The 72,089-nt window shown below is 42.1% G+C and overlaps 1 protein-coding gene and 1 pseudogene across 6 annotated transcripts; one reads left to right on the top strand and one right to left on the bottom strand.

Moving 5' to 3' along the window:
* Nucleotides 1-35,437: 35,437 nt before the first annotated feature.
* Nucleotides 35,438-66,961, bottom strand: CYSLTR2 (cysteinyl leukotriene receptor 2). Of its 6 annotated transcripts, XM_078070381.1 has the most exons (4): nucleotides 66,252-66,459; nucleotides 48,424-48,615; nucleotides 41,935-42,007; nucleotides 35,438-38,999 (listed from the first exon to the last, which is right to left on the bottom strand). In XM_078070381.1, exon 4 carries the CDS (start codon nucleotides 38,996-38,998, stop codon nucleotides 37,961-37,963), a length of 1,038 nt encoding a protein of 345 aa, XP_077926507.1. In that variant the 5' UTR covers nucleotide 38,999; nucleotides 41,935-42,007; nucleotides 48,424-48,615; nucleotides 66,252-66,459; the 3' UTR covers nucleotides 35,438-37,960. The 6 variants fall into 6 exon arrangements, with proteins under 6 accessions (XP_077926507.1, XP_077926508.1, XP_035960460.1 ...); XM_078070382.1 differs by lacking the exons at nucleotides 41,935-42,007; nucleotides 48,424-48,615 and adding an exon at nucleotides 66,676-66,961 and having other exon boundaries at nucleotides 66,252-66,327; XM_036104567.2 differs by lacking the exon at nucleotides 48,424-48,615.
* A 2,557-nt stretch (nucleotides 66,962-69,518) lies between these two features.
* LOC118543488 (NADH dehydrogenase [ubiquinone] 1 subunit C1, mitochondrial pseudogene) lies at nucleotides 69,519-69,958 on the top strand (annotated as a pseudogene).
* Nucleotides 69,959-72,089: the final 2,131 nt, after the last annotated feature.

Genomic DNA, 72,089 nt, shown 5'->3' with positions numbered 1-72,089 from the left:
CTACTTCCTCGTGCACTTGAGGATACCTACTTTTCAAAGGTTTTGCATATGAGAGGCTAAAATTAATATCTTTAGAATGATAATTTTCAAATGAGGTAAATTGTGCTCATTAGCATGTTTTATTTAAGGAAAAGGAATACACGGTTCCATTTTAAAAGGGGCTTCAAGGTAACTCAGGCTCTCATGGAGTGGAGAGAGAATGTGACAGAGTCAGGGAGCCCCAGGGTTGACTTCCATCCTCATCCCTTATTAGCAGTGAAAGATCCTTAATATTTCTGAACCTCAATATTCTTATATTTGTATTTATCTAATAAGGTTGTTAAGATGATTGATGAGATAATGTTAAGTGCTGGCTACCTAGGACATCCTTAAATAATGTTTAAACCCATCTACCCTTCTAGCATCATTTGCACAGCCTTCTGAATTCACCACCTATGTACTGAGTATCAGTTATGTGTCAGCAAACACTTTTACAGGCTGTGGGGTAAAGGGATGCATCAGAGAGATAGTCCCACCTTCAGAGGGTTCTTAAACTAGTGAGAAAGGCAGGCCATGGCTAAGTGAACTCGAGAGAATAAGTACAATAATAACATTATGTCCAGGGTCCCCATATCTTAGGATAGGAAATAAGAGAGAGACCTTCACAGAGCTGTTGCTTGAGTTGGGTCTTCAAAGATGAGAAGGAGCTCACTAGGCAGCCAAAAAGACCGGTACAAAAGCAAGGACAACGAGCATGGAGTGCTCTAAAACTGATGAGCCTTTCTCTTCATTCTCTAGAATGCCCCGCCCAGAAGTCTCACAGTCTCTCCTTTGGCTGGCATCCATGTCAAATCTCTGGGCATTGCAATCAATAGAGAAACCAAGAATTCTTAATGACTATTGCATAAATGAGCCTAGGCCTATAAGTCTACCTGGAAAATGCTTAGCTCCTACTCCTCTGTTACCTTTTCATGGAGAGAACTAAGTAGATCACAGTGGTGGTATCTGACTATAAATAGGTCCTGCCTGTCACCATTGATCAGAAGAGATTTTTCTTTCTGGAATCAGATCCTTTGACCTCATTCCTGATAGCCATGCTCAGGTGCTAGGTGGGTGGATGCTGCTAATAACAACAAATGGCCAGTGATTTTCTGGCAAATACAGGAGTAAGTCACCTTGTGGGCAGAAAAGTCTGTTCCTCCATGTCCATTTAATAAAGAAAATTCTAGGGCATGAACCAGTTTGTTATTAAGAGGGGCCATTCCCAGATATAGTTCTTGGGTCTCTATACTCTTTTATAAACCACAGGCATCTGCCGGCTTCTGCAGCTGAGCAAAGAATGTTTATATCCAGGCAGAGGGCCAGAAGCATGCTAGAAAATGAGCAGGCTGAAACCAATAAGAAGAAATACCGGAAGAAAAAATGCACAGTCAACTTTTGCTGTGTATTTTGAGAGAAATTCCAGTCCAGTTGTAGCTGAGAGATGATTCATCCTGTCTGCAGAAGCACCAAGAGGAATGAACAAAAAAACAAGATTCTGTTTTACATAATTCTCATTTTCATGCAAAGAGCTATTCAAACAGCTCATGAAATTAGCCGGCAATTTAACTACCTCACTATTTAGAGTGTCAGGCAAAGTGCATGAGATTTTTCCAGATAAGGATGATGACAGCTGGTAGGTAAGAAAACTGTCATAGATCTTGCCCTTCTGTTTAGAACATCAGGGAAGTGTCAAAGCCCCTGAGAGAGACTGGGGCAAGTAATGTATATGGGTCTTTAGGCTGCAACAGAGACCCACTCAAATGACCTCAGAAACGGGGACCCAGGGAGTTATCAGTGATTTTCAAACTTGACTACACATTCACGTCATCTGAGGAGTTTTTAAAAAATATAGAGATTCTCCAGAAATTCTCGTTTATTCAGTCTGGGGTGCGACTTGGGGAATCGGGATTTTTCCAGCTCCCCAGGCGATTCTAATGCACAGCAGAGTATGCGAACCACGATATGAAACAACTGGAAGTGCGACAGAAGGGTGCCAGGCAGCCGGACAATCAGGGCTTCCTCACGACACAGCTTCCTGGAGCACCAGTCGTTAGGCGGGCTGTGTGAATGGTGCCCCCTAGAGCGCAGCTCCAGCTGTGCAACACTGTGGAGCATTGACAACTGATACTCCCCATTCCTTTCATCGGGGGGCCAACAGACTGTTACTCAAGCCTTGAACGCTGCCTCATGCCCTTTCATTACAGCTATGTTCCTAATCACCCAAGTCTCTTGATTTCTCAATTTCAAATTCCTGAGAGAGAAATTTAACATATCCAGCTCTCTTTTTTTTTTTTTTTTTGAGGCAGATGACAAAAGTCACCTGCTTCTGACCAGTCTATGGATGAGGTACCCTTGAGCCAGGTGGCCACCTCAGTCCATCATGGGTGTGGAAATACGTGGTGCTGGCCATTAAAGGACTAGACCTCTGGGCACAGGCACCTTTCCTTAGGAAGTGTGAGTAGGAAGATAATAACTGCTATCTTTTTTTTTTTTTTAATAACTGGTATCTTAAACACAATGAGTTTAGCAGAAGCTGACATATTTCATTAGCAAGGCTTGAACCTTGGGTGACCATAGAATTAACTGACCAAATGAGACATTTCTGAGCGTGAAAGGGTGCTATTAATAATAACATTGGGGCAGAAGGTGTAATCTAGGATGGTTTACACATATGGCCATCCTCGTTTAGCTTAAATTGTGATATAAGAGGAGAATAAGAGGACCTAGGTAAAATTTCAGGATACAGATCTGGAAGATAACCATGTGTTATAGGCACATACGGAAGCACCAGAGTGAAGAAGGGGTTGTAACCTCTCCTACATAGGGTGGAAATTCATAGAGACGCGGGTCCCCTCATTCTGGCAGTTCTAGATATACAAATTGCCTGCCTAAGACAGGTGTATTAATTTCCTAAGGGTACCATAATAAATCACCACAAACTTGATGGCTTAAAACAATAGAAGTGAATTCTGTCACAGTTATGGAGTCTAGAAGTCCAAAATTACAGTGTCCCTAGGCTCTAGTGTTGAAAACTATAAAGGAGAATCCTTCCTTGCCTCTTGCAGCTTCTGCTGACTCCAGGCATTCCTTGGCTATGGATGCATAACTCCAACATTTGTCTGTGCCTTCACATGGCCTTCTTTTCTGTCCATGTCTTCTCCTCTTCTGTCTCTTATAAGGACAGTTGTCCCTGGATTTGGGGCCCACCCAGTTAATTCAGTATATCTTATTTTGAGGTCCCTAACCTAATTGCATCTGCAAAGTCCCTTTTTCCAAATAAGGTCACATTTACAGGTTCCAGGTAGACATATCTTTTGGGGAGCCATCATTCAACCCACTACAGTAGGTAAGGAAATTAGAGTCAGCTTCATTTAGAACAGCATGGTTTGAAGAAGAGCAGGTGTTCAAGTATTCATTTCCAGGTACTGTATGTTAGACTCTATGTTGCAAGTAGCAGAAAACCCATCTAAAACTGGCCTAAACAGTAAAGCAAATTAATGGGTTCATGAAAAGTCAAGATATAGGGCTACCTTCAGGTGAGGCTTGTACCAGTAGCTCACTCATGTTTCATTCCAAGCCTCCACTTTGCCCTTCATAGTTGTTTCCTCATAAAGCTGACTTCACTTGTGGTCCTACAAGGCAGCATGTAGCTCCTGGAGCTGCAAATATTCTTGCTCAGGATCTTCAGGGAAGGAAAGTCCACTTTTCAATGATGCAAAATGAAGGCCTGGAATTAAACCTTTTTTGGTTCTCATTTGCCTGACTTGGCTTAAGGCAATGGGATACTCTGATTGGTTTAAGTCAGTTGAGACTGACTTTAGAGTTGAGATGGAGTCAATCCAACCCAAACCACATGGCTGAGACTTAAGATAAAAAGAAAAGAAAATGATGAGGATGCTGGAGACACAAGCAGCACCACAGAACCACCACAGGTATCATCAAATAATGAAAATGAGAAATTAATAACTAGCAGTAATATTTCCTGAGTATTCACCACTCACCATGCACTACACGTCAATTATATTTTATGTTCACAACAGCTATAAGAGGTACTGTAATTATCCCCATTTTACAGATTAGGAAACAGAGGCATGAGATGTTTAAATAACTTACTCAAAGTCACACAGGTAGTAAGTAAGTATATTATTCTGAAGGCAGTGAGGACTGTCATGATCAAATTTATTTTAGAAATATCATTCTGGCAGTAGCGTGGAGAAAGGATTAGAAGAATAAGAGTGGCTACAGGGAGGTCAGTCGTCAAGATAAGTGGCAATGAGGACCTGAACCAGGGCATGGGCAGCAGGGAAGGCAAGTAGTAACTGGTGTGAGAAATATCAAGGAAGTTGAATAGTGGACTTGGTAACTGTGTGTGGAGGGACAATATAGGAATCAATGATGAGCCCCACATCTCCAATTTGAATGACTCAATGGATTCATTGCTATTAACTGAAATTGTAATAATAGCTTACATTTATAGAAGTGCTTACTTTGTACCAAGCACTTCCAGGGACTTGCTCATTTAATCTTCACAATGTCCTTATAATGCTACAAGACAAACGACCACAAAATCTCAGTAGCACTCACCAATAAGCCTTTATTTAGCCAATATGTATCTGTGAGTGGGGAATGGAGGTGAGCTCAGGCACAACTGAGGAAGTCTGACTCTGTCACACATGTCTCTTATCCTCATCTTGCAACCAGCAGGTGAAAGAGAACTTCCTAAGCAGATAACAACATTTATTGCCAAGATGTATTTAATCTAAGGTAGTGCGATATTGATTTATGGATAGAAAAATAAACCAATGGAATTTTTTTCCAAAAAAGAGTTGGAGAAGGAATGAAGAAATGGAAACTTTGTCATTGTTACTGGCCGCATAAACCAATACAACCATTTTAAAGAACAATTTGGCAATATCTAGTAAAGTTACAGATGTCCATAACCTATGACCCACCGATTCCACTCTTGAGTAGAAAGAGCAGAATGCCAATATACAGAAACCTGATACATGAGGTGGCATTATGGATCAGTGGGGAAAGGATGGATTCTTCAATAAATGGCACTAATACATTACACATAGAAAGTTGGAGTTAGTTCTGCATCATACACTAAAATAGAAATAGATTTCAAGTGGATAAAATATCTAAAATTATCTTTATGAGAATGTCTTATGACATTGAGATAGAGAATGACTTATTACAAAGTCACAAATCATTAAAGGAAAGATAGATACATTTAAATGTTAAAATTAAAAACCTCTGACAACATAGGCCAGCCTCATAGCTAACATTGCCTTTAACTGACAGTCATTGAGTATCCAGAATATATCTAGAACTTTTATAAATCTTTAAAAAATGGTAAACAACATAGTACTTAAGCAGGTAAAGTATATTAAGAAGCAAATGAAAAAAGAAGATGTTTAAATTGCCAATATGCATATGAAAAATTCCTCAATTTCACTAGGAATCAAGGAAAAACAAATTAAAATCACAATGAGATACTGTTTCACCCCCATCAATCTGGTAAAAAATAAAAACTCTGACATTATCAAGAGTTGGCAAGGATAAAAAATGTCAATATCATGAAATAAAAAAAAAAGGTTGGAAAATTTTTCTAAATTAAAGAGGACTAAAAAAGACTGAAGATACATGACAATTAAATGCAATATTCAATCCTTGATTAGAGTTTGGACTGGGGGAAAAATTTTAAAGAGTATTATTACATCAGTGGGAAATTGGAATCAGGACTATATAATAGAACTGTATCAATGTTTGATTTCTTAACTGTAATAATTACATTATGTTACATAAGAGAATGTCCTCATTCTACTATATATTTATTCAATATACATATACATGTTGAAATATGGAAAACAAAAGGCAGAGAAATTTTGAAGTGAGAGAAAGGGAAAGCAAATGTAGCAAAATGTTAGTAACTGTTGAGTTGAGATAAGGTATATACATGTGTTCATTGTATCATCTTGGCAACTTTTCTGTAAATTTGAAATTTTTCCCATAAAGAGGAGGCAAGGACATGAAAAAATGGAAACTTTGTCATTGTTATTGGCCATGTAAATTGATACAACCACTTTTAGAGAACAATTTGACAATATCTAGTAGAGTTAAAGATATCTCATCCTATGACCCATCAATTCTACTCTTGAGATATTTTCTCAAATTGCACAAATAGGGGCACCTGGGTGGCTCAGTCGTTAAGCGTCTGCCTTCGGCTCAGGTCATGATCCCGGGGTCCTGGGATCGAGCCTCGCATCGGCCTCCCTGCTCCACGGGGAGCCTGCTTCTCCCTCTCCCACTCCCCCTGCTTGTGTTCCTCTCTCACTGTCTCTTTCTGTCAAATGAATAAACAAAATCTTTAAAAAAAAAAATTGCACAAATAGATGTGTGTAAGACAGTTCATTGTGGTATTGTTTTTACAGAAAAAAAAAATGCAGAATAATTAAATGTCCACCAACCACAGAATAAAGGAAACATCAATTCCTACAATTCAGTATTTAGAAACGTGAACGAACTCATCCTATGTGTATCGATATTTTAAAAAACTCAAAAATAATGCTGAGTGAAGAAAACAATTTACAGAAGGATCAGTGCAGTAGTATATCATTTTCACACTGTTAAAATAGTTCAAAACAATATTTTATTTATTTATTTATGGATCCATACATATTCTTATTTATGGATCTTATTTATGGATCCACACATACGCAGTCAATGTTAAAAATATTAGGGATGGATGATAAATACTGAAATTCAAGACAGTAGAGAGAGAGAGAAAGAGAGAGAGGAAATGTGATTGTGGATGCCCTCCCTCCCTCCCTAAATGGGGATCTTCCACTGTATCTGTAATTCTTAAAAAAATAATTTGGGGACAATATAGCAAAACGTTAACACATCACAAATCTGGGTGGTAGAGAACAGATGTTTGTTATATTACTCTTTCTTCTTTACTGTAAGCATAAAATATTCACAATATATTTTTGAAATCTTTGGCAAGACAGGACTGGAAAATATGTATTTTATTTTGCTTCTATAGGGGGGCATGCTAGAAACTTGCTCTAAATTCAGGAGATGGAGCTCTCAGGAGAGGCTAATTTCAGAAGGTATTTCTTTCAAGGCAACAAGATTGCTGGGGTGGTTTTGTGCCCATGGAGAGCGCTGAATTGACACTATGAGCAATGAGTTGAAACTAAAATGCTACATCTCTGTAGTTTAAAAATGTGTGCATGTGTATCTGCAAGAGAAAGAACAGTGGGTGTGAGCTACAGCCCTGCAGAACCACATGGTTAAAGAAAGACAAATGGCCTGAAAGTTAATTGTGAATAAAACAGACCTGCTTACAGCTGGATTTTCCTCAGGAAGAACCCCTAGCTATTACTGAGAATCAGAGGGAGCATCAAGATGGGGGCCGGAGGGACTACACCCCAACACCTTGCTACAAACAGGGATCTCCAGTCAAGCACCCACAGGCTCTTGAGGAAGCCCTGTGGGTGACGTACCAGATTTCCCTTTAAAAACCTTAGCAAGACCTAAATGTGAGACAGGAAACCATCAAAATCCTAGAGGAGAACACAGGCAGCAACCTCTTTGACCTGGACTGTAGCAACTTCCTACTAGACACGTTGCCGGAGGCAAAGGAAATGAAAGCAAACATGAACTATTGGGACTTCATCAGATAAAAAGCTTCTGCACAGGAAGGAAACAACAAAACGAAAAGGCAGCCTACAGAATGGGGGAAGATATTTGCAAATGACATATCTGATAAAGGCTTGGTATCCAAAATCTATAAAGAACTTACAAAACTCAACATCCCCAAAACAAATAATCCAGTTAAGAAATGGGCAGAAGACATGAATAGACAATTTTCCAAAGAAGACATCCAGATGGCTAACAGACACATGAGAGGATGCTCAACATCACTCATCATCAGGGAAATGCAAATCAAAACCATGGTGAGATACCACCTCACACCTGTCAGAATGGCTAAAATTAACAACACAAGAAACAACAGATGTTGGTGAGGACAGGGAGAAAGGGGAACCCTCCTACACTGTTGGTGGGAATGCAAACTGGTGCACCCACTCTGGAGAACAGTATGGAGGTTCCTCAAAAAGTTAAAAATAGAGCTAACCTTATGACCCAGCAACTGTACTAATAGATATTTACCCAAAGGACGCAAAAATACAGATTCAAAGGGATATATGCACCCAGTGTTTATAGCAGCATTATCAACAATAGCCAAACTATGGAGAGAGCCCAAATGTCCATCGACCAACAAATGGATGAAGAAGATGTGGTATCTACATATAATGGAATATTACTCAGCCATCCAAAAGAATGAAATCTAACCATTTGCAACAACATGGATGGAGCTAGAGAGTATAATGCTAAGCAAAATAAATCAGTCAGAGACAGACAAATCCCATACTATTTCACTCATATGTGGAATTTAAGAAACAAAACAGATGAATATGTGGGAGATAGGGAAAAAGAGAGAGGGAAACAAACCGTAAGAGACTCTGAACGATAGAGAACCGGGGTGATGGAGGGAGGTGGGTGGAGAATGGGCTAGATGGGGGATGGGGATTAAAGAGGGCAGTTGTTGTGATGAGCACTGGGTTTTGTACATAAGTGAAGAATCACTGAATTCTACTCCTGAAACCAATATTGCACTGTATGTTCACTAACAAGAATTTAAATTAAAATTTAAAAAAATAATAAAATAAAATAAAAGCCTCAGCAATATCCAGTGTGTCCTATCTTGGAACGGATCTTGGAGCCAAGAACTGATTGCATAGAGCTTGTTTCTGCTTTTAAATACGAACCAGTTTTACAGCTTAAGATGTCCCACTCTCTAACCTCCGAACAAAGAGGGTATTTAAGAATTCATTCATTCGGTGAACACTCAGAACGGAGAGTGTCTCTTTTGTGCCAGGCAGCGGGCTGGACTGGGCAGCCGAGGATGACTGAGGGCAAGTCTGGGCCCTTAGGAAGCTTGTAGTCTAGTGTGGGAGGCAGACAAAACGGTAAGACGCAGTAAGAGAAGTGTTCTGGTGCTGGTGGTTACAGACTCCCCTGGGAGCGGAGAGGTGGGCGCAGGGAACATGGTGAGCACGAGTGCAGTTCTGCAGAGGAAGCAGGATCTGAGCTCATGACAAGTGGCAAAGGGGGCATGTGCAAAGCCTGGCGTGTGAGAGAGCACGGTGAGCTCAAGTTTCTGCCCTTAAACCAAGAAAGATGGAAAAGAGAGATTCCCAACACTTTCAAGGCAAGCAGTACTGTATTTTAACAACCACGAGTTGAAGACCGTTTGGGCTGGAGATTTCTAAATTTGGAGGCTTCCATCTTGGACCAGTGAATGCTTTGATTTGCACCCACCTATTTGAAGGAGTTGTTTATCCCTTAGTCCCTCCCCAACTTCAATGTAACCTTAAGTGCACCTCAGATCCTGGAATGTCCAGGCACCCCAGGAGGCTGCTCTGGTGCAGGCAGCCTAGCTCACTAAGAGGTCTGGGTGCACTTGGGAGGAGAGGAGGCAGGAAAGGCCACTCCAGAGCATGCAGGAGACCTGCTCACCACCTCAGATTTCCTGTACGTTATGGATTCAAAATGCTGAGATACGCACTCTGTCTCTCGATTCTAGCTGTGTGCCCTGAGACAAATTATGTAAACTCTCTGAGCTTTAGTTTTCTTATTTGTCAAGTGGGAATATTAGTAATTCCCATCTCGTGAGGTGCTTGTAAGAGCTAACTGAAATAAAGCATGTAAGGCAGATCACACTGTGCACATCAAGTACCTAATAAATGTTCATTGTTATTATATTTATGTCTGATACCTTTCTTAAAAAATTCATGCCCTTGCAATGCTTTTTCATTCTATCTTCTGCATACAGCTACCAGACAGATTTCATCAAGCTTTCCTTCCTGAGTTTGTATTATGAAAAGAATAGACATATTAAATGTTCTTTCTCAAGCCATGTCTGCCCCCCTGGAAATTCTGACATCAGTCTCAAGCACCCTCCCCCACCGCACATACACACACCCCCCGGTGGTTGAGAAACCCCATGGGATCATTGCAGGCTTTTAAAAGGGAGACGCAGGACTAGATGAGGTTGTTTGCAATATGATTTCATTATCTTGATATCAAAATTTTAACATGTGTCCAAAATATTTTGTGAGCTCTGACGTCTTTATTTGTCAACCACCATAATTTTTTATTTCCGGGGAGATTACATTCAGGCTTACCATGTCTATTGTACTACTGTGGGCCCAAAGATGTTCTATTTTACACGCTGTTGAAATAAGCCCTTGTCATTTTCTGGGCTAACACTCCGTGGATGAGTCAGATACTCGCTTCTAAGCAGCGCGGCCTCTGCAAACAGCCCTGCGTTTAAGGGTCAGGCTGCTCTTCTCGCTGAGGGACCCTGGCTCAGATGCCACCTAATGGTGAATTTTGTGAGTAAAAAACAGCTCTTGAGAAACACTTGAAATGCGTCGTTGGAGATGAGACCCTCGGCTGGTGTGAGTCATCCTGGGATGAGAGTGTGGTAGATCTTTACTCGTCTTTGTAAAAGATGACTGTTTCCGGCCGATTGGAGCCTGTCTTTGGAAAATAATTCTATTTTGTTTTCTTCAAATATAAATTCCAGGGTCTTCTAAACATATTAATGACTTTTCTTTTCAAAACCCACCCTGGCAGAGAAAGGACTGGCTCATGTCAGGGGAGGTGAGGACGTGCTGCTAATATTTGCCAAAACTTTAGAATGTGCCAAGTTCTGTTGAAAGCACTAGGAATATCTTCCTTAATCCTTATTTCAATCCTGAGGTAGGTACTGTAATAAAAACAAGACCAGTAATTATGATCTATTGCCATTGTTGTGGTTGTTATTTTATAAATGAGGGAATTAAGGTTCGGGTAGTTCTAGTATCACTTAGCTAGGAAATGGTATTCTGGTAACTGGTATTCTAACCCAGGCCTGTCTGACATCATTAACTGTGTTCTTGCCCACTCTACTCCGGAATAATGGCTTCACTTCTCTATACCTGCTAGATTCCAACATTAGCTCATCCTGCAAATGTCTGTCAAGGTCCAGAATGTGCACTCTATTGAGCACTGGTTGAGCCATGATCCCAACATAGACCCTTCCTTCATGGAGTTTATAGTCTATTGGGAGAAAAAGGAAAAGTAAATAAGAAATTGTAATAGAGCTTGGTAAATGTTATAGTGAGCACAGGGTGTTGGGGGCCATATATATAAGTGGTTTATGGTGTAACCTTGGGGCAGTCAGGGTGGAATTCCTGGAGAAGGTGACCAAGGCAATTCCTATAAAACGGGTGGGAATTAGGCAGGTGCTAAGGAAGGAGGGGATTAGAGAAGGACGTGTCAGGCAGAATAAGCAACAGATGAGGAACCAGAGGTCCTGGGTGGGTGCTGAGGCGTGGGAAACTCTTTCGTGATTGGAGAGTTTCAGTGAGGGATCAAAGAGTTGGCTCATTTGGGGGCTGACTTTGTCTTCTGTGTCCAGCAAGGTGCTGGCTACCTCATTCTGAAAAGAACATCACTTTGCAAAGGAGCTTTGAGAGAGGTAAGAAGAAAGCTCCACTCCCCAACCCCCTACCCCGTGGCCTGAAATGGATGTATAAATGCTGTCCTGGGCTCTCTGGGAAGTTCTGAGAAGCCTGGTAATGGTGCTCTGTTACAAAGCTCCGGGCTCAGCTATGGTGGACCTGGCAGGCTGACCAATGTCATGTGGTCCAGACATTATATACATTCTGATGCAATCTCAAAGCCAAAATTGGGGAAGACGAACCTTGTTTTCCTATTAAACATGACTGCAGAGAAGAAGGAGATCACTGCAATGGAACGACTGAAGAGAACACTCCCTGTTGTGTGTTGCTAGTACCTTCCGCAGACGGTGTGGAGGAGGCACAGGCTCTTCTCTAAGGGGTGAGGCTTTGGGAAAGTCAGCTTTCCCTTTGTTTCTCCATGGGACTGCCCTCCTCATGGTCTTCAGAACAACTATGTTAGTTGTATGCTTATTGGGCAAAGCCATTTTACCAAAATATTAGTAAACCACGAGGAAGGTAATTTCCAGGCATGCGATGTATTTAGTCAACAGGATTTGGTTTCACACAATGATTGGGCTCTTGCCTGGTCATTTTGGTCTTTTCTGTTGGCCACCTGCCTAATTAGGTCACTTCATCTGGGCGCTGGGAGACACTTTGGACTTCCTCGATAGACCTTCCAGACTTGGTACAGGTTGAACGGTACGGGCTGAACTGTCGTTCCATAGCCTCCTGAATTCCAACCTGAGGTTTCTTTAGCATTTTTCTGTGTCTCTTAACCCAATCTCCCCTCCCTGGCCCTTTCTTTCCTCATAGGGAATTTCTCTCTCAGAGATCACATTCCTTTGTTTAAGTCTTTGTAGCAGCCATGGGAGTCTCCCATCAGTGGCAGTGGTGGGGGACATATCACACGGGTCCAACACAGGGGAAATTGCTGTGGCATCTGGCTATGGAACATGGGAGGACCTGGCACCATTTTTCTATTTCTGACTCATATTTAGCATCCTGCTAAACCACGTTCCTAGTGTGCTGGGTCCCAACACGGACTCTAGCTCTGCCACTGTCTTACTTGAATAATCTTAGTTACTTAACCTCTTTGTGCCTCACTTTCTTCATCTATAAACTGGCACCCTAACGGCACTTGGCTCATGGGGTTGTCCTGAGAACTGGTGAGCTACGGCTGCACGGCACTGAGACAGCGCCGGGCCCCGAGCAAGAGCTGCTGAGTGTTGGCTTTGTTCTGGTCACAGCTCCTGTGCTCTTGTCTGCCTCCTTCCTGTGCTTCCTCCAGACATGAACAAATCATCCGTTATTTCCCCCATGTCCTACTTAGTTAACATTTGCGTACAGAAATGCGTTGCCAAGGAGTTCGCGGTTTTCATTTGGGAAGCGGCATTCCTTCACAGTGACTTCCCCAAGATTCCAGAAAGACCATAGGACAGTGTGCCCGCTCTCCACTCATTCCTCCTACTCGACAAAATTATACTCTAGTTTCTCTAGGGCCACCTTCCAAAGGCCCAACTGAAGACTCTTCTGGCTATTGTGCTCATTTCATCTTTAGTGTTAGTTCTGAGCCCTCTCAAGTAAGCTCGAATAGTAGGTGTAACCAGTTTATATTAGATAGCTTTCTATTAAAATTTGTAATTTATGCTCATGGAGACCAATATTCTAGTGTGCCATTTTCCACTTTTGGGTCTTGCGGTCTGCTGCATTCATTTGTGGGTTTCTGAATGGAATTGGGATAGATGTCTCTGTTGGTGTTTTCCATATATTCCATAAACCTGAACAAAAACCCGACATAGCACTGTACCCCCATCATTTCCTTCTCTTCAGGAATGGCTCTGTGCAATAATGAAATGCTATTGTTTCTTCGTGATTTATTTGTGACAAAAGAGCCAAAAATTATATCCTGCTGGAGAAAGATAATATTTGCCTTTAAAAACAAAATTTTATTTCTTTCAGATATAACATAGTTTGATTTGTCATTTTCCTTATGGATATTGCATTTTCATCTTTGTTTTTCTGAATGCTAATATTCTGGTTCTCTCTGTTTATTGTAGAGAAGATGAGAATTGAAGGCAAAAACTCTCAATACTTGAGCTCAGCTTTACTTTTATCTTTGCAAAAGTGTAAGAGATAAAATGGCTTTTCCTGTTGCTAGTCCCCGTCCCCCCGCCCCCCACCCCGCCCTGTAGAAGGGACCACTATAGACTTAACTGGAGTCCATGTCCTGGTGACTTTGCAGTTAAGAAATGGTAAGAATAAGTAATGGCATCTTTGTTTACTGCCACAGCTGTTTGGCAACAAGGAGAAATACTCTGAGCTGTTAAGAGGAGCCCATTAACACAGTGGATGTGACATCTGAGCAGGTCGCAATAGGTGCACTTTCTAGGATTGAGTCCCCTAGTCATTGGGTGGTTTCAAATTCATAACACTACCTTTCCATCATTGGATGGGAAACTAGGGAATCTCATATACTCCTTGGCAAAAGGCCTCCATGCCTCACCCTGAGCTGGGTGCTTCTTGACAGCACTATGCAGTAGGTAGAGGCCGTATTCCTCCACATCCCTCTCAGGGGCCCTTTGCCCCACTCTGGGCTCCCCACTCCTGTGGAGTTGGGGGCTGTCCAGAGCCCTTTTATGTTGGGCCTTACCCTTGGCAGCTTTCACTTCTTTCCTTTCTTTCTTGCTGCCTTGGAGAGAAAAGATAAATATGGAACATGTGCTTTTGACACCTAGTTCCATTTCAAAACCCTTTGTCACAGTACTTATCATCTCTATCGATGATTTTAAAATTGCTTTATTGGGTTTTTCCAATAAAATAAAATATGTATAGAACTTGTATGCTGAAAACTACAAAATATTGATGAATGAAATCAAACAATATTTAAACAAGTGGAAAGACATATCATGTTCATGGATTGGAAGACTCAACATAATAAAGATGTCAGTTGTGCCCAAACTGATTTATTAACACAATTCCTATCAAAATCCCAGCAAGAATTTTTTTAGTAGATATAGACAAGTTTATTCTAAAATTTATATGGAAAGACAAAAGAATTAGAATAGCTAGAACAATTTTGCAAAAGAATATAGTGGGAGTCACTCTACTCAATTCTAAGACTTACTATAGTAATTGAGACTGTGTGGTGTTGGTAAAAAGGCAGAAACAGATCAATGGAACAGAACAGAGAATCAAGAAAGAGACCTACACATATGCTCATCTGATTTTTTTTACAAAGATGCAAAAGCAATTCAATGGAGGAAGGATAGTCTTTTCAACAAATGGTACTGGAACAATCAGACATCTATAAGCAAAAAAAGACAGAAAGACAGAAAGGAAAGAAGGAAGGTAGGAAGGAAGGAAGAAAGGAAGGAAGGAAGGAAGGAAGGAGCCTTGACCCAAACCTCATACTTTAGATGAAAATTTAGGTCAAAATAGATCATAGATTTAAATATAAAACATCAAACTATAGAACATTTAGAAGAAAACATACGAGGAAATCTTCGGGACCTAGGGCTAAATGTGAAGTTCTTAGATGTGATACCAAAAAGCACAATTCATAAAAGGAAAAAAATCAATAAAGTGGACTTCATCAAAATGAAAAACTTTTACTCTGCAAAAGACTCTATTAAAATGATGAAAACTGAAGATCCAGTCTGGAAGGAAATATTTGCAAATCACATATCTGACAAAAGATTTACATCTAGAAAAAATAATCTCAAAACTGAAGAATAAAAAAAATACAAAAAATACAATTAGAAAATGAGCAAAAGACATGAACAGACATTTCATCAAAGAAGATATACAGATGGCAAATAAGAACATGAAAATCTGTTCACTATAATTAACCATTAGGGAAATGAAATTAAATATCACTACACATCTATTAGAACAGCTAAAAAGAAAAAATAGTGATATCAAATGTTGGCAAGGAGCCTAGCAGCTGGATTATTTGAACATTGCTGGTAGGAATGCAAATGATACAGTCACTCTGGAAAATAGTTTGACAGTTTCTTATAAAACTAAACATATGCTTACCTAATAACCCAGCAATCACAAACCTGGACATTTATACCAGAGAAATGAAAAATTATTTCCACACAAAAATGTGTACACAAATGTTCATAAAAACTTTATTTGTAATAGTCCCACATTGGAGACAACCCATATATCCTTTGGTGGGCAGATGGTGGTTCATTCATACCAGGGACTACTACTCAGCAATAAAAAGGAATTAACTACCGGTACATGCAACAGCTTGAATGAATCTCAAGGAAGTTATGCTGAACAAAAAAAGTCAATCTCAAGAGGTTACATACCATATGGTTCCATTTATATAACTTTCTTGAAATGACAAAATTATAGAACGGATTACTGGTTGCTAGGTATCAGGCAGTGGGAGGAGGGGCAGGAAATGGGTACGGCTATAGAGGGGTAGCATGAGGGAACTTTGTGGTGATGGAACCATGGTGTATCTTGATTGTGATGGTGATTACACAAATCTACACACGTGATAAAATTGTATAGAACTATATATATGCACACACGCATACACAAGTGCATATAAAACTAGTGAGAACTGAATATTGTCTATGGATTGTGCCAATGTAAATTTCCTGGCTTTGATAATGTACTATCATTATGTAAGACGTTACAATTGGGGAAAAGTAGATGAAGGGAGCACAGGATTCTCTGTACTATTTTTGCAACTTCCGGTGAATCTATAGTTATTTTCGAATAAGTATAAAAAGAAAAATAGTGGCTCAGAGTAACCACTTATATACTACAAAAGTATCTCTTAAAACTGTGATAATTCCCTATGTCCTTTCAGATCCAGTCTCTGAAGAAGCCAAAGTCTACTGTGTAAAGCTTCCTTATCTTTCCTATCAACACAAACAAAAACGTACTGGTTTCTGTTTCTTTGGATTGGAGGGGGTAGGCGTCTTTTTTCCTCTTTGTTTATTTGTTTACAAGTATACATACCACATGCATTATTCTGAAACTTGTTTCTAGCCCTTAAGAATATTCCCTGGACATCGCTCTGACATTAGGTCAATTTATAAACATAGGTCTAGCTGATTATGTTTAATGGCTGCAGTGTTTTGGGCACAATAGCTATGCCACGTTTTATTCAATTGTTCTTTTAATGATTGACTTTCAGGTTGTCTCGAGTTTTTTTGTCACTAGCAATAGTAATGCCTCTGCTTTTATTTCTGGTAGGCCGGATCCCCCACCAGTGATTCTCAAACTTTATTTTAGTAGTGGAACCTTCTTTTCAAATTAAATCCTATCGTAAAACTCAATAAATAAAACACAAAGACCTGCTCAGGTTGAATGGGGGTGGGGAGCTTGGAGTCCCTGAAGCATCTCTGAACCATTAGGGTTTAGGAAACAAAAACAGAAAACCATAGTCTTATGCCTTGTGATTCCTGGGCCATCACCTGATCTTTTCTGACCTGAATTCAGATCCTGTCCATACCCCACTTCTTTCTGGGGTCCTGTTTTCTCGGATGGACCCTCTGAAGCACAGATGCTTTAGGTCCAGCTTCTGATTCCATGGGTCCCCCCTCCACCCAACCTGCTGGGATACCCTTATACCATCATCAGCCTGAGCTAGTCCTCCATTTGCCACAACTCTTGGACTACCCTACTTAGGCGGCCAGGCTCACAGCCAAAATAGTTCTGTAGACTGCTTTTCTTTTCCTGACTTACTGCCCTCTCTCTCCCCACCCATACCCCATCCTGCTGCCAAGGGACCAGCGTGCCTTGCCGTGGAGCCCTCCTTTTCAAAGTTAACACCCTGGCCTATTCTCTTCGTCCCATCCTCCTGGCTTTTCCTCCCTGCTCCTTCCATTGCCCTAATCTCTCTGAAGACTTTCAGCATCTCCTCAGTCTTCTCCTCTGCCTTAAATCTCACACAGGCACACACAATCTGGAGAAAAGCCAACATAACTTCACCATCCACTCCATGCAAATGCCATCCAAATCGGGTTTGCAGCCCAGAATTCATTCTCAACCCCTGTGTCCTATCTCCAGTAACTTGCTGGCCATTTTCACCTTTATCTGCTGGTCGTGACACCAGACCTCAAATTTAACTTGGTTAAGCAGACGATACATTGCCTGCAGACAAGTTCCAATTTCCTGCCTTCACACCATGATGCCATTGCTTCTCCTGTCATCTAAGTCCATATTTTTTTGCCCTCCAACTTGTATTTAACTTGCCCTTTATTCCTCTTTCCCTCCACAAGTATCCTAGTTCAGGTTCTTATGATTTTATATCAGCTCCTGGCAGTAGACCTCAAATTACTCCCCCACCCTCAGTCTGCTCTTGTGCTCCTTGATGACACCGCTCCGCACCCCGCCACCGATATCATTTCCTAAAACACCACTTTCAGTACGCCATTTGTCTGCTTGAAAACTTGCAGTGACTTCACTACGTAAAGGAATAACCCCAAACTCCCCAGCATAGAACTCAACCTCCCTTTCACTGACCCCAATTTATCTTTACCAACTTGATTCCCACTCTTCTAAAAGAAATGAAGCAAATATGTAGGCACACTCTCCACGTCCTAAACACATTGGGCAAATTCTCACTTCGGTGCCTTCACTTGAGCTGTTTCCTCCATCCAGGACGCTTCCCACATTGATGTTCGTTTCCTCGATTCCTGTAGATCCTTGAATACCCCTCACTTAATTCTTAGTTTCCAGATACCGTCCCCGAACCTGCAGGTGTGTTGATTTATCTCTCACTTGGCACACTGCAAACATTGATCAGGTTTGCCTTCGCCACTTCAGCATGTCACACCTGCATCCACCTCCTAGCACAGGTTCCTGAGGTCAGGAAACACTCTGTACAGATACACAGTCCCCAACTTGCCTAGCACAGCCCCCTGCGTGTAACCAGAGCTCAGGACATAGCTCTCGCTCACTTATGTGCCTGAATGATAGACATTATTTCAGGGCACATGGCTGTATCTGTTTCATTTTTCCTTAAACTTGAGGCCAAAGTCATACAGACTCTAATGAAACCACTGAAAACTGGATATGAAGTGATGAACAGTCATGCTGACAAAGCTGCTTCCCAGAAATCACTGAAACACTGCTTCTCAAGAAGCACCACAGTTCGGCCAAATGAGGTCTACCTCTGTCCAGCCTGAGAAGCGGCGACCGGTGTCCACACAGCATTGGCAAGGGAAGTAAAGCATTTTACAGAAATCAGTTCGATGAAGATGTAGGACTTAAAAATTGTACTTTTAGCAATTGAATAAACAAAGGCTAAGAAGTCAGCATTACCAGCTCTGAAGCAGGAAGTAGGCACTTCAGTAGAGGCAATGAGGGAAAATCCAACATCAGACACAAGACGGTCCCTAGGATGTGGCAAAGAAACATTACAGTGAGGGCCATTCGATGGCCTCTGACACACCAGGGCAGTCCCCCCCGGCCTGAGGATAAATAGGAGTTTGATGCCAGAATCCAGTAGGGGTCACCACACAGCAGTGTCTGAATATTGTTCTCATTAATACAGGTAGGTTTGGCCATCTTCGGCAAATCCCTTAGTCATCTTCATAAATTCTCCAGTGTGGGTGGAATATCTGAACCTCCAATGTGGGTGGACCCAGGCAACTCTTCCAGAGTGGGCGGAGCCCAGTAAGGAGCCTCTCACTCAGCCTTTCTTCATCCGCTGCACTTTTGCCCTTGTGTCTGTTATAGACGCATATCTCTAAACATGGGCGTGAGGAAGAGAGAGCGCAGGGGTGGGGAGGGGACAGATGGCGAGGGAAAGAGAATCCTAAGCAGACTCCCCACAGGGCGTGGAGCCCTCCCCTGTGCCATGCGGAGCTCCCTCTCACAACCCTGAGATCATGACCTGAGCCCAAATCAAGAGTCGCATGTTTAACCTCCTGAACCACCCAGGTGCCCCCAGACAACTCTTACTACCTATTATATTCTGGACTTTTTGTTCAGCAGTTCATTCACATTATCTGCAGTTCCTACGGGTGCCCTGGAAGGTGGCCCACTATTAAGTTCATTATGTAAATAAGGACCCTGAGGCTTAAAGAGGCAAGGCCAGCTGGGCTGATATTCCAGCTGGGAATCTACGGAGCTGGACCCCGCCCACCTCGGAAGCTCACTCTGTGTGGCCTCCAGTGCCTCGGGTCCTGAAAATCTGCACGCAGATCCATGCCCTTGGGGCCTGTAGAACAGGGCCTGTTCCTGAGATTAGCCAAGTTGTTTCCTAACACAAACAACAGCTGTTTCATGTAAGGTAGCTTCTTGGCGAATAGGTTTGGAAACTCTCGCAGGAAATGACATGTCCCAGCAGAGCACAAGCCCTCCAGAAGGCACATAAGAAAGTGGCTCCGAGTGCTCGCTCAGAGACGACAAAAGGAGCCTTGACTCACCAGAAGGGAGTCATAAGAATACTTTCCCTTTTTGCCTTGCAACCCCCCTCCTGCACCCCCCCAACATTATTTGGTTTAATCCCTGTTTTCCGCAGAGTCCATGAGAGGGTAAGGAAATCATCAAGGCCACACAGCTCCTAAAGAGCAGGGCCATTCACACTCAGGTGTCCTGCCTCTAGAACTCATCGTTTCTCTGCTGTGGGGAAGATGCAACACTTTCCAGAAGACCCTGTTCATCCTCCCGGAGTTGAAGTCGCGCCTCCAGCAGCCTCAGGCTGGCCAGCTATCTGGTGTGATTCAGACACTAAGGGAGCTGTCCGCTGACCCTTAGACTCTCCAGCCCACCTATTCCCTAAGGCTTGGATTTTTTTTTCTAATAAGGAACAAGTCCTTTTATTCCATAACCAGACATGTTGCAAAAGGCAAATACTGTTACAGAAGGTAGCAACATGGATTTAAATTTGCAAGAACATGCAAATGGGTTACACAGTCAAAAGAGAAGAGCATGGGCTTTGGAGTCAGAACTGAGTTCAGACTTGGCTCTACAGATGTGAGCTGTGTGGCCTCAGGCTTGTTGGTTCACTTCTCTGAGCCTGAGATGCCTCATCTATAAAGTGAGCAGGAAGATCACTTGAGAAGTGCACAGAAGTGCCCAATGCAAAGCCTGGGGGACAGTAATACGCTGAGTCAATGATAACCATTTTTTTTATGACCATCACAACTTCTTGATATTTTTGAGTTCCCAAAAGGTGTAACCATACCAAAGAAATAGCAAATCTTATCTGCTGACTTCAGCTCCACCATTTGGTAGGTCTGTAATCTCGGGCACATCACTTACCCGCTTAGCCTTAGGTTCCTCACTTTAAAACCAGAGTGTTATGTGAGGATCAAGTGAGATAATGCATGTGAAAGTGCCTTGTCACGTGGGAAAGGCTGCGTCAATATGCAGCTGTGGTGGATATTTGGACGTGCAGGATGAGTCCAGAGGTTGTTGCGGTTTACAGTTACAAAGCTATTGATCGCAGTACTACTCACAGGTTCTAGAATGTTGATGGCAGAATCTTGCTGGAGCTGTAAAAAAATTTTGCCTCAAATTCTCTGTATGTCTAGTAGTGTGTATATATGTAAATAGACACTTAAATTTTCTAGGTCAGTGTCGTAATACATTATATGATGCTATCAGTCTAATTATGCATCACGCAAATCCAGCAATAGACTTGTTCCTCTGCTTTGAAGCACTTTCCAGCGCTACCCTCAGGCCAATCTGGGAATAAGTCCTACTGTCTATGCTGATTCACAAAAATAAACCATGACGCTGCAAGCTGGGTCACCAGACACCCAGACGGAGCCCCAAGGTCACAGCTAGGCCCGAAGGCAGCGTGCCCCTGAACGGGAGATCTCAAACGGCCACGGTTGGTATGAAGGCATTCACAGACATGAGCTTCCTCTGAGGTGACTGGACAACAAATATGAAAAAGCCATTTGCAAGTTTCCCCAGACACATAAGGTCAGGAATAGGCTCCGCAGAGCGGAAAGCACCTTTGAGGTTGTTGGCAGATGCTGGTGGTTACGGTTTCCGCTCGGCCGTCTGGCAGCCCAGCCCCACCTGCGGGAACCTCGCAGAGCCTAAAGGGAAAGACACTGCTCACCAAATGCCTTCGCTCTTCCACCCTCTTCCATCAGCTAACACAGCATTCTTACTGTTCGTCTGTTTGCCACACATTCTTGATCTGTGTCTTACTAGAGGATTCTCTTCCCACCAGAGAATTTGCCAATATGGCCTGGCATACAGAGCAGTTTTACTCTAGAGAAGTCAATATAGCCTTTTAAAATGCAACTAAATGCAAGAGGGAAAAACCCAGACTGTTTTATGGAGCCATCGGCCAAGTGGATATAGTTAACAGCTATCAGGCCCTTGAAATATGAAAATTAATTAAATTCAGTTTGATGAATGACAATAATCACTTCAAATAGGATAATGTGATAAATAACCCTTTACATAAGGAAAGGAACCATTTTAGTGCTACAGATGCCTTATTTTGAGGATGGCTGAAATGTAAAAACAAACAAACAAACAAACAAAAAACAAAACCGAGTTTATCATGTGAATGGTGTTAATGATAATAAAGTGCGGCCCTGAAGGCCCCATTGGTGAGACTCCTGCTTCTCAACACTGGGTTTGTTCTCACATTCCGTCCAACTGGGGTGTTCTGATCCCCAGAGGAATATACTTCTCTGAGTATTCAATTCCTGTTGCAGCTGTAAGAAATTACCATAAACCTATTAACAACACAGATTTTTACTCCCTTTGCTTCTGTAGATCAGAAGTCCCAATACAAGTCTCACTGGGCTAAAATCACGGCAAGCCTGTGTTCCATTTGGAGACTCTAGGGGAGAATCATTTCTTTGCCTTTTCCAACTTCCAGAAGCCATCTACATTTCTGGCTCATGGCCCCCTCCTCCTTCTTCAAAGCCAGCAACGTAAGAGCTTCAAATCTCTCTCTCACTCTGACCCATGCTTCCAGTTTAGTCCACACGCATCTGGTGTACACCATTTGCCCAAACCCATAGAAAGTACAACAGCAAGAGCGAACCCTAAGGTAAAGTATGGGCTTTGGGTGATTGTGATGTGCCCAAGCAGCTTCATGAGCAGGTGCAGGATGTTGGTAATGGGGGAAGCCATACATATCTGAGCGAAGGGAATAAATGGGAAATCTCTGTACTTTCTGCTCAATTTTGCTGTGAACCTAAAGCTGCTTTAAAAAAATTAAAAATAAATAAATAAAGTCTTTTAAGGAAAGAATGATCTGAGCAATGTTCCTGGAAGGATTTATTTGCACTAAACTGTTAGCTCCTTGAGAGAGGAGACCTCACAATTCGACCTTCTATCCTGGGAGCGGCACTAATGCCCGCCCATGTGGGAGCTAAACCTCAGTGAGGACCAGCGTGTGAGCAGGTGGTGGTGAAGCCTCATGCAGCCCACGGCCCCCCTCAGTGACAGTGAGTCCTTTTGCAGTGTGATGGCTCCTTTTGCGGCCCAGAGCAGGAGAGGGGGAGCCAGAAGGCAGTACTGTTCGTTCAGCCCTGTGCCAGGTACTTCTGATTATCCAACGCCAGGCTCGAAAGAACCCCACAACGTGAATATTAACACTTCCATTTTGAAAATGAGATGAGCGGGGCCCAGAAAGGCTAAGCAATTTATTGAGCTACAGGTTGAAGGGCCCGGATTCAAATCCAGGTTTATGTGGGTCCAAAGCTCATGCCACTCTTCCTCGCCAAGCGACAAGAGTAGAGAAGTGCAGTTCTGTGTGTATTTTGAGCTTCGGATGTGGGGAGTGATGCAGCAAGATGGCCCTGCAAACCAGGAGAGGTTCCAAGGGAGGACTCACTGTTGAAGGCAGCCTCGTGTTGTCCCATCAAAGACTGGTTGCCGCTGGAGGCATTCCCAACCTGGTAAGATGCCAGCCGTCCCTGGGGCTCTCCCCATAAAGGGGAGCCAGGGCAAGCCGCAGGACCAGGCCCGCGAGGGGCCAGCAGAGGGCACTGTGCTGATGTGGTGGCCCAGGTCTTTCAGAGGCCTGGCCCAGCTCTCCCAGCAATGCCCAGAGCAGTGCTCGGAGCGAAGCCAGGGATGGAGAAATGCCTTTTTGAACTAAATTGGTTTCCTTCCCTTGAGACAAAGTAACGCAGAGAATATTTTTCAGAAAGCAGTGGAGAGTGAAGTTTGCCTCTTGCAAATCACTAATTGTGGTTTTCTTTCACTGACTTAAAATGAGCTTTCGCTACACAGCAGATGTCGGGAGGCAGGGCGGAAAAGTGAGCACGTGCAGTCCCAGATTTGCTCTTATTAAAGGCGTAGGTTTTGTGTTTTCTGAGGCTCCTTTTTGTTTGCTGTATGCTGGAAAGGCTTTATCTTAGGGGTCTGTTCTGAAGACTAAAGATAATGTACAGAAAAGGTAAGTCTTGATCTTACGCCCTTTGCAATTATTTTGGTCTTACAGTCCCTTTAACTCTTACAAGTTATTGAAGACTTAAAAAGCTTTGTTTATGCAGATATTTACCACATTAAAAACTAAAATTTACTTTTCAATTAAATTTCTCATTAAAATATTCATTTCATTAGAAAATAATAAGCCCATCACATGCTAACTTTAAAAACATGTTTTTATGAAAAAAACTATATTTCAAAATAAAAAAAAGCTAGAAGAATGACAGCATTTTCCATTTTTGCCAATCTCTTTAATATCTGGCATTCGCTTATATGTCTTCATCCAGATTGTTGTGATATCGCACATTATGTAGCTTCTAGAAAACTCTTCCGTGCAGCCAGGAAAGAATGAGAGTGAAAAATGCAAATAACATCTTAGTGTTCTATGAAAATAGTTTCCATCCAGAACTCAGTAAGTGATAGTGATTACATTGTTCCCTGAGAGAGTTCATTCCAAATTTCTGGGTAGCAACTCCAGCCTGTAACATGGGATGCTCTAAGAGGTAACCTGGTCCTTGGAGAAAGAGTCTGACAAGAGGGTTATGAGGATTATTACTCAGCATGCAAAGAACCTGATGAGAGGTGGACTAATCTATGAGATGGGTCAGACTTTGCACAGTTGGACAAGCCTGAGCTCATGGGCCTTCTTGTGTATGCCAGGTGATGTCTATCTTGAACATACAAAATCAAGAAGTCCCTCCGAGAGCAACTGTTTAACCAAACACTTGATTTCAAATTTACATAAAGTCTATCTTGCACTGACTTCCAAAATGTTTCGTTTCCTTCCTGCTTTTGATGATGAGACGCATTAACTGTGTTTCCATCTCCTCCCCAGCAGGCATCAAAGCCTGATGAATCCTTGTTAATCTCCTGCAGAGACCTGTGAGACTTCCCTGGGCCTTGATTGCCCCGTGTCTGCCCAGGTGGGCACAGGGCTTCCCCAGGCGCCTTTGGCAGGGGGGGTGACACCAGCCAGCTCTGCAGCAGTGGGGCGGGCTGCTGTGTCTGAGGGTCTCTGCCAGATTCCTTCTTCCTCCCCCTCCACTCTCCTCCTCCTCGGCTGCTCCCTCCAGGCCATCCCCTTACAAAGCCCCCTCTTCTTGAGCCTTTGGAGGCTCAGCCCTCTTTGTGACCCTCATTTCTCTGGAGTTTCCTCAGTCTGCCCTACCCGCATCCTCCGTACTGACCCACCGCTCTCTTCCTGGCCAGTCCTACCTCTCCATTTAGACCCTTTTTCCCTCCCCTCTCCTTCATGCATTGCACACCTTCCTGTGCTGGGGCCATGCTGGACTCTCACACATATGATTCAGAGACAATCTACAAAGTCAGTAGCATTTTGACTCACTTTCCAGGTGAGAAAAATAAGGCACAGAAGAAGTAAGCAGCTTGCCCAGGTTCCCATAGCCAGTTACCGCTGGGACCAGGGAGTGACCCTGTGGCCACCTGCCTTTCCATCTCATCACTGATGCCTCTTCTAAGTAGCTTCTTCATCTGATGCTGTCCGTGTTCTCTGTCTTTCCCATGCGCCACCTTCGCTAGGTCTCACCACACACACCCCTACGATATGCCCTCTGGACGCATCTTCAAGCAAACTACAAATTCACCGGGTACCTGTGATGTGCCAGGAACCACTCTCGTCCCCAGAGAGAGGGCAGTGAGCCGGACTTATCGCAAGGACGGTCACTCTCTCCTTTCTGCCCTGACAGTGGGGCTCGTTCAGGCTCCTTTGCTTCATCTGTCTTCTGCCATTAGCCCAGAAACACTTTCATCTTGGGCACAAAGTTTAGCAAACCCCTCCCAGCCTTTCTTCTTGCAAAGGTCCCTCTGCATGCAATGCACTATGGTTCCCAGCCTTTAAGATGTTAGCTGTCCCTGAGCCTCTCTGCTTTTCCTCACCCAGACCCTCTGTACCGTTTCGGGGTAGCTGTCCTTTCTGGAACCTCTCATGTGCCCACGGCAGCCTGGCCCCCCACTGTCTGCCGAAAGCTGAAAGTGGCCACAGTTGGCATGGCTGTGGGAGCTGCAGGGTGACGGCCCCTTGGGGTCCACTGAGATGCTTACACCCGTGAGGCCAAGGACAGGCCAGAGGCCCCCAGAGTGCTAGGCCTAAGTAAGGAAGAGTCAAGTTCGGGAAGCAGAAACTAAGGTTAGGTGCCTCATTCATTCATAATCATTCATTCAAAATATGTATGGAGTGGCTTCTTTGCTTCCAGGTCTATTCTTGGCACGGACTAATGAGCCTGCCCTGGTGGAATTTGCAATATATTGGGAAAGACAAGCCACAAGCAAATAAATGTGTATGATAACATCAGTTGGTGATAAATATTGTAAAGAGGAATCAAGCAGTATTGGGGATGGACCTGATGGAAAGGAGGAGTGGGCGCCATTTTACATAGTACGGTCAGAGAAGAGCTTTATGGGAGGGGCAGCATTTAAGTAAAGTAATAAATGAAGTAAGAGAATGGTCCAAGTGAATACCTGAGAGAGAGATTTCCAGACAGAAGAAGCAGCTGTTGCAAAAGCCCTGAGGTGGGCGTGCGCTTGTGGGTTTTGAGTAGAAGCAGGAAGCCAGCATTGCTGGAGAGAGTAAGGGGGGTGGTGGAGATAAGGGGTGAGGTGGGGAGAGCCAGAGCTCCAATCATGAGGGAGCTCATAGGCCATGATAAGCTGTTGGGATTTGAACCCAGGACTTCTGATTCCAGATATAGAGCTCTTTACGTTGCACCACACTGCTTCTTGAAGGAGTTTTCCTAAGAGATAGTCTGGTTTTGAAGGTCAGAAAAAGTGACAGTTTGGACTGTCTTGACGTTTGCTTCCCTTCAATTCACTTGCAAGCCAACCAACAGTCAGAGGGAAGATCGTGTACAAGATCAAGAATACAAAGCACCAAGCTTCCTAACACCTCCCTTATTCTTCCCGTAGGGGTTCCCCAGGTTCTGAGTTCACATAGCCCACGAGAAGAGAGGAATCTGCCACGAGGAGAGCCCGGAACCATTGGGCTGAGGAAGGTCCTGTTGCCTCAAATGTATTGCTGCATTATTCTGTGGACTGAACTGTGTCACCCCCCAAATTTATGTTGAGGCCCTAACCCCAAATGCAACTATATTTGGAGAAGGGGCCTTTAGAGAGGTAATTAAGGTCATAAGGGTAGGACCCTAATCTGATAGGACTGGTATCCTCGTAAGAAGAAGAGGCACCAGAGAGAGTTCTCTCCCTGTGTCTGTCTCTCTCTCTCAGTCTCTCTGTCTTTCTGTTTGTATATACAGAGAAGAGGCCATGTGAGGGCACAGGGAGGTGGTAGCTCTCTACAAGTCTGGAAGAGAGGCCTCATCAGTAACCAACCCCGAGGGCACCTTGATCACCTTGATCTTGGACTTGCAGCCTCCAAAACTGTGAGAAAATAAATGTCTGTGTTTGAGGCTACACAGTCTGTGGTATTTTGTTATGGCCATCTGAGCTGATGACTAGCGTACACTCCAATGAATCACTTCTGTTTTCCGTCACATCGTTGGACCTGGAGCAGGCCTGGCCATGGCCTACCTCTCCAGTCCGACGGTGGGCCAGATTGGAGAGGAGCATGCCCTCCGACTCCTGGGAAAGGCAGTTTTGTTTGCAGAAGGGCTAAGGAGGGCAGAGTTCAGAGTCCAAGATGCCTTAACTTGTTTGTGGCTCTGTATCTCCATCTGTAAAATGGAAATGATCCTACCAGTGCTGTGGGGGAAGTCTTAAGTATACAATTCAACTGATTAAATAGTTGCTGACATTATTTATGGGTAAGTGTTGTACTGGCAAGAATTTAAGTGTACGCGTGTGTGATCTGTTATGGGAAATTTTTCTCAGTAATAATGTATGTGTATAAAATAGTTGTGAAAGCATTTTGGGAGTGTCACATTTTTAGATGAGGCGGGTTTTTTCCTATAACGTTAATAATCTTGTTATTCGTTTAATGTAAATGCACTGATTTTTGTAATCATTATCGCCTTCTAAGTATTGTCTCTTATGGTGGTAAAATATTTATAAGACTCTAATATATTTGTGAATTTAATTAAAAATTTAAAAGTATTGGATTAGGTTTGCAGTGTTTAAATATTTAGAAAAAATTACCTTATTAAATTTATGTATTTTTATTTATTAGTTATGTACATAGTCTGAGAATATTTGGGAGGCTGTTGATTATTTAATGTTCAAGGAAATGCTAATCATTTAATAAATGCATACGTAAGATTACAACATTATGTACCACCCCAAGGTAACAAAACAATGGGAAGAAGCGGGGGGCTGTTAACAGTGCAGAGTAGGGGGTGTATAGAGAGACTCCAGAGGAGCTGCCAAATGTTTGAGAGGTAATGACAGAAAGAAGGATGGGGGGAGACTTGCTGTATGCAAAGAAAACAAATCCTCTTGGGCATTTTCTTGAAGGGATGTAATAAAGATTCTAATTGCTTAATTACTCTTTCTGGTGTTTCTTTGAATGTGCCTCCATGCTGTAACTGGACCACACAAGTACCTGACTTCACACGGGTTACAGGAGCAAATGTGCAAGGTCAATGCACAGAATTATTAAAATGAAGCAGTTTTCTCTGCATTATTATTCAAATAGCCCAAAGGCTTCCCTTCTGGGAAGTAAGGACAGACTAAACTTAAAATGTCTGCAATGTGACTTGTCCAAGTTGGCTTATAGGCGGCAGATGGTGGTGTTTAGGGGAGAACATCTCTGTGAGGCCTACCCTGCGCCTAGTACTTTGCTAGGTGCTTTTCCGTATGTTGTCTTCGGTCATCTTCACAGCACTATGAGAAAGAGCTTAATATTTTCAGGCTTACCGACTAGAAAATTGAAATTTCGAGATTGCCTGAGAACTCCAGAGCCAGAGTTCGGACAGAGAACTCCCAGACTGCGAGCCCATGGCCTCCCTGTTGCACTAAACCTTAGCCTTGGGTCTTGTTTGTGACCCATAGCCTAGTCCTCACCATTCTGTGGCTTTCTCTTTCTTGGGGTCTTGTGACAAAATGAAACAAACCACAAGGTAAAACCCCTAACCTTTAGTTTAAGCTTGTGAATTTCAACCATCCCTAAAGAACAGGTAGTCAGGACCGGGTTCTCAGTCAGAACCAGGTTTTGGGTTATTCTTGATTTCTAGCACACATCTCTGATCTCTAACCTTTATCTTCTGCGATTCTGGCTTTGTTCCCTTATTTCTGGAAGTAATGAAATATATTTATGTAAGAAGCTGTTTATAGATGTCTGCATTTGAGAGGTGAAGGAGACCCAGCGTCGCTTTGAGTCATGATGAATTTGGCTTCACTTCTTACACAGAGGATTAAAGTCATTTTTTCTGACAGCCTCTGGGGGGCCACCTGGAGCAGTTCCAGGATGCTTGCGTCCCGCTCATCACGAGGGCCAGCGTTGTCTTCTGGGCTCCCTACCGTCCCTCGCTGCATTATGCTTAGCATAATCACTGCATTCTTTTAAGTAGGAACATGAGTATGCGTTTTCAGAACACTCAAAATAACAAAATTCAACTATGAAGAACAAATTAGGGACCGACTCATAATTAATTAAAAGTAAATAATAAAAGCTCAGTTTACACAAAACATCTAGTAGCACATGATAGCTTGCGTTTCTGCAGGGTTTTATAGATTCCAGGAGGATTGCCATGTGTTTTCATATTTTATTTTGTCCTCACCACTACTTTGCAAGATGGGGCAAGTGTGTCACTCCCATGTTACAGATGAGAAAACTAAGGCAAAGACAGCTAAGTTCTTTGCTCAAGGTCACAGAGCTGGAAAGTGTCCGAGCTGAGGCTGGGTCTCAGCTCATTTAACTCAGTGTTAAAACACTCCATCCTTTATAAACATGCTTCTTTTTCAGATTTGTATTTTCCTTTGAAATAGAACTCAGATACTCAGGAGCTATTTTGGCATATATTCAAATCTGAAATGGAGAACTGTTTCTAAGAAATGATTTGATTTTTTCCAAAGAGGGCACTTGGAGGTCTGCAACATTCTGAAGAGAGTATCTGAAGATACACACCATCAGGAGCCCTAGCGAAGCTTTTAAAAAACACAGATAATCAAGCATGACTATAAATATATTCAATAAGAATTTCCAGGTGTGGGTTTGTTTGTTTGTTTGTTTGTTTTAAAAGCTGAAGAGTTGATTCAGCCCAAACTAACAAGCACAAGTTCAAATGCGGCCAACGTTAGGCAACTGAGGACTAGTGAAGAGAGTCATCGATTTTCGAAGAGTGCTCAAAGACTTATGCCATTTCATGGGGCTCCTGAGTGGCTCAGTCGGTTAAGTATCTGCCTTCCACTTGGGTCATGACTCCGGCGTTCTGGGATTGAGCTCTGTGTTGGGCTCCCTGCTGGGGGGGAGTGCGGAGTCTGCTTCTCCCTCTCCCTCTGCCCCTTTCCCTGCTTGCACACTCTCTCTCAAATAAGTAAGTAAAATCTTAAAAAAAAAAAAAAAAAAGACTTATGCCATTTCCTTGCAGGCAAACCTAATAAAATTAATTTGTACTTATCTCCTCCAGCAGAAAAGACAGAGTGAATCATATACAATTGAAGATAATCAAGAATAAATTCCGCTTGGCTGTAGGGCATTGTTCTATATTTATATTGAAGATCTAGTCTACACGTTCCTTATAGAGTAATGTTTCTCACATGCAGATGACTCTAGTCATTATATAGTCTTCCTCAGAAGTCTTCCATGACTCCCCAGTGCCTCTCAAATCATGTTCACAATCATTCATGATCCCACCCAACCTGCTTTTACAGGCTTTATGCACTACCACTGTCCCCCACCCCAGGAAGCTATATGCTCACCAGTCCACATCAGAGTGCTTACAATTCTCAAAAAGCACTAGATTTTGTTGGGTTGGGTCTCTATCCATGTCCCTCAACTGAAATGCCCTTCCCTTTTCCCTTCCTCAATGTCTGTCTGTTAAACTGTGCCTTTTCTTTAAGGGTTAAGATAAATAGCTCATTTTCCATAAAACCATCACTTGAACTAGAATTCTTTCTTCTTTGTGTTCTGTTGGTGGTTCCTCTGTCTGTTCCTTGCTTATAGCACCCATCAGTTTCTCACTTATGTCTTGGTGTTATGTGGTATAAAAAAAATCAAGTAGTGAATTTAATTTAATGTGGTCCCAGGATTGGAATGCATCCAGGAACCTGGCAAAAATAAACATAAAACCTCTCTGGAGGAAAGCCACATAAGTCTCGAAAAATTCCCACTCATGAAGTTCCAAAGAAGAGGGGCCTGGAGTCAAAAATCACAAGACATACCAAATCACCATGGATGAGAGGCAGCAAAAATGGTATGCATCAAAGTGATTCAGAATACAAGAGATAGAGAGAAGATCTCAAGACCAACCAGAAAGAAAGTCAACTCACTTACGAAGCAATATCACACTAGAGTTTAGTGCAGTACATAAGCAAATAAGGTCTAAGTGGCAAGTGCAGTGGCTAAGGGCATGAGCTCTGGGATGCGCTGACTGAGTTTCAATGCGCGTTCTATCCTTTGCAAGTACATTTTGGCAAGTTACTTTACCTCTCTATGGCTTAGTTTTTTCATCTATAAAATATGATTAATACCATTTTCAATTTTTTGTACTACATGAAAAATGCACACATATTTCCTAGAAGAGTATCTAGCATTTAAAAATGGTAGCTATTATTATTAAAGGAATTGGACAGCTGACTTCTCATTAGCAACAACAGAAAGCAGAAGACAGTCAATCTAGCTGTCAACCTAGAACTCTTGATTTACCCATTATTTACCTATATCTTTGTTCACTATTCCTTCTTGCATTTCAGAATGCCTTTCTGTTACCGTTTTTCTTTTGCCAAAAGTACAATCTTTAAATTTCCTTTTGTGAGAGTTCATTGGTTGTTAACTCCCTTAAGTGTAAATAGTATATGAAAATCACAGTGAAACATGAACACCACAGTGAAAGTCATTTGAAACTCATCAGGTTTCAACAGGTTAAAAGTCTAACCATCTCAAATGCTTCCAAAGAGACAGGTATATGGAAATTCTCATACAGCACTGTCAGGGGTTTGAATTTGTAAAGCCAGTTTGGAAAAAAGTTGGGTATTACATAGAATTGTTGATCATGAATACATTCCTAAATACATAATCTAGACAAGTTTTTACATGTGTGCACTGATAGACATGTATGAGAATATTCTTAGAAGCATTGTTTCTAATAGACAAAATCTGACAATAATCTGTCTCCATTAACAGAAGTATGGATAATTAAATGTTATGCTCGTACCAGCAGCACTATCAAGATTGAACCTCAAAAAGATAAAGCTGAATGGAAAAAAAAAGTTACCATATGATTCCATATCTAGAAAGTGCAAAAACATGCAAAACTAAATTCAGTTGACCCATGAACAATGTGAGTATTGGGGGCGCTGACCTCTCGCACAGCTGAAAATCCATGTATAACTTTTGACTCCCTCAAAACTTAACTAATAGCCTACTCTTGACCAGAAGTCTTACTGATAAAATATAAATGGTGTGTAATACATATTTTGTATATTATATGTATTACATACTGAATCCTCACAATAAAGTAAGTGAGAGAAAAGAAAATCTTATTAAGAAAATCATAAGGAAAAGAAAAATACATTTCCAGTACTGTACTATATTTATAGAAAAAACTCCACATATAAGTGGACCCACATGGTTCAAACCTATGCTGTTTAAGTGTTGCTTGGAGATACACTTATATGGTAAAGGAATTATTAACACAAAATTCAGAATAATGGTTACCTCCAGGATCAGGGGTACATAAATAAGTGTGGTGGTACTAATAAGATTCTATTTCTGGGGTGCCTGGCTGGCTCGGTCGGTGGAGCATGTGACTCTTGATCTCGGAGGTTGTGAGTTCGAGCCCCACATTGGGTATAAAGATTACTTAAAATAAAATCTTAAAAAAAAAATCTAATTCTTAGGCTAGGGAGTAAGAACTGAGGCAACAGTTTTATTCTTCCTTAATTCAAACATTTTTGTTTGTATGAAAGAGCTTGTGAATAAAGAAAGCTTCATGCTTCGTTTTAAGAAAATTAATTTACATCAGACTTGAAGCATCCATCCCACAAGGCTAATAGAAAATTCCACCTTGGCTGTTATACGAGCTCTCCAATTTGAGAGTTATACAACAGTTTGTTTTTCCCTAACTTGAGGGTTATCCAAAGGTCCTGATGTTCTACATGAGCCAACACATCAAGGAGGCCCCTCTGGCCCAGGATGTAGTAGCTTCCTTCCATGTCCCACAGGCCCTGCTATGTCTGCCCCATGCTTGGCATGCAAGGATGTTTGGGGACAAGGGAGCAGGGGAGGGGCCAGGGGTCCCTGGGCTTAGAATTTAGCTTCCTCAGCATATCATGCAGCTAAACCTTCTGAGACCTTTCCAACTCCCCATGTAAATTAGCCTCCATTCCTGGCTGTGTATCTTTGAACTCTCTGTGGATTCTCATGTCATTGCTATACTCTTTCCTCATTAGAGCTTTCAAATACACACTAACTTTTTAATAAGTTCTCTATTGTTAAAATTCTCCTTGTGGCTTTTATTAGCCTTGAGTAGCTGCCCCTATCCACTTGGGGACAAAATGTCTCAGAAGAAGGATCTCCTATCACCATATCCTCTGGATTACCCCATCCCCACCTCACCCCCATTCTCCCCTGATGGGGTTTGTATTTTCAAGCCCTTTTCCAGGAAGAAAAATGAAATCTCTATAGAAAGCCATCTCCCTTGTCAATCTCTCTTCCTAAACCTGTTTTTGGCCAGTTTGACATCATTTCTGCTGCAGAATAAATTGTAAATCATCTTAATTAAATCCAACACAGAGAATCGGTCATTCAAAATAGTTACAAAACTTAATGCCATTTGCTTCTTAGGTCCCCACTGAAAAAGTAGGGTTGCAGTATCATAATTCCTCTAAAGCTGACACAACAAACATCCTTTCTCCCAGTTGAACAATTTATGTACTTGCTTGAGGGGCTATCTAATCTCTCCAACAAAAAACTGTATCTAAAACTTCGGGACACTCTCGGCTTTCACTTTAGTAAATAAAGAATTCCATTTTATTTTCTTCCTCAGGGACAACATTCTTTACCAGATGAGATGCTTCACCCTGACTGGAGAAAGGGAAAGTCTTGGAAAAAGAAAAAGTAAGTCATTAAGCGTGCACTCTCTCTCTCACACACACATACACGCACGCCCAGGCACCATAGATTTAAAGACACAGTGACTCACACGCCTCCATTACTGTTCACCCCGAGGACGTTGATTGCTCTCAGGTAACCCAACTTTATCTTTTTTTTTTTTTAAGATTTTATTTATTTATTTGACAGAGACAGAGATGGCGAGAGCAGGAACACAAGCAGGGGGAGTGAGAGAGGTAGAAGCAGGCTTCCCCCTGAGAAGGGAGCCCGATGTGGGACTCGATCCCAGGACCCTGGGATCATGACCTGAGCTGAAGGCAGACGCCCAACAACTGAGCCACCCAGGTGCCCTCCCAACTTTATCTTTATCTTTATCCCAACTACCCTTGGAGAGTTGTTGAGATTTCTAATCACTCTTTGAAAATCCTTATGACTTTACAATATAAACTCATATTTTACCTTTCATCCTTCCTCTAACACATCATTCCTTCACACTCCTGAGCTGCCGGGGCTGCTGCGTAGGTACCAGCCACGTTAGGCTCGGATGCCTGGCTGACTGGCAGTTCTTTTCCACCTCACTTGCAGTGCAAGATATGGGGCCTCTGCAAGTTCCATTTCACCTCTTCTCCCAGCTGCGATTTCAGTGGGTTTAACCCTCCTGCCGGTGTAGACTCTGACCATCCTTGTTCCATCAGAGCAATCCCTTCCTTGGTCTAGTTTAGGGGCCAGGGTGTAATCTGTGTAGTTCTGGTCAAAAGGAAGCCCAATGACTTTGGTTAAATGCTTAGAGCAGGAGATACCCTGTTTCTTCTCCTGGATATAAGTAGGGAAGCATGTAGCCTCAGGCTGCTTGTAATCAGCTTGTTCCCATGAGGGGATTCAGCCATCAGACCAAGCCAATACCTGGAGAAGGCTCACAGAAGCCCCTGCTCAGTAGCTTGAAGTCCAACTTCTCTCAGGATGTTATGTGAGATAGTGATTGTTTAAGCCACTTGGACTTGGGTTTTTTGCTGCTTGTGACTAAAAAATATCCTGATACACTAAATCATCTCTGATCCTGGGAAGTGACTCCAATCATCCCAAGAGGGGCCTCCCTTCCCATGGCAGGGCTGGGTGGGCCTCCCTCAGAGGCCCAAATCCAAGTCTAGCCATTTCCTGCTTTCTTTTCTCCTGTCAATGTTCAGTGCCCATTTCTGGTGACCTTTATTTTCTGTCTCATTTCTTAAAAAACGAACATACAAACAAACAAAACCCACAGAATTAATTCGACTTTTAAAGTTTAATTTAAACTTAATTTTTATTTCAACGATACATATTTACAAGTTAGATGGCTAAAAAGTTCTTAAAAGGAAAAGGGAAATCTCCACTGTATTGTCCCACCCCAAACTCTCCAGAGGCCATCCCTGTCCGTCCTTTTCATGGTTTCTTCTGGACTGTAGCTCCTATTGCTAAATAAGATTTTTCTACAGCTTTTATCATTCTCTAGCTTTAGTTGTTATGCATTTTCTGTGATGGCAGATGGAGACCTAGACTTCTTACACCCCTCTCCCACATACATATCCTCTCATTTCTTAAAAAAGTTATATCACAGTATTTTGTTATTTACATTATTCTCTGTAAACATTAGTCACAGCTGAGCCATGTAGTGTACTACGATTATATTTCTGTTCTTAAACAACTGTTTTTCTGCTAGCATTCATTGATCACAGTGTCTTTTCCCTTGCTTATTTTTCTATGTATTTTCACTACTTCATCCCAAGTTCTTCAAGAAAAGTACAAATCCCTCCAATGCACGCAAATCAATTAGTTTCTTTTTTTTCTGCTACCACCAACATCTTATGTTGTTCACCTTTCTCCTGTGTTGGATTCCTTGTTTCTTAGATGCCATGTTTTCTTCTATCTTGGCTTAATCATTTATTTTGGAGGAGCAAATGCTCCCGTGGGTTTCTGATAAAAAGTGCAAGGGTGATAAAAGTGTTGAGACCTTTCATACTGAAAATGTCTCTGTCTACCCTCTCATTTATTTGTAGGTGTTTTTCATGTTTGGGCCTTCGCCCCCTGCCCCCAAAGTGTAGTGGTCATTGACTATTCATAATTAAGAGTGAGGCTCTAACAGGTTGACTAGATGCTCTCTGAATGGAAGGGATTAGTTGCACTGTGGGCTTCCCTTTCAGGTAGGTAATAGGGCAGGTGCTGGCTTTTGTGTTGGGAAATCCTCAACAGTCTGTATCTGTTAGTCTTTTTCTTGGGTTGGACAGTTTCCCCACAGGGGGATCCTGCGGGCTCCTGTTTTGACAGGATATGAGTCTATCAGCATTCTGACAGCTGAGTAAGGGAAGGGCCCTGGGGCTCTTGTTTACTATGAAGATATTCCCTTTCTCCCTAGCTTGAGGTGACCACCTCCCTCCCACACTCCACTCCGCCTGAGGTCAATAACTCCAAAGAGAAAATCTTGTGAGAATGAGGAGAAGTAGGTGCCTGGTGGGGAAAGGGAACTTTTATTCACTTTCTACCAATCTTCCTGGAGATTTGTAGGGAGAGCGGTGGCGTAAGCACCAGCTAACCCTTCTCCACAGATATTTTTTAAACCCTTACAAGCTGTGTGAACTTGAACAAGCTTCTTAATTTCTCTGAGCTTCAGGTTCTTCATTCGTAAAGTAGAAACATAAGACTTTGGTGTGAGGGTTAAGTGGGGTTACTGAATGTGAAGTGTCTGGCACAGTCTGCCCAGCATGGAGAGAGCATTCAGTTGTTGGTGGTACAGTGGTCTGGGGTCTGGAGGAAGAAGTTGGTAGTCTCCCTAGCTTTGTTTCAGTGGACAGAAAGAACCCCTTCCCACGATCCAGTTCTTTTCTGTACTCCCTCAAAAGGAAAGCCACCCTATTCATATTTTGCCAAAATATTAATAGAACTTCAGGGGTACAACAACCTTTACAACTTGTCCTCTACCCCACCCTCTCTCTCAGTGCCCAGCCAAACACTTAGAGCAACCACCTCTCTTCTGCCTCCCATCCCAATAGATTAATGTGCAAGACTGAGAACTGCAGTGAAGTCAGTCCAAACCTAAATCCCAAGAGTAAAATTGACCCCCTCTTCTCGGCTATTTCACACATAATCCCGCCACCCCTAGGCAATGGCCCAGTTCCTCCTCTTACTCTTCCTATCTTTTCTAGCCCCCTGGAAAGAGACAGGCAAAGAGAACCTTCTTGCCTTCAGTGTACTAGAGCCTCTTTCCCAGTGCAAAATGAAATTTCTCCTTCTCCCTACTTTTCACCAGCTCTTTCTTGCCCCAGTCCTTCTCTCCCTTTTTCTCTCACTGTTCTTGTTTGGGACCTTGACTCTGCTTCGTCAAAGGGCAGCCTTCTTCACAAAGTCTTTTCAGTGAATTCTTAGGATGCTTTTCTTATCTGCTCTGGAACCTCCTTGTTAACTGGCTATATCTTAGGGGATTGAAGATGCAAGAGGAACTGGAGAAGCTGGGGAATCTGAGGTTATCTTAAAGTTAATTTAGAATGCCTGGTGGGACCAAGATCTGGTACAGAATCTGATGAAAAGAAGCACACAATTGCTAAGTATTTTTTCCCAGTCTAACATTTTAGGTTGCAAGACTAGTGGAGATTTTGCCTGCTACATTTCTCATCTAGACTCAACCACTGAAAACACACCTAATAAAATGTTTGGAGTAGGACTTGACTGACCTTCGTGGAAATGGTGTAAATACATGGTCATTTGAGACTATATGTGAATGAAGGTCAGCATAAGGATACAAGAACAGGCCTCACCTCCTAACCCCTTAAACTTGTGTTTCCTTTTTCAACCACATGCAGACAGGAATGCTGCACTTTTTCTTCTGTAGGTGATCTTTTAGGAGTGTGGACCTTAGTCTGTCCTTAAAATTTTCCCCAGCAAAGTAATACAGCAAAGGATTGAGGCAGCTATTGGCTGCTGCCAAGGCCAGTGTGATGACCACAGCTTTATGCAGGTTGTCTTGGCATTTATTCACTTTCCACACAAGCAGGTGCAGGGTCCTCAGGACGTGATAGGGCAGGAAACACAGGAGGAAGATGATCAAGGCAATGATGATGGTGATAAGTGCCTTCTTGTGAGAAACCCGCAGACCCGATTCTGGGACCTCCACCTTTAACAGAGCTCGAATGATCAGCAGGTAACAAATGCTGAGCAGGAAGAATGGCAGCAGGAAGCCCATCACCAAGGCAATGTAGTTCATGGTCTGCAGTTTAACAATTTTATCAATATTCAACTCTAAGCATGATATGGCACTGCCCTTCTGCTCAGAGCCATTTTTCAGAAGCACTACCGAGGAAGCCATGATAAGGATCCATATGATCCCACACAGAGTCCAGGCAGTCCTGATGCTGGTGACATGGAGGAGCCGGAAGGGGTGAACAGTTGCCAGGAAACGCACGATGCTCAGCACAGTCAGGAAATAAATGCTGCTGTACATGTTGACATACATAGAATAAGACATAATCCTGCAGGCCAGGTCCCCAAATATCCAATTGGAACCTCTGAGGTAATAGTCAGCTCTGAAGGGTAGTGTACTTGTGAATAAGAAATCTGAAATGGCCAGGTTGAGCATGAAAACATTCACAGACGTGGACTTCTTATAAGACTGCAGGAAAACATAGATGGAAAAGCCATTTCCCAAGGTTCCCCAGACAAATATTATCAGGTACGCAAAGGGGTAAAAGTCCCTTTTGAAGTTTTCAATTGTACAGTTCCCGTTGCTGCCGTTACTGCTGAAGGTGCCATTGGGTTCCATTTCTGGCATGGAGATGGATGGAGGCAAGGACAGAAGCTTTCTCTCCATGCTGGATTAAAAAGAAACAGACATAAGAAGTTACTTCTTGCTCACTACCTACATCTTTCCAGATTTTAATGAAACGGAGAAATACTAGTTTTTCTTTGCTACTTGAGTCCAAAAATACCAGAAAAGTCTTTACTGTATGCTCCATTATATTTCATGATAAATTTCTAGAATGCAAACTAAACATTAATTTTCTTTGACCGAAGCTGAAGCCTCAAACTTGGGGGACCTTTGGCCCAGTGCTTATGTTAATGCTGCAGTCTAAATCTACCAAACAGCAGATGCCTCATCAGAATGTATGGAAGACAAAAGGAAGTGGCACAACATTTTCAAGGGCTAAAACAAAAATCTACCAACCCGGAGCTCTTTATCCAGCAAAAATACCCTTCAAATATGAAGGAGAAGTCAAGACATTCTCAGATGATAGAAAACTAAGAGAATTTGTTGCCAGCAACAAACCTACCCTAAATGAATGGCTAAAAGAAGTCCTCTAGACAGAAAGGAATCAATAAAAGAGGGAACCTAGGAACATCAAAAAAGACGTAGATCATGAAAAGCAAAAATATGGGTAAGTACAATAGGATTTTCTTCTCTTTTTGAGTCTAAGTTATGTTTGATGACTGAAACAAAAATTCCAACATTGCCTGATGTGATCTGATATGATGTAGGGGAAGTTTTAAAGATAATTATATTGTAAATGGGGGAGGGTAAAGGGACACAAAGGAGGTAAGGTTTCCACACTCTACTTGAGTTGGTAAAATGATGACACCAATAGACTGTGGTAAATGATGTATGTGTAATGTAACACCTAGAGCAGCCATTAAAAAGCTATACAAAGAGATATGCTCAAAAACACTAGAGATAAATCAAAATGTAATTCTGAAAAGTGTTCATGTCACCAACAGGAAGATAGGAAAAAGAAAATAGATCATGCAAACAGAAAAATACAAAAAAATGGCAGACTTATCCCTGACAAATCAATAATTAACATTAAATATAAATAGTCTAAATATACCAACTAAAATATAGATTGGCAGACTGGAATATATATATATTATATATATAAATTATATACTGTATATAAGAAATTCACTTCAAATAACAGTATTGGCAGGTTGAAAGTAGAAGGATGAAAAACATACATGTCATACAAACATTAATCAAAGGAAATCAGGGATGGCTCTTAATATCAAATAAAGTAAACTTCAGAACAGAGAAAATTCTGAGAGAGGGACATTATATAATCATAAAATAGTTCATCTGCCAAAAAGACACACAGGTTCTAAATGTGTATGCACCAAACAACAGAGTTGCAAACTATGTGAAGGAAAAACTGATAGAATTGAAAGGAGAAATACACAAGTCCACAGTTATAGTTGATAATTTCAAAACTTTGTCTCAATAACTGATAGAGCAAATAGACAAAAACTCAGTAGGAATATGGAAAACCTCAAATACAACATCAACCAACAAGAACCAATTGACATTTATAAAATACTCTATTCAACAAAAGCAGAAGACACACTCTTTTCAAGTGCCCACAGAACATATACCCAAACAAACCACATCCTGGGCCATAAAACAAACCTTAACAGATTTAAAAGAATTGAAATCATACAGAGTGTGCTCTCTAACTACTATGGAATCAAACTGGAAATCAATAGCAGAAATATAGAAAATCCCCAAATACTTGGAAACTAAACAACACACTTCTAAATATTCCATGGGTCAAAGAGGAAGTCTCAAGGGAAACCAAATAATATACTGAACTGAATAAAAATGAAAATGCACCATATCAAAACTTGTGGGGTATAGCAAAAGCAGTGCTGAGAGGAAACTGTGTAATACTAAATGCATACATTACCAAAGAAAAAGTTTTAAATCAGTCCTCTAAGCTACCATCTCAAGAAGCTAAAAAAAAATCCTTTAAAAGTAAAATAAACTTGGGTAACCTGGGTGGCTCAGTTGGTTAGGTGTTTAAATCTTGATCTCAGCTCAGGTCTTGATCTCAGGGTTATGAGTTCAAGCCCTGCATGGGGCTCCGCACTGAGCATGGAGCCTACTTAAAAAAAAAAAAAAAAAAGTGAAATAAACCCAAAGCAAGCAAAAGAAGGGAAATAATAAAGGTAAAAGCAGAAATCAAGGAAATTAAAAACAAAACAAAACAGAGAAAAACCAATGAAAGAAAGAACTGTTCTCTGAAAAGATCAATACAATTGACAAACCTGTAGCAAGACAGACAAAAGTAAAACTAGAGCAGACACAAATTGCCATTATCAGGAATGAAACAGGGGACGTAATTATAGACACTGCACACATCAGTAGTATAAGGGAATAGTATGAACACCTCTACACGCATAAATTTGATAACTTAAGTGAAACGGACTAATTCCTATAAAAAAAAAAAACTACCCCAACTCACCACATACAAAATGATAATTAGAACTACTGAGAAAATTACAATTTAAAACTCTAAAAAGGAATCTCCAAGTCCAGGTGGTATCACTGGAGAATTCTACCAAATTCTACCATACTTAAATAAGAATTAACACCAGTTCCATATAATCTCTTCCAGAAAATAGGAGAGGAGGATACACATCCCAATTTATTTTATGAAGCTAGTATTACCTTGATACTAAAACCAGACACAGTATAAAACAAAAGACTACAAACCAATATTCCTTATGAATATAGACACAAAATCTCTTAGCAAAATATTAGCAAATAAAATTTAGCAATATTACAAAAAATTATGCACCACAACCAAGTAGGGTTTATTTCATGCATTCAAGTCTGGTTCAATATTCAATATATTTCACTTAAAAATTGTCTTTTTTTAGTGTTAATGTCATATTCATCTAAAGCAGTTTCCTCTTCCTTTTTTTCCTTCTTTCAATTCCTCTTTCTCTTTTTCCCTCTCTTAGGAAATGAATCATTACCTGATCAAAAGAGTCCCTCACTCTTTATGTGCACGTTCTAGGAACATATGGTCTAAATAAACAGGCACAATGTCTGAAATAAAGGAAGACAAAGTTATTAAGAGGTATTTCATTTTGTGGACACTAAAAGTGTATTTACATAATAGCTTTTATTATTACAGTTGTAAGAAAAAAAGAAAGGGCATTCTTTTCAAGTTAAAAGAAGATACCAATTTTGGCATGTTTCAAAGTCTTTAAAAAATTAATTTATTATATGATAACAAGTGTCAGCACAATATTTTGATCTGAACAAGGCCAGGGTTAAATTTCCTTTGATTAAACTGAATTTCCTGCATGGGATTTATGAATTAAGCAATATTCCACTATTTCCATAACTTGTTTAAAATTTAAAATTATACATATAAAATTTTATTTAACTAAAATGAATGATAACAATGAATCCTTTTTTAAGATTTAATTTTATGACATTCTTACTTTGCGACAAATCACAAGAATTTAATGTTTTAACTAAAACTATAATTTCCTGATCCTTAACTAACTTAAAGACCTTAGACAAATAGTTAATAAATAATCTTTGGATGCCCAAACAATTTCTAAATAAGAAATAGATACAAAAGAGTGGTTATTCAATATAATGAATTGAATGAATATAAATTTTTACTTTATTTTTTACAAGGGTAATAGATGAACAAAATGTGTAAATGCCTTTGGATTATATTTTTTAATTCTATTATATTTTAAAATTGTTTAGATTGTATGACAAATGCTAGTAGACAGAAAAATATCTAAATTAGTCTTTATTTTCTCTCCTCTAACTGTGCTTACGCTTGATGAAAAGGAAGGTTGATTACTTTGGTCAAGATGATAATTAATATAGTTAATACAGAGAAATACAAATATGTATACAAGATAATGAATATGATTTTCTGTTTGTCTATTAAGAAAGCTGGAATAGTTTATTCAGAGGGCAAATTTAATTTATACACACAATGTTTTATTTAATAGACTTAATTTTAAAGCTATAGTTTAATACTTTAAATTCATTACTTATTAGTGTATTTATATATTTGTGAATGCCTAAATGCATACATATGAGGACATATTAATAAATCCTTAACTGTAGGTTGTTAAACATGAATAATGTACAAAAAGAGTAAAATTATAACATAAAATAATTAGGTTATTTTATACTCAGTAGTAAAGATTTCTTTTCATCAATAAAATATTCTGTTAAATTTCAGTGCTTCTGATATACTTTCAAGTCATTTTTTAAAAGATTCCTTGCTTTCAAAATAAAGTTTTTAATAACTATTGTTAATTTCTCAGTGTTTTTACAATGTTTCCTATAATTATTTCTTGACTCTAAATACTTACGAGTTATATCTTCTCTCCTTAAGCAACTATTCCTGATTCTTTCTTTCCCAAATTCAGACCCCCAAATTTAGGATAAAGCCATTAATTTGTTTTTTGTGCCCAAACCATCTTGGGGTTTTACTAAAATGGCCAAGGGGTAATACAAGTTTTGTTCCTTCATCCTATGAAAGGAAGGAACAATGGGAATAATTAGATTTCTAAAAATCCTCTGAATTTTAATTAATCTAAAACTATTGCGAGAGCGTTTTGGTTTGCCAAACAAGCAATAAAAAAGCCGATAAGTTACCCCAAAAAAGTTGATTATACTTAGGTAAAATATGCTAATGCAAATATCTTTCAGGGATTACATACTTCTTAAATTAAAAGAAGCATGTTTGCATTTAAATGCAAAGATTACTATAACCGAGATAAAAAGATTTTTTCCCAGGTTTCTAGATTCACGAACCCTTTCTCCTTTTTGGTCATGACCAATCTGAACAAGCAGTAGACTTTCTGATTCAGTTACATGGGAATTGTCAGAGGTCAACTTTTGATTTCAGTCTTTCATTAGACCTAGCAGCCACATGTAACCATCTTGTTTAAGAGCTATAGCAGCTCCAGCAAGGCTTCTAGAAGCCTTAAGTCAACTTTGTCAACTTAGTTCTATGGTCTCCACTAAACTTAATAGTCTCCCTGTTGGGGGCACCTGGCTGGCTCAGTAGGCAGGGCGTGGGACTCTTGATCTCTGGGTTCTGAGTTCAAACCCCACATTGGGTGTAGGGATTACTTAAAAAAAATAAATAGTTTCCCCCTGTTCCTTTTATTAGATATGACTTGGGACTTCTCAGCCAATCACATAAGCTCCTATACAATTCTGTTGGTTTCCCTTAAAACATAATGATCCATTACTGTAACATTAAACCAAGCTACCCTAATTTCCTCATATGTGTGTGTGTGTGTGTGTGTGTGTGTGTGTGTGTGTAAAAGCCCGTGACTGGTTATCTTAGTAACCGAGGTGTCCATACCTTGCATGGACCTTCTAGATTCTCCCTTGCATATCCCTGATTTAATTTTGTTGGTTCATACTAGAAAGAAAGAGAAAATTGCCAAGCAGGCTATGCTATCTCTGATTTGAATTTACTCTTGAAATATAAGCTTTACCTTGAAATAAAATAAAGTCAGATGACTAAGTTAATTGCCTTTACCCAGACTTGCTGACAAAAGGATAAAAGAACAAATATTTATACTGATACACGGAATATGATTTTGGATTCATCCATGAATTCAAAATACATTAGAAATAGAGATTTCCTGACACTACAAGACTCCCTATAAAGTAAACAATGAATCAAAGAACCCTCAGATGCTTTGCTACTACTCAAAGAAACAGCCATAATAAAAGTAGAGTTTAGCAAGGCTGCTTCATGATATTACCTACAACAACCGAGATAAACTGGCGATGGTATTAAACCAACACTGGCAGGGTAATCTGAAGGCTACTGCTAAGGATGCTCCCATGCATGCCCCATCTGCCGTCAACACAATGCTAGCAAGTCTGTAAAGGTAGAACATGGACAACCACAGTCCCAAGGCTCCTTTGAACATCTCCAGAAGGTCTATGAATGTGTTCTGGTTATTGTTTATTCTCAGAGCGTGTTAAGGCTTTTCTTTGCTACAGAACTCTGTCTGTATGGTAGAAAAAAAATAATTGCTTAATTTGGGAATCCCAGCTTGTCTCTTCTGTAAGAGACACACATTTCACTGATAGAGTTATGAAAGAACAGTAAAGCTTTAACTTTTACTTAGAAACGTCGCTGTCCTTATCCACAGGCAACAGGGAATGTAACAAGAACTAATGGAAATCTAACACCCTCAAACTTCTAAGGATTGAAGTATTTCCATTGGCTTTGATTACAGGCAATGAGATCAATCCCCCCTGGAACCCAGAAATTATCTCCTCCCGAGTACATAACAAGCTGCCTTGTGCATTTGGGGATTACTTCCAATCCTTGATCCTATTCTATTGTGATCTAATGTGATGACTACAGGGAAGTTGCATTTCCAAAATATTCTCCAAAGCAGTCTCCGTGTGATCTGAAACCTAGATATTTGGTCTTCCACAAAAGACATCAGAGAAAAACTTCTCTTGACCCTAGATGGAGAGGACCCTATTGCTATCTTTAACAATGGACACTGTATTAACACTCCAATATTTTAACTTTTGGGCTCATGTCTCCCAACTAAAAAGACACACAGAACTTTCCCTCAAGTACTGGAAGTCCATTCCTTTGAAAGACCTCAAACTGAAGATTTTTAGAAATTCTCCAGAAGCTGTTGATTTATAGAAGGGCAGATTATTGACTACAGAAGCAGACAGCTTTCACACAAGACAGAACAAAATTAATTTTCTAATTCTTTAGCACCCTTTTCTTTCTCCTTACTACTCATTTTGTTCATCATTGTACTTTTACCCTGTCTATTAACTAATATGATCTCCCTTATCTTCATCCTGGGACCCATTACAGTCTTTGCCACTTAAGAGAAAACAGAATTCTCTGAGTTGTTTTTTCTTTTTTTTTCAAGTAGGCACCACACCCAGCATGGAGCTCAATGTGGGGCTTGAACTCACAACCCTGAGACCAAGACCTGAGCTCAAGAGTCGGATACTTAACTGACTGAGCCATGCAGGCACCCCTCTGGGTTGTTTGTTTTTTCTTGGATCATAGCTACTGTTCTGAATTTAACTGATTGCTGACAGCATTTAATAACTAAAACCAACCAAACAAAAAACAAATAAATAAAAAAACACTTCAAGATGTAAATTTTCTTCTCCATATCCCTTCTGATAGTTAAGTTTCCCCTCACATAATTAACCCCAATTTCAGTCTTATAAAAATTGTATATTGACCCCATATCAACAAAATGCTTCTGCTGAAGTCCTTATGACCCTATCGGCAAAACCTAACCCTTTGGGAGTGGGAACAAAGATTGGGTCTAACCCGGATAGAAATCATTACTTTATTTTCTTCAACAACTTTCCAGCCTGCTTTGCAGGACCTGTTTGACTCCACTAAAGGCATCTGCCCACCTCAAATGACTTTCCACCCACAGATGCTCAAATAAAGAAAAAGGCTCATTCCTATTGTGAGAAATGATTCTTAAATTCCCAGTTACCACTCGTCTACTTCTTATGTGGACATCGGGCTTACACCCACCTGCCACACACTAACTTACCCTGGGTACTCAAGGTCATTGTTAGAGGATGTCAGATGTTTAAAATTACCACCCCTCCAGGAATCGTGTTTCCCTAAAAAGAATACACAGAGACATCTGAGAGAGGCAGGTGCAGGCTAATTGAGAGAAGTCTCTCTCAGGAGAGAGAACCAATTGCCTGGTGTGCATACTGTGTAAGCAACAACTACCAGAGTTGGAATAATGCAACTGGAAAGAATCACTCATAACTTATTTCTGACCCTGGCAAGAGTCTTATTTATTTAAAGTGTACAACTTCTGCTCTGGAAGCTGACAAAGACTCGCTCCTTGATCAAACTCTAGCCAGGCTCCTCTGAGCCCTCTTCCTGATAGGCTTCCAACCTGCTCTATAAAGACTTGAATAAAGGATTAACAGTTTTTTGTTTTTTGTTTTTCAGTGTTAACATTTTTTTAAATTATAAAAATGACAGTAGATTGTAAATGCTTTTGTAGTCTATAAACAATTTTTCTATGAACAAAATGTCATGATCATTTTCCCATTCAATAGATTTTCTACTACAAGATAAAAAAAGATTGCTTATGTAAATGGTAAGGATATAACATGACTCTAAGCCAGAGAACTCTGCCTCATGCCCAAACACATAAGGATTAATGGTAGGATGGAGGAGAAAGCATTTCTGAAGGGGTAGATGGCCTAGCCTAACCACATAAATATGCAACAACTGTTCATACAGTTTATGAGGGCTTCTCAACCTGTGTTTGCCACCCTCTTCTTATTTTTTTAAACATTTTTTATTTAAATTCAATTAATTAACATATAATGTATTATTGGTTTGAGAGGTACAGGTCTGTGATTCATCAGTCTTATACCCACTGCTCATTACATCACATGCCTTCCTTAATGAAGGACTAACGGTTTTTTTGTTTTTTTTTTTAACAGTTCAGGGCTACATCTCTAGGATGACCAAAACCTCCTCTTCTTGTAGAGCCTGAAAAAACTCAAGGCTATCAAAAGAACTTACTGTTTGTTCCAGACAACACCTGAAGATAGGGCTCCTGTCTCCCAGCCTCTGTGGGAGGGTAGGATCCTAAGCTTCAAAAGTGTCAGTTATCAAACCCAGATGCAATTCACATGGGCCAACCTCCCCTTCCCATTTTTTGTAATTTTTCACTTCCCTGACTCTGCCGAGCACTTGTTTACCCCCTCTCTATTCCTTCATTCTTCCTTAAAAACATCCACTCACCTCTGTAAAAAATGAAGTTGAGTTCAGTTCATGTTGGACTCTTCTCTACTGCAATAGTATATTACCGATTAAAATCTCTCCTTCCTTTAACTAGCATGTGGCTTTGTTTATCTTTGGCAAAGCCCAGGTTTAAATGTAAATTCGTTAGGTAGAGTTGTCATGGATAATAACACAGTCCTTAATTTCTCCTTGCCTAGCCAAAGAGAATTTTCTGCTAGAGTAAACACTTATTACTGCAGCTGGATAAATATTACATTAACAGCCTATGACTTGAGGTATGGGTGGAGGGAAGCTTCCTGGATGTCTAGAAACGAACAGGAGGATTTCAGGGGACATGTTTTCATTATCAGAGTATGATAGTATGGGTCCCTGTTTTTCAGAGTCTGTTATACGAACTAATAACCATTTTTGTTCCTGCAAAGTCCTGCTTCCTTGAATCTTACCCCCAAATTATCTAACGCAGGCATAAATCCTATTATAATTCCTAACATCCTCTTTCTGAGATGCCCCAGTTTCCCTTCATGTGCATTCCCCCTTGACACAAGTCAATAGACCCAACTTTGTTCAACTACAGGTATGTTCCCAATGGCCTTTGACTAGAAGACACTGACTCTGAGAATCCACGTAATGATCTAAACAATAAAAAAGGTAGGGTAAAACATTAGTAATATTGACCTACCCAAAGAGATGGCTTGTTAATATATTTCTGATGCAGCAAGGATCTTTTTCAATTCTCCTTCAGACACTTATGTGAAGGTGTAACTCAGAAAACATGGTTGACATGTAAATGATGTCAAAAAAGAAAAACTTTTTTCTTTAATTCAGCACTTCCCAAAGTATCTTCCACAGAATATGAATTCCATAAGATGCTCTGTAAAAGACAAGCCTTCCATGTTTAAATCAGCTTGAGAAATACTGTAAACTCCAGTATTCCTCTCTTGGGGACTCATAATGCACATTAAAGGCTCTATGGGGGCCCGGCAGGAAGACAGAAGAAAAAATTTACACACAGTAAATTTTTTACACACGGTATCCCTCCCTTTTTTTGATCCTAAAAACTCTTGTGCTCATTAACACATTCTAATACCCCATAGAACTAATGTTCTATACAATCTTACGGAAATGCTGATGTTATTATATAATTTTTCTGGAACAGAATTTTTATAGAAGAGAAAGAGAACCCCCACGTAATGGGCCAGTTCAACCAGCAAGTGTTAAAGTGTTTGGAGTCAGGGAGTTCTAAGCACTTACTTTTGGGTAAATTAGCATTTCTGAGCATCCATTACTTCATTTATAAAATGGAGAGTGTATTCATTTCCTAGGGCTGCCTTAACAAAGTACCACAAACCTGGAGGCTTAAACAACAGAAATTTATTCTCTCACAGTTCTGGAGGCTAGAAGTCTGAAATCCAGGTGTCAGTAGGACCACGCTCCCTTAGAATCCCCTAGGGAAGAATTCTCCTTTGCCTTTTCTAGCTTCTAGTGGTTACCAGCAATCTTTGGCATTCCTTGGCTTGTGGATGCATCACTCCAATCTTTTGACTTTCCCATGGTATTTTCTTCCGTGTCTTCACATCATCTTCCTACTATGTATTCTGAGTTTCTGTGTCTCTTCTCTTCTTACAAGAACACAGGTCATTCAGCTTAGGGCCTATCTTAATCCAGTATGACCTCATCTTAACTAAATCCATCTACAAAGATCCTATTTCCAAATAAGGTCACATTCACAGGTACCTGGGATTAGGACTTGGATATGTCTTTTTGGGGGGACATAATTCAACCCACAACAAGGATATCTAACATCAATTTCATGGGGTTGTTGTAAGCATTAAATGAGAAAGAGAGAGAGCTTCACACAGTACTTGGTACTGAGTAAATGCCCCCCAGCTCCTCCACCCTCAGGAATGTATGTAGAAATGACCTCGCTTCAACTGACCATGAGGATGATGAACTCAGTTCTCATGTTCATATGAAGTATAAAAAGGAGACTCCTCTTCGTGTTTGCTAGAAGGGCATACTGTACAGAAATACTGATAACTCTTGGATTATTCTGACATGTTTATGATGAAAATCTCTCAAAACCACCCCACTCTTTTGCTTTCAGTCTATTTCTACCAGGCAACCTTCTAATAACCCATCTGCTTCAACAGGCCTCTCTGGAAGGGGGGACTTTGAATCGTGAACTGGAAGATTACAATAAAGGGAATGTAGAACCCCCCATTATAAATGTTTAAGCCAGAATAACCAGAATTCTGGGTTAAAAATTATTTCCTGGTGAGTTTGACTTGTGTAAATTGATTTCTTTAGGCCTAGGAGTAGACTGACAAGATGAGAGTTCTCATAATGCAGAGCTGAGGGCCACCTCTTATTTCAGAGATGACTATAGGGCCTTAGTTCTGATGACATGAATAATGGCTCTCTGCTTTTGATCTGTCTCAACAGCAAGTCTGAGTTTTCTTGCTTGGATTATAGGGAGAATGGTGAGGCCATAGCTGGGATGAGGAGCACACACTCTAGAGCTCAGGAGAAAGGTCAAGGGTACAGAAGCAGTTCAGAAAGATGGTCACACAGAGTCTGGAAGTCTGTAAGCCTAACGGGAAAGGGAATATAGCAAAACAAGGAACTTGGAGATAGTGTTTTAACTCAGTCTTATAGAGAATTAAAATTTCTATTGGTTGAAACATCACCAAAGGCAAGGGAAGCAAGGGCAAAAATGAACTATTGGGACTTCATCAAGATAAAAAGCTTTTGCACAGCAAAAGAAACAGTCAACAAAACCAAAAGACAACCGACAGAATGGGAGAAGATATTTGCAAATGACATATCAGATAAAGGGCTAGTATCCAAAATCTATAAAGAACTTATCAAACTCAACACCCAAAGAACAAAGAATCCAATCAAGAAATGGGCAGAAGACATGAACAGACATTTTTCCAAAGAAGACATCCAAATGGCCAACAGACACATGAAAAAGTGCTCAACATCGCTCGGCATCAGGGAAATCCAAATCAAAACCTCAATGAGATACCACCTCACACCAGTCAGAATGGCTAAAATTAACAAGTCAGGAAACGACAGATGTTGGCGGGGATGCGGAGAAAGGGGAACCCTCCTACACTGTTGGTGGGAATGCAAGCTGGTGCAACCACTCTGGAAAACAGTATGGAGGTTCCTCAAAAAGTTGAAAATAGAGCTACCATACGATCCAGCAATTGCACTACTGGGTATTTACCCAAAGATACAAATGTAGGGATCTGAAGGGGTATGTGCACCCCGATGTTTATAGCAGCAATGTCCACAATAGCCAAACTGTGGAAAGAGCCAAGATGTCCCTCGACAGATGAATGGATAAAGAAGATGTGGTATATATATACAATGGAATATTATGCAGCCATCAAAAGGAATGAGCTCTTGCCATTTGCAACGACGTGGATGGAACTGGAGGGTGTTATGCTGAGCAAAATAAGTCAATCAGAGAAAGACATGTATCATATGACCTCACTGATATGAGGAATTCTTAATCTCAGGAAACAAACTGAGGGTTGCTGGAGTGGGGAGGGGTGGGATGGATGGAGTGGTTGGGTGACAGACATTGGAGAGGGTGTGTGCTATGGTGAGCACTGTGAATTGTGCAAGACTGTTGAATCACAGATCTGTCCCTCTGAAACAAATAATGCAATATATGTTAAGAAAAAAAAAAAGAAGATAGCAGGAAGGGAAGAATGAAGGGGGGGAAATCGGAGGGGGAGACGAACCATGAGAGACGATGGACTCTGAGAAACAAACTGAGGGTTCTAGAGGGAAGGGGGTGGGAGGATGGGTTAGCCTGGTGATGGGTATTAAAGAGGGCATGTTCTGCATGGAGCACTGGGCGTTATACGCAAACAGTGAATCATGGAACACTACATCAAAAACTGATGATGTAATGTATGGTGATTAACATAACAATAAAAAATTTTTAAAAAACTTTCTATTGGTTGGCAGGGCTAGGACAGAAGGATCAGACTCCGAATCGGAAATGCTAGAGGTAGTCCAGGCAGCACAGCCCAAGCCCGTGAAGCAAGCATGGAGCTGGATTAAATGTCACAATTATGTATCTGGAAGGGCGGAGCACTAGAACCAGGGTCAACAAACAGAGCCTCAGGGGACAAAGAGACAAGGCATGAGAGAAATAAGACTGGTACGTGACCAGTCAGAGGAATTTTCATGTTCCCATGGGTTTCATTACAAATGGCCTTTTTTTTTTTTTTTTTTAAGGGATGGAGTCCTATCCATATGGCCACAGAGAACCTACTCTAGTCTTGAAGACCCTGACTTTGGAGCCAGGATTCTGATAGAATCTTAGGGAAAGCTCATATCTAACAGAGCAGGGAAGAATCTGAAAAAAGTAAAAATAGACCTAAAAACAATCAAGTCCTTAGACTTTTTGACCATGAAGACCACTTCTCCTATCTCAAGACCCACAGGACTTGTGAATTGTAATGAGAAGGGCAGCCTGGGAAGGTTTGGAAGCAGCCTGCACTCCTCCCTGACTAGGGTGTAGCAAGCCTTCAGGGACACTGTCAGCTACGGATGCTGAGGAAAGTCCCTTATCATAGGCAGAGCATGGAATCCAGCAGGTATGACCACAGACAAGAGGTCATCAAAAAAGATGGTAACAGGTGTTCCACCAGGAAGTTGAGGGGCGTGGGGGAACTAAAACCACACCCTAGCAACAGGGACTCCTGAGCAACCGGGCAGCAAGGCAGAACTCATGGGGAAGCTCGTCTGTAAGCTGTAAGACCATTTAGAGCCAGACCACAGTGCAAGAAGAGGGTCAGTATAGGCAGGCCCTGAATCCTGGAGGCCCTGAGTTCTGAAGGTCCTGAGTCCTGATGTCCTTGATTCCTGGAGGCCCTGGGTTTTGGAGGCCCTGAATCTGGAGGCCTGAATCCTGGAGGCCATGAGTCCTGAGATTCCTGAATCCTAGAGACCCTGAGTCCTGGAGGCCCTGGTCCTAGAGGTCCTGAGTCCTGAGATCCCTGAGTCCTAGAGGCCCTGAATCCTGGGGTCCCTGAGTCCTGAGATCCCCGAGTCCTAGAGGCCCTGGGTTTTGGAGGCCCTGAGTCCTGGAGGCCCTGAATCCTGGAGTCTGGAGGCCCTGGGTTTTGGAGACCCTGAGTCCTAGAGGCCCTGGGTTTGAGTCCTACAGGCCCTGAATCCTGGAGGCCCTGAATCCTAGAGTCTGGAGGCCCTGGGTTTTGGAGACCCTGGGTTTTGGAGGCTTTGAGTCCTAGAGGCCCTGAGTCTGGAGGCCCTGGGTCTTGGAGAGCCCAAGGGCTTGGGCACAGAGACTCAGGCCAGGGATGCCAAGACAGGGGTCCATTTTCCCTAATGAGGTGGAGACCAAATCTCATGAAAAAGAGAGATGCCCAACTTTAGAGTCAAGGCACAAAGTCAGGATCAGATCACCCCCTAGGGTAACTGAGTTCCCAGAGCTGCTTCTATGCCTCTGCCTGAGATTGGGATTGGTTCTGGGCCCTGGAGGGGACTGGAGTGGGAGTGGCCGATGGCTGACAAACAGCCTCAGTTGCAGGGGAAGGATACCCTACAGAAGCTGGAGCTTTGATTCCAAGAGCATCTTAATCCCTGGAAAGCTTAAGAAAGAAAATACAGATTCCCTTCCTAGAAGCCTCGTCTAACTAACAGCCACAGGCTAAAAGCAGGACTAGCTCAGTTCCAAAATTCCGTTTAGCTCAATACTTTCTCTAGAGAATCCTTTAAAACATTTTGATTGTTCTTTCCCGCCCATATAACATACATCTGACCACATCACACTTCAACATTTTAGACTGTTTTTAGAAAGAAAAAGAAAAAGAAACTGCCTGCTATACGTGACTGTAGAAATCAGCCAGACCAATTAAGTACGTGCCAGGAAGCTGAGAAGTACACGACGGGGTACATTCAAGGAAAATTAGGAAATAAATGGACAGCCTAATTTCCACTGCCTTGGCGGGAGAGGAGAAAGAGCACGTGCACAGCTCCTGTACTGAAAAGGAGCCGGGGACAAAGAAAGAATGAGGCTTTGTCTCCTGCGGCTTTGCTGGTAACGAAACAACAAAGAAGAAACAGCGAGAAGCAGCAGGAGACAGGGATTCCATATTTCGGTTATGAAGAAAACCAAATGTGTTGCATGGCCGGTTAGAATCTGCTGTGGACAAATAGCTTCCACTGATGCTTGGAATGTCTGCGTGGTCGGAGCAAAGCTGCAACCGTCCAGAACATCGCAGAGATTATTTTCATGTGTACTTAGAAAAATACCTTTTTTTTTTTTTTTTAAGAAAAATACATTTTTGGACAGGGCCTAAGGACCTCCTGTCACAGAGTCCCTCCCCCCTCGCCCCACCCCTCCGCCGCCCCCATCAGCCCTGCCTGGGACTGTGCACCCGCAGGTGTGCTCCCCTTCAGTGCTGAGCTCGGGGCCTGTGACCCGTCTCAGAACCTGAAGCCCGAGGCACTCAGACACGCCGACACAGACGTGCCCCGGGGAGCAACAAGCGACAAGCATTACACAACGGGAGGCTGTGAGATCACGATACACCGCTGAAGAACAGAGAATCTTCTGGAGAATAAAGGTCGGTGCAGTCCGCATCATCTTTACGAGGAATTAATGATGGGATTTTGGTGCAGCACCTAAGCTGTCACCCCAGGACAGGAGAGCTAGACCACCGCAGCCTCCCAGATTACCACTAGGTGACGTCCTGGGTCCTCCGTTTGGCCACTGTCTCTGGGACTTGGAACTCCCACACCGAGAATCCTTCCAGCAAGTTAACAGCAGGCCCTTGGCTGTCTGATTTCGTCAGCTACCCTCACTTCCCTCACTTCAAGCTACCCGCCTGGGCCAGGCCTGCCTGAGGGTTCCGGGAAAGCACACGTCCTCTATCAGCCACAGATGTTTGCCCATTCAAAATGAGCAGCATGCGGTCGGCGCTCTGCAAAGCTCCTTCTGTGTGTTAGCTCAATTAGTCCCCAAACAGCCCTAGGTAATCTGAATTGGCTCTTTTATAGATGAGGAAAATTAAAGTGCAAAGATATGGAATAGCTTGTGTGCCCAAGTTCACTTGTCACTTAGTGGTGGGATGGGGCTTAAACCCAGCTCCAGCCCTCTGTCACAAAGCTCCTCTGTCTCTCTCTGCGCAGCACATACCGGGTCCTGGGTACCTGATGGGGAAGAAAATACAACCTCAGACCTAAAGGAACCTCCAGAGTGGTGAATAAATCAGACAAAGCCAGGCGAGAAGAGCCATCAGAATGAAATGACATAGGGAACGGCCTTGGGGAACAAGAGCGTTTTTAAGGTACTAAGGGGAAAGGTCGGCTAGGGAGAGGGGCCAGGGGTTCCAGACAGAGCACCAGGCTATATGAAGAGACTGGCTGCTGAGAGCACAGGGCAAGTTTGGGGAATGGCAAGTGATAACAGTCTAGGTGAAGCATGAAAGGGAGGATGAGGTGGGCAGAGGGTGGTTTGAGAGTGACCTACATCCACACAAAGGAGTTTGGGTTTTATTCTGAGGGCAATGAGGGCCCTTGAATTGCAGAAAGCAGATGTGTATTTTTTAGAAGGGTGATTCTGGCAGCGGGTGGAGGACAGTTGGGAAGGAGGCAAGCCTAGGTTCGGAGAGACTGCAAGGGATGCTCCTGTGCTTGTCCAGGGCAGAGGGGGTGGACATAGCTGGATGGGACTGAGAGATATAAAGAAAAATGAGAGGTGGCCAGAGTTGCTGATGGACCAGTTATGGAATGTCAAGGAAAGTGGGCGGGGCGGGGGGGGGGGCGTGGATCTTCTCAGGTCTTTGCTGGGAGAATGGTGCCTTCCACTAATAAAAAGAACACAAGAGGAAGATGCTGTTTTTTGGGCGGGGGATGAGTTCAATTTGAGTTTGAGGGGGAATGAGTTTGAATTTGAGGCTTTTGTGACACATGTAAATGGAACTGTCCCCTTGCAGTCTAGAGCTGGGGTGGAGGGGCTAAGGGAGCCTGCTGAATGTATGGCTCATCAGCACTTGATGGTGACTGAAGCCAGAAAAGTTGGAAGACCTCACACAGGGGCATGAGAACAAAGAAGGAAAGAGGGCCAGAGACAAGACCTTGGGGTGACATCACCAATTAAGAGACAGGCAGAGAACAGGAGCCTGGAAAGATGGTTGACAAAGGCTGGTCAAACCCCAAACCAGAAGAGACAAATCAAGAATACAGTGTCAAGGAGGCCAGGAGAAAGAATTGTTGAAGGAGCAGGTGGTCAGTGGGGACAAAAAGTCTCAGGGGACTCTGCAATAAGAAGGCTATCAGTGACCAGAGGGGTGGGGTGGAAGCCCAAGGACAGGTGCATCAGTGGAGAGCATGACTGCTGAGCTGGGAGAGGACACTTTCCAGTTCTGCAGCTGTGAAGGGCATGTTGCTGGAGGAAGATTTTGAGTCCGGGAAAGAAGCTGCATGTCTTCTTTTCTCTGGAGACACCTTGATTATGACTCTTAGCCAAACTCCCTCCAGTGACTTGGGTCTCTTCCTCTCTTCATTTCTCCTTCTCTCTTCCAACTTCATCCGCCTGAACTTCTAGACTAGAATGTACTCTCTGTACCTGAAGGCTAGCAGACCTGGTCTGACTCCCAACTCTCCCACTTTCTAGCTGCATAACTCTTACTCTCTGCCCTTCAACTTCCTCACCCTCAAAGTGTGGCTAAAAAAGAGAGCCTGTAGGATTGTTCTGAGTTGTAAATCAAGAATGTGCTCACTCCACACAGCGGGTGGTCAAGCAAATGCCAGTGTTCTCTTCTACCTAATTCTGCAACCTATTTGACTTTTTGTTTTTGCTTGTCCTCTCACACTTAAACTCCCTGAACTTCTGGGCTCACTGTTGTCATGTCTTTCTCATCTTCCTCTTTTTAATATACGGCAATAGCTGCCCTGCCTCATCCCCACCATCTCAGAGCTGCCTGTGAATCATACAGGACTGGGATAAGGTCATCTGTTCTTGTTCAACAGCTGGTTCTACTGCTCTTTCTCAAACTTCCTTCTCAGTTACTCTAGAATTTGATCTTCAGGTCTTATCAGTGAAACCTCCACTCTTTCTCTGTCTTCTGTGGTCCTGAGTACTTGTGGTTTTCCATTTCCTGATTGTTCAGCCCTTCTGAATCCACTGTTATCTCTTCTTTACCCAATTGTGGACCACCACTGGAGCCCCACTGGGGTCCTCAGCTCACCACTCTCTGTAACCCCCCAAGAACTCACCCACCATGGAGACGATACCCCATCTCTCTGCCTCCGACTCCCAGAGGTCTCTTACATATGAAAATACCATATTTTCATCTTAAAATTTACAAAGAATTTTTTTTTCTCAGTTACCTCATTTGTTCCACTTGACTATCTTTTGAGATAGGCTGAGTTGGCATTTTTATCCCAATTTTACAAATAAAGAAAAAGAACTCTGAGATCTAGAAAATGTAAGTGGTTTCTCCCAAATTCTAACCTAAGCTATACTCCTACATTTCTAGTCGTCCACAGGAGAGCCTTATTTGGAGATTCTGTCTCTACCTCAAATCTTACTTGGGTCTATCCTCCCTCTCAAATCAATCCCACTCAGCTGGTGTTAGGGACTGAATGTGTGTGTGCCCCCAAAATTTATATGTTGAAGCTCCAACCTCCAATGTGACTGTATTTGGAGACAGGGCTTTTATGGAGGTAATTGAAGTTAAATGAGGTGATACGGTAGCATTCTGATCCAGTAGGACTAGTGTCCTAGGAGAAGAAGCACACTCTGCCATGTGAGGACACAGCCAGATGGTGGCCACCTACAAGCCAAGAGGAAAGGTCTCAGAATAAAACCTATCATGTCAGCATCTTGATCTTGGACTTCCAGGCTCCAGAACTGTGAGAAATAAATTTTTGTTATTTAAACCACCCAGTCTGTGATATTTCCTTATGGCAGCTGGAGTGGACCAATATAGCTGGTGACCATTTGGGGGATGTTTTCTTTCATTTTTCTTTCTTTTATATCTCACATCCAATCAATGGACAGAGTTATCTCCATTATTTTTATATGATGTGCCTTGAATTCTATCCTTCCTCTCTACGTACAAAGTCACGACTGTAACCTTGGGTTTTGTTAGCTGATGCCTAGAAGCCATTAGCATCTCCTGACCTGTATACCATTGCAAGAGTAAAGCAGCTAAAACATCACAGAACCATGAGATTTGATGGTCCAGGGGAATTCTCGGCCCCGTCAGACCTCTCCCTCTCCCCCTCACTTATGTCTACATCCTCCCCCATGTCACCATGAGTTTGAAGTTCTCCACAGTATGAGGCTTCTGCTTTAATAATCACCCTGCAGTTCACAACCCCCCCCCCATGCTCTTCGTTTTCTCTGACGACTTTAGAGTATAACTTAGATTTTAGCCCCCAGAGCTACTGCATACTGTGGAATGGCAAATAGGACATTCTTTATATAGCTCACAGAAATATTCAGAGGAGGGAGTTGGGGTGAGGTCTGGAGCTAGATCTGCCACTTACGAGCGTGGGGATCTTTTTGCAGGTGATTTATCTTCTCTGCGCCTCACTTTCCTTGTCTGTAAATGGCACGATGAGTGTGAAGTATTTCACACAGTTTGAGCACTCAACAATGTTAACTATTATGATTAAACTTCAAATCTGGGGCCTAGAGAAACGATTTAAAAGGCAAAAAGGCTCTCAGAGTATTAGTAAAAATATAAAAGCGAGCCTGAGAGATGATTTGATTTAAAAGTAAATAAATATGGTGTCTGTGCTGCGGGGAAGCAGTGGAGGGCAGCAGGTGCAGGCAGAGACTCCGGATGTGAGCACTGGTTCTTTCACTCACTAGCGCTGTGACTAGTTACTAGCAAGTAACTGCATTGCCCTGTGCCTCCACTCCTCCTCAGTAAAATGGGGGCAGTGATAATACTAGCCACCCCTTCACAGGGTTACTATGAGGTTGAAGGGCAATGATGCTTGAATGGCGCCCAGACCAGGGCTGGGGCGAGAGAAAGCACCGTGTGGATCACAGACTGAGCCCCCCAAGTTGTGCAGAGAGGATGCAACCCTTTGGATCAGAAGATTCTACAACATGTTTGTCCCTCGAAATCCCAGAGGCCCCAGAGTGCTGAACTGATACATCCCCCCAAACAGGGAAGTATCATCGAGTGCCTGATTCTTGAAATGCAAGACCGCTAGCTTAGTTCTTACTTGAAACTGGCCCCAAATGTCATGGCAGACACGTAAAGCTTCATATACTTTCTTGCCTCCTCAGAACAGTCTTATGCTTTCAGAATTTTTCCAAAGGGATAAAGTAAATTAAGTTTTAGAGACCAAAATAGAAATAGAGACAAAAAGAACTGAGATTACAAGATCTTTTGAATGAGGAACTGAGCTGGTCCCCAGGCTTCCAGAATAAATGGGGGGCGGGGAGGAGGGGTGAACCACAGAGGGGCCCGCTTCCATGGAGTCAGCACTTTGGAGCATTCTGCTGCTCCCATCTCTCCTCTGCCCTGTCTCTCCCAAAGTGCCTCAAAGTGCCCCAAAGTGCAAGTCAGTTCACGAACCACCAAGCTAATGCCCCATTGTTTTCCAAATGCCATTTATTTCCCCATGCCTCATAGCCACTGAGAAGTCAACACCTTGGCCCAGATCTGCTGTAAACCAGTAAACGCTGAATAGTGTTTATGGCTCTGCAAGTTCCCTGAGGAGGAAATTCTCTAATTCATTTTCTCTGTACTGCAGAGATTCTCCTTAACAGCTTTGGGGCCAGGGGGACTTTTCAGCCAGAGTCCTAGGGCCTGATAATTCACCCTGAAGGATAATTGGAGTTTCTGCTCCGTGACCGATGCAGAGTCTTACTGTCTAGTTTTCATCCTCTAGTTAGGACTCCACATTTGGAAGTTGGAAAGCTCACAGAGCTCTGTCCTCCCAGATCCCACCAACCTGTGCCTGACTCGCCCTGGAGCTCGGCCGGCAGAAAATTCAACGTGTGGTTGTTCATAGGATTGCTGCGGGTTTCTGGAGTAGCTTGCAATCCCTGAGCAAGAGTCTTTGGATCTGGCCCATTTCCCATCTGGGGAAGACCTGAGTGAGCCCTTACCGCAAGGATGGGAAAGCTTTCACAAGCAGTTGTCACAATAGGCCGGGGATCTCTGTGGGCTCCCGAGCGTGCTGAGCACTTTCTCCCTTGTAATTGTCTGACCTAAGTGGTTTCTTTTGTAACCAGACTTTCCAGCCCCCATTGCCATCTCTCCTCAGATTCTTCAGCAACCCGCCGGGATCGGAAAGGAGGATACTGCTGATTGGTCCGTCTCCCTGAACTGCCTGCTGACTAAATTCCAGAATGTTCCAAGAAAGTTCAGAAACCCCCAAAATTCTGCATTTCATTAATTTGGTTTCTAATTTTAGTTCTAAAGACCAGACACCTTATCGTATTAAGTTTCCTAATTAGAACATTTTCTTAAAATCACAGCAGTTGGGTTGTTAGCTTTTCGATGATTTCGCCCAGCTGCGGATCCTCATGTGCCCTTCAGTTTGCATTTGCCTTCCTCTCCTTCTAGCACTTTCCCCGACTTCTGAGAGCTCAGGGAAGCCACCAGAGCCTTCCTGGCCTGGGCTCTGCCTAAAGCTGCTGGGCCTTCTTGAAATGTTGACTGTTAGGCCCAGTTTGGGGGTGGGGCTAGACATGCAGCACCCACTGGCTGTGGCCTTCTTCCACCGAAAGGAGAACCTTGCTCAGACCACAGAATGTATGGTAAAATGACAACCACCACCACTGACGTACATGGACAGACAGAAGAAGAGGCACCTTAAGAACATAATGTGTATCGCCACATTTGGGCAAAGGTCCGCATGGCTGAAAAGTGACCATGTCGAAAGTGTCAGAGGTCAGATATCAGCATCAGACTTACGGGTTAGCAAGATTTGCCTTTTTTCTACCCTTTGCTGACAAGCTTTCTTCCACTGTTTGCTTGCTTGCTCTTCTCCTCTTGTTTGCACATTCTCCCTGTGAAGTTCCTTTCTGGATAATTTTCCTGTGCAAAAAGGTGCCGATGTATTTTGGACATATTTGGGGATAACTGCCCCTTAAAATTGGACTCTTTTCACAATTTCATTCTTTCCTGTGTATTTTGAGGGTACAAATGCTTCCAGAGAACAATTTATCCCCAGGGGCATAGTGGTAGCTGAACCCTAGCAGAAAGTTGGCATCCGAGCATGTGAGGGGGCCTCTCTCCGCCCGCAAGAGTGAGATGCATGGCATTATCTCTCACATCCTTCTTCCCACCTCTGTCTTCTTAATCTCCTTGTTTCATTCTCTAATGTTCTCCCAAAGCTAGCTTTTCTTCCGTGTTCTTCCTAACCAGTAACACTCAGCCACCACGACAAAGACAAATTGAATGCAAAGAACTGAGTGTGTAAGGGCTGCTCTGAGCCCCTTGAAGATATGACTTCATTTTCTTTAGGCATTATTTTGACTAAGTGCTGTCTTTTCCCTGGCTCTTGTAACTTCTCAGTCCTTGTTTGTTAATAGAACAAATGAACTTATGACACTGATTATGGATTTAATTTTATAAAAATATCTCAACAATGTTTTGTCCCCTAGTGCACTTCACCAGTGTATCTGGGAAGATGTGGTGGTATCCGCGGCTAACCCGGTCTCTGAGCTCAGGAAGGCTGCAGGGCCACTCTATATCTGCCTCTAATCCTCCAGTCTTCTCATCAAAGACAGAAGGAAGACAGAAGGTCAGCAAGTGTCATCTCAGAAGCCATCACCCAACACAGTCCAATAATTTCCTAGGAATTGTGTCAGCCTTAGGACTATCCTTGCCCGCAATCAAAGAGACTATATGACATGACTCAGGGGCTCCCCCAAACCCACTCATTCAAATTAAAACTGCCTCTCTTTCTCTTCCCTCCTACCGAGGCATTTCATATTCCGCCATTAAATTCACTTCTAAGAGCCAAGAAATTATTTACAAAAGTAGCTTGTTAAACAGCCTTTACTTCCTGGAATGATATAGAGGTATTGTGATATCATAGAAAAGCTTTAAATCACAACAAGAGCAAAATCCTAGCTCTACCCCTTGCGAACTGTGTGAGCATCAGCAAGTACTCAACCTCTTAGAATTATCCAGAAGGCCAAAGGAGGCAACACAGGTGAAAGCCTCCAACACAGCTGCACCGAGCCTGGCACTCATACACAGTCAATGCATTATCATGCTTCATACAACCCTGTCTGTTGCCAAGGTAAGAAGAGCCTGAGAACTTTTTAGTATGCCGGGTATAGGCTATCTGCATAGGAGAGTAAGAAACCAACAGATAAGGAGAGAATGTTCCGATATGTCTGGAAAAATGGAAAACCAGGGGAATCGGCCAGGAAAGTGCCCTAGGAAGCTGCCAGTAGCGTGTGCGCAGTGGGCATCTGTAACCTAAAGAGGAGAGAGTATGGAACGAAAGCAAACCACGGGCTTTCCTCCTTCCCCGGCCTGCCCTGCTGTCCAGTGTCTCCTCCGAGACAGACCCGGCCTCATTACGCACCCGTCTCCACTAACACCTCTTTTCCATCACAGGGACCAGCTGATGGTGGTCCCAGTACAGGTTGTCATCTTTCCCCTGCACAAAGGACAAGGTCTCCTGTCTCCACTCTTGCTATTCTCAGTCCATTCTCTACACAGTGGCTAGAGTAACCTTTCCAAAATGCATATCTTACCATTTGACTTCTGCTTAAAACCCACTATCACATCAAAATGAAGTTCAACTCCAGGCATATCACAATGAGGATCTTGTCAACCAGCATGTTCTCTCCCCACAACTTCCCTCACTAAAATCCATTTCTAGCCTCATGGAACTTATTTCAACGCCCGAAACACACCTGGCTCACTCTTGTCTATTCACTCCGAGCTCCAGCTCCTCTGGCCATCTCTTACCGCGCCTCAGGTTTCTTTCTAGACATCACTTCTTCCAGAAAAAGCCTTCTCTGACCCCTCCAGGTCTTGGCTGGCTGCCACCCCACCTGGCCCTGCAGCGCCATGGGCTTCCTGTCCCAGCACTTACCCCTGGGGGCAGCCATAGTTCCTGTCTATCCCCACCCACCAGATTGTTCTCCACCAACGGCAGGAATGGGGTCTCACCTGTCTACTGCTGCATTCCCAGGCCCTAGCACAGCTTGTGGCACATAAATGTGCTCCAGTAAATGACCAATGAATGAGCTGGGGAAGGTATTAGTCACCTCCCTCATTTTATGTCTCACAATAAATATCTTCTAAGGAAAAAAACTCCCAATGGTCTTTTGCAGCAAAATGATGTTTGCGTATTTTTCCTCACAAACTTACTGTTTCTTCAAATATAGGTTCTAGGGACAAGAATACAGAATCAACAGCATGAGGGTAATGGGGGGTTGACAGAAAAGACCCAAATGGTGCTCTGTGCTAAACACTGTAGAAAGGGACACTATTTATGTATCTGAGGGTTGACAGCTGTTTTTCACACTCTATGCCAAACAAGTTCCTGGTAAGGATCTGTGTCTGCTACAGCTAACAAGGAAAACTGGCTTCAATTCTCTCAGAGAATTTATAAGAGAACAAAATTATTGTCAAGGTAAAACGCAAAATAAAAAGAAACCAACTTCCTTTAAAGATTCTGTGATGTCCCCAAGTACTCTGTAGACAATCACGTCTTCCGTACTAGAGGCGCAAACAAGGTAAAATGCTATCTCCACAGCCTCATAGAAGGACCCTTATGTGGGACATAGTTTTTCTTTAGTGATAAAGAATTCTTGTTTCTATAATGTATAATAAAGGTATGTGGACTGGATCCTTTTAAATTCTTCCAGCTTAATCTTAAAACCTCTAGAGCAAATAGGCTCCACTCCCCTCTCTTTCCCTCCACCTGCTTCTTCTCTCTGTCCCTCCCCTGGCCTGTCCTCCCTCCCTTCTCCTCTTTTCTTCCTTCTTGTTCTTCTTCAAATCTGCTTCCCCCTTTCCTTAAAATCTCTCTTCAAACACTAGAGATTCAAAAAGCTTTCTTTCCTGACCCTGGCTCTTCCTAAGGACCCTTCCACCTTTGTGATTCTTTGGTTCCAACTCACTGCTCCAGCTTCCGTTTCTTTCTTCGTCAAGGGCGTCAGCCCAAACCACCACCAAGTCATCATTCCAATAGGAGAAGTTTTCATTTAAATATTGCCAGACATTGTACCATTTTCTCCATGGTTGAGTTAATATAAAGAAGTTAATAGTTTCAACAGCGATAAACATAAGCTGTTAACTAACCTTCACATTTATTGATGAATTAATTTATTTATACCTTTCCGTCTATTCTTTTTTTTTTTTTGAAGATTTTATTTATTTATTTGACAGAGAGAGACACAGCGAGAGAGGGAACACAAGCAGGGGGAGTGGGAGAGGGAGAAGCAGGCTTCCCGCCGAGCAGGGAGCCCGATGCGGGGCTCAATCCCAGGACCCTGGGATCACGACCCGAGCCGAAAGCAGATGCTTAACGACTGAGCCACCCAGGTGCCCCTCCGTCTATTCTTAATGGAACCCATGTGCTAGGTTTTGTGCAAGGACTCCATCCTCAAGCATTCTTGGTCAGCAGAGGGATTGAGACCTGCACATAAGTAAGTCCAGTACAAAGAAGGCAATGGTCAGTGCCCCGAGAAAATCACGGATGCAGTGCTGGAGGTTCTGACAATCATTTGATAAGGCGCTATAGCAAAGCTGAGCAACCCAAACAAATGCCTGCCTTTCTCTGCATCAGCCAGCTTGGCTACTGCATTCAGGAGAGCCCCCTGGGTAATGGTACAAGCCCTTGTTTGGCTTTTATCTTCCAGGCTTAGCCTTGGAGGACTAGTGTGCCTCAGATGTCTGTGTGTGTAAGACAAACTTGAAAAATGGGAGTCCCTGAGTCTGGAATACACATGAGATACTAAAAATGCCCAAGGTGATCCTGACACATAGCAATGAGCACATTGCAAAAAGATGTTATTTTTCTTCCAGAACTGGTGTTGTTTATGTTCTGTTGTACCCCTTATGACCCCAGGCTGGTAGGAAGGCAGAATACTAACAGATGCTGGGCATAATTTTGATTCATTTGGAGCATTCTGGAGCCCCAACCTCTCTAACTTTTAACCAATGCACTGGAAACAAATCCATCTCCTTAAAGCATTAGTAAATTGAAATTTGTAGATTCTCATCACAAGAGTTTATGTGGTTAAGGTGGATGATAGAAATTTCTAGAGGTTTTGGGGTGCCTGCGCGGCTCAATCGGTTAAGCGTCTGTCTGCCTTCAGCTCAGGTCATGACCCCGGGGTCCTGGGATGGAGCCTTGGGGTCCTGGGATAGAGGGTTGGGCTCCCTGCCCAGTCAGGAGTCTGCTTCTTCCTCTGCCCCTCCCCCCTACTCGTGCACACTCTCTCTCTCTCTCACTTTCTCTCTCTCATATAAATAAATAAAATCTTTTAAAAAATTTCTAAAGGTTTTGTTCATTTTATGTTTCCTACAAATTATTTTTGCATTATTAATATAGTATACAAAGGGAGATTTGGGTGGCTTGCCTGAAATTGTACCTCTCCTTCCCTTAATATGTATTGATCTCAGGTATGTGTCAGAGACAGGAAAATATTTCAAATGACCTAGGTATGAATGACAGCTATTATTATGCTGGCCACCCATTAGAACAACATGGGAAATTTTTTGAAAAAAACAAAACAGAACAAGAACTACTACAGATGACTGGCTTATCTCCAAAATCAAAGTTTCAGTTATTCTAGGGATACTTTTTAATTTCCTCAGAATCAGGTGATTCTGGCTGAATGTGCAGCTAAACCAAATTCAGGTCCCAAAGGGTAATAAACAGATACACACATACACTCTCACACATGCTCTCCCTCTCATTTAACCTCCGAGCAAAACCACTGACACTTACATTCTCAAATTTAACCTCCTCTCCCCCAAAAAACCTTCTCTCCCCTGAATGGGAAAAAATACATTTTATGTAATAAAATGACCCAATCTATGAAAAATAGGAAAGATGCTATCTGGTCAAAACCAGGGGAATGCTTGCGCAAGGTATGGTAAATCTCAATGCAACAGTATCCAGCAATTTAAAATTAGGATTGTGAAGAATTTACAGCAATGTGGAAACAGTTTATGCTCTAATGGAAAAAATGAACATCAAGTAATCCATGCTGTATGGACACAACAGTGGAAATCAAACTAAAATTATATGCAGACATGCAAAAAAGAATGGAAAGAAATACCCACCCCCAAATGTCAATAGAGATTAGCTCAGTGGTGGTTTTGCTTTCTTCTCCTTTTTTTGTACTTTCCCAATATCTTTTAAACAGCCATGTATATGGTAGAAAGAAATTTACAGTAGAACAAAATAAACTTACTTTTCAGAAGGCATGCTTCTGACCATGAAGTGATCAGCAAGGTCCAATTCTCAATAACGAATGAACAAAACAAAGATAAAAATGCTCACCCGAAGGTCTCTGTGTTCCGGCTGCCTTCGCTCTGTCTCCTCTATTCCTCCTGCTTTCCTCCTCCAAGTAATTCAGCTTGCTTATTTAAAAGAAAAGTGAAACAGCAAATTTATTTTATAAAAAGTTTCAGCTAATAGCAAGAGAATAAGGAACTTTGGTCAGCTGGTCTGTCTGGGCTTTATAGGACTTGGTGGGGGCGTTGGTCTGGCTTCCTTCTTAAGAAGAGGAACTATTGCAGTTAGGGACTACATCTAAAAGGAAGAAGACTGGATTAACCCTGTCCCTCTAATGACTGTTTTGATTAGCATCTTTCACAACAGATCTTGGGGATGTGATGGACTAGACTCAGGAGTATTAAGTGGCTATTAGGTCTCCTAAAAGGTTTTTGTGTCTGTAACAACAGTAACAGCAATGCTGCCTTACATGCCTTATGGGTATAGCACTTTAGAGCTGTTTAGAGCACTTCCCATCACCGACTTGCTTTTTCCGATTTACTTGCACATGGGCAGAGGCTTTCCCCATTCTACTACAAATGTTCTGTGGGAGGTCACCAATGACCTCCTCATTGCTCACATAAAAGGTCCCTGCTCAGTTCTCATCTTCCTTCCCCAATTCATTGTGCAATTAAAGGCCACTTTCTTGAAACTTTCTCCTTTTTGTTTCTCTGACTCTCCTCATTCTTTTTCTACCCCTTGGGCTGCTTCTTCTTGCCTTCCTTTCTGATGCTTTTCTTCTACTCCTTTTCTAAATGTGACTTTGCCTCAGAAGTCTGTCTTCTGACCTCTTCCTACCGTATTCTCTTGCTTTTATTTATATTGTCCACATCCATGGATACATTTAACATGGCCCCTCCCAAGCATACACAGCAGCATCTACCCCATCTAATCAAATGGCATCACAATGATTCAGCCAGTTATTCTATCTGTAAGCCTAGAAGTCATTCTTAACTCCTCTCTTTCTCCCACAACCAATATCCAAGCCCAACCAATTCTATTCGTTCTACCTGCAAAATGTGTCCTAAATCCAACCATTTCTTACTTCCCCCACCCCCATTAAAATCTTCATCATTTCTTGGATAGAATGCTGCAGTAACATTAAGCAAGAACTAAAAGACATCCAAATTGGAAAGAAAGAGGTAAAACTATGTCTGTTTGCTGATGATGTAATCTTGTATGTAGAAAACCCTTAAGATTCCACACACAAACAACTGTTGGATCTAATAAACAAATTCATCAGTTGCAGGATACAAAATTAACACACAAAAATCAGTTGCATTTCTATATACTGACAATGGACATTTCAAAAGGAAATTAAAAAAAAATTCTAATTACAATAACATCAAGAAGAATAAACAAAAACAATACTTAAGAATTAACTTAGGAGGGGCGCCTGGGTAGCTCAGTCGTTAAGCGTCTGCCTTCGGCTCAGGTCGTGATCCCAGGGTCCTGGGATCGAGCCCCGCATTGGGCTCCCTGCTCAGCAGGAAGCCTGCTTCTCCCTCTCCCATTTCTCTGCTTGTGTTCCCTCTCTCGCTGTCTCTCTCTCTGTCAAATAAATAAATAAAATCTTAAAAAAAAAAAAGACTTAAAAAAAAAAGAATTAACTTAGGAGACGAAAGACTTGTACACTGAAAACTGCAAAACGTTGCTGAAAGAAATTAAAGAAGACATAAATAAATGGAAAGACATCCCATGTTCATGGTTTGGAAGACTTAATATTATTAAGACATCAATACTACCCAAATCAATCTACAAATGCAATATAATCTCTATCAAAATCCTAAAGATGTTTTTTGTCTCAGACGTAGAAAAATCTATTCTAAAATTCATATGAAGTCTAAAGGGACTCCCAGATAGCCAAAACAATCTTGAAAAAGAACAAAGTTGGAGGACTGATACTTCCTGATTTCAAAACTTACTACAACACAGAGTAATCAAAGCAGTATAGTCTTGGCATAAAGATAGATATATAGCCTAATGAAGTAGAATAGAAATTCCAGAAATAAACTCTCACATATATGTTCTAATAACTTTTGATGAGGGTGCCAAGACCATTTACTGGGAAAAGAAAACACTTTCAACAAATAGTTCTGAGAAAACTGAATATCCACATGCAAAGGAATGAAGCTGGACCCTTACCTATTACCATACACAAAAAATTAATTAAAAATGGATCAAAGACCTAAACATAAGAGCTAAAACTATGAAACTCTAGAAGAAAATATAGGGGAAAGGTTCATGCATTTTGCAATGATTTCTTGAATATGACACAGGCTTTAAAAGAAAAAAGTAGACAAATTTGACTTTATCAAAACTATAAATTTTTGTGCATCAAAGGACACATAAACAGAGTAAAAAGGCAATCCACACGATGGTAGAAAATATTTGCAAAACACATATCTGATAAGGGATTAATGTCCAGAATAAAAATAGAACTCCCAAAACTCAACAATAAAAACTAACAACCCAATTTAAAAATGGGCAAAGGACTTGAATAGATATTTCTCCAAAGAAAATATACAAAGGCCAATAAGTACATGAAAAGATATACAACCTCACTAATCATTACAGAAATGCAAGTCAAAACCACAATAAGATACTACATCCTACCCATTAAGATGACCATTACCAAAAAAAGAAAATAACAAGTGTTAACAAGGATGTGAAGAAATTGGACTCTTGGATATGAAGAAATTGGACTCTTGTGCATTGCTGGTAGGATGTGTGTGGTTTCTCAAAAAATTTAAAATAGAATTACATTCCATGTGATCCGGCAATTCCACTTCTGAGTATATACCCCAAAGAAGTGAAAGCATCTACCGCATACCCAGGTACATTTGAAGAGCTATTTGTACACTCATGTTCATAGTAGCATTATTCACAATAACCAAAAAGTGGAAGCAACCCAAGTGTCCACTGATGGGTGAATGGATAAACAGAATATACTATATGCATACAATGGAATATTATTCATCAGTAAAAAGGAAGGAAATTCTGCTCCCTGCTTAGCAGGGAGTCTACTTCTCCCTCTGCCCCTCCCTTGGCTTGTGCTCTCTCTCTCACAAAAATAAATAAATGAATAATCTTAAAAAAAAAAGGAAGGAAATCCTGACACGTGCTACAACATGGATGAACCTTGAAGACATTATGGTAAGTGAAATAAGACAGTCACAAAAAGACAAAAACTGTATGATTGCACTTATATGAGGTATCTACACTAGTCAAATTCGGGAGCCCCCCCTGCACCCCCCCCCCCCCCCCGGCAAGATGGCACCACCCGCGTTGTCGCACCCCTTCCGCAAGCTGTTGGGTCTGGCTGGGCTCCCAAGCAGCTCCTCAGTGTGATCAAAGTTCTACATTTAGAAGCCACCACATGACAGACCCGACTGGCTGAGAGTTGGACTGACCTTTGGCCACCTCCATCTTCTTGCGGATCTAGCTCATCAAACAACCTGATGAAGATGGTTTAGCGTACCAAAGAAGAAGTGGGTTGGAATAAACTACTGAAACACCTATGCAGTTTGCTCCGTACAGTGATTATAACAGTTCCTTCGGATCCACCAATCTGTTGAGTCGTAAATGTGACAGAAAAAGTGATACGGGAATGGGTGTCAAATCAGCATTTGTGTTTTGCATCATTAAATGAAAAAATAAAAATACTTTCGTATTCTTAAAAAAATAAAATTAAAAAAAATTAAAGTAGTCAAATTCATAGAGACAGAAAGTAGAAGGGTGGTTGCCAGCAGCTAAAGGAAGGGGGAAGTGAGGAGTTATTTAATGGGTGCAGAGCTTCAGTCTTATAAGATGAAGAAAGTTTTGGAGATGGATAGTGATTGCACAACAGTGTGAATGGACTCAACGCCACTGAACTGTACACTTAAAAATGGTAAATTTTATGTTATGTATGTTTTACCACATTTTTAAAAATAAGTAATTTTTTAAATAAATTGGAAAAGTCTTTAAAAAAAAGAATGCTGTCTAACATCCTACCTGTCTTCCCATTTCCACTCTTGTTATTCTACCCTAAGTTGTTTTTTTTTTTTTTAAGATTTTATTTATTTATTTGATAGAGAGAGAGGGAGAGAGCACACAAGCAGTGGGAGCGGCAGGTGGAGGGAGATGGAGAAGCAGACTCTCTGAGGAGCAGGGAGCCCGATGTGGGGCTAGATCAGAGGACCCTGGGATCATGACCTGAGCCAAAGGCAGACGCTTAACAACTGAGCCACCCTGGCGCCCCCTACTGTCAAGTTTTTTAAGAGTAAATCAAATCATGGCAGTCTCCTGTTCAGAACTCTGTAATGATTTCCCGAAATTCTCAGAATAAAAATCCTCTTAATCAAAAAAAAAAAAAAAAATCCTTCCAGTCTACAAAGGCCTGACCTATCAGCCCATCGTCCTACATATCTGTACAACTTCATCTCTGTCCCTTTCCTACTGCTATTCCAGGCACCTGGGCCAGAATGTCCCTGCCCCTTGACTCCCTCACTTCATTTGGGTCTCTGCTTAAATGCCACCATCCCAGAGATGACTTTCCCGATCTCCCTTTCTTTTCTTTTTCTTTTTTTTAAAGACTTTATTTATTTGGGAGAGAGAGAAAACGAACAGGGGGAAGGGGCAGAGGGAGAGAGAAAGAGAGAAGCAGATTCCCGCAGAGCAGGGAGCCTGATGTGGGGCTCGATCCCAGGACCCTAGGATCATGACCTGAGCCGAAGGCAATCGATGAACCGACTGAGCCACCCAGGCACCCCTCCTGATCTCCCTTTCTAAAAGAGCTCCCCACTCTACACACTCTATCCCCACCTTAACCTGCTTTATTTTGCTTTATAGTGTTCATCACCATCTCTACTTCTTTAATATCATATATTTGTAAGCTGTTGAACTCCTATAATATGTTTGTGTAGACTTCTCCGACTCCTTGGGGTTCTGGCCACCTCAGATGTCTGCAGCTGCCTGTGTCCTGGTCCCACCCTTGGCTCCTGCACACGTTATCAGGAGCCCCACACTTAGGCCTGTGGACACTCCACCTTTTTTTGTCCATACCCCTGCCCCTTCAAAGAGCTGCCCTTGACCACCACTAGGACAAGACAGCTCCACAAACTATATGCTCTGACACAGCTGGGGAGGCGGACACACAGCCCTTGGGGACATTTGGCTGGTGAATTCTCAAGTATCCTGAGCACGCTATAGACAGCAAAGTTGGGGGAGGTTAGCTCCACAGACTCCCGGCGCCCTTGGGACAGGAAGGGCTAGAGGAGGACCCGTGAGGGGTCCTCCAAAGCATGGCTCCCAGAGCAGTGGTTCCTCATGCCCATGTACGAGCTGTCTGCCTTCATGGACCCGCTCCAGCCTCCCTTCCAAGTCACATGTACTGTTCATGGCTCTCTTGCTCCCTTCCCATGCACCAAACTGAATTGTTTGCTTATCTCCCAAAATAAAGAGCCCTATTTTAGGACCCAAGAGTAGCACAAAATGGTAAGTTTAGTTGTGTTGGATAGAAAACAGAAAATGCTTCCTTGAAAATAAATAAGGCAGACTTTGTTTTGCTTGCTTATAGTTTGTTTGCTGGAGCTGTAACAGACCTTAAAAATCAACACGATTCTTCCCCAAAGAAGCGGAGGCTTGGACCTGCTAAGGAGCTCGGTGCTGGCCCAGAACCCGAGGCGGGGGCCTAAAAAGCTGCAAACAGTTCCCAGGGCCCACCCGTTGGACCCCATTCCACCAGTGTCCTCTGCCAGCCCAAAGGCCACAGTAAAGACAGGCTGGCTCTGACTACACCCTCACCCTAGGTCTCCTAGAACCTTGGAAACCACTGATTCTAGCACCTGGCCCCATCCCCTC

Source organism: Halichoerus grypus, chromosome 4 (genome assembly GCF_964656455.1).
Source record: "Halichoerus grypus chromosome 4, mHalGry1.hap1.1, whole genome shotgun sequence".
Lineage (NCBI taxonomy): Eukaryota > Metazoa > Chordata > Mammalia > Carnivora > Phocidae > Halichoerus > Halichoerus grypus.
The sequence above is the reverse complement of the archived record's forward strand: the minus strand, read 5'-3'. Positions and strand labels throughout refer to the sequence as shown.

Bases quoted from the DNA above. Each gene is read 5' to 3' on its own strand.
- CYSLTR2 (XM_078070380.1), bottom strand. From the start codon at position 66,188: ATGGTCAGAAGCATGCCTTCTGAAAA. The intron at 39,000-66,162 runs GTAAGTTTATTT...TTTTTAATCCAG, and splicing joins AGAAGCATGCCTTCTGAAAA to CATGGAGAGAAAGCTTCTGT.